The sequence below is a fragment of the Gouania willdenowi genome, chromosome 6 (assembly GCF_900634775.1).
Source record: "Gouania willdenowi chromosome 6, fGouWil2.1, whole genome shotgun sequence".
In the NCBI taxonomy this organism is placed as follows: domain Eukaryota; kingdom Metazoa; phylum Chordata; class Actinopteri; order Blenniiformes; family Gobiesocidae; genus Gouania; species Gouania willdenowi.
Window position 1 is genome coordinate 40,444,757 of NC_041049.1, and position 69,087 is coordinate 40,513,843.

Genomic DNA, 69,087 nt, shown 5'->3' on the forward strand with positions numbered 1-69,087 from the left:
AGAAGAGAAAGAAGAAGAAGAAGAAGAAGAAGAAGAAGACAAGAAGAAAGAGAAGAAGCAGAAGAAGAAGAAGAAGAAGAAGAAGAAAGGAAGAAGAAGAAGAAGAGAAGAAGAAGAAGAAAAGAAAGAAAAGAAGAAAAAGAAGAAGAAGAAGAGAAGAAGAAGGAAGAGAAGAAAGAAGAAGACGAAGAGAAGAAGAAGAAGCGGAGGAGGAGGAGGCGGAGGAGGAGGAGGAGGAGGAGGAGGAGGAGGAGGAGGAGGAGGAGGAGGAGGAGGAGGAGGAGGAGGAGGATTGGGCACTGACAAGCGACCCCCAGCGGTGACTGAGGTGAACGTCAGTCTGCTACGTGTCCGTGTGCGGTGGACGGACGGGTTAAACTGTGTCCTCCCGCTAATGGACTTAAGACAGATATGATGGAGGTCAGTAAACCGCGGCGGCTCTTCCTCTGGTGCATGGCAGCCATCTACATGGTCGCCTTTGTGTCGCTGTACGTGCAGATACCAGGTGAGCTAGCTGTTAGCCTGTTAGCTCAGTGTTAGCTCACCTGCGCCACTTTCAAAGTTTCAGCCACGAAAAGTCTGCCGTACCTGCATCCATGTTCACACAATAATCGACAAACAACCATTTAAGTACATATTTGTACCCGTCTTGTGTGTTTTAGCAGTACATTTGTGTATCGTCCTTTTTTTTGTTGTTGCATTTTTCTGTGATTTTATTTTATTTATTTATTTTATTAATTTTTGGGTGGGGATGGATTCATTTGTTTTTTTTGTTGTTTCGTGTGTTTTTAGAGTAATTTTGTGTATTTTTGTTGTAAGTTTGTTTCTGAATTTGTGTATTTTCTTTGTTTATTTTTTTATTTGTGTATATTTCTGGTATGTTGTGTGTATTTATTTTGTGTGTTTATATCTTTTTCTGTTTTTGAAGTCATTTTAGGAATTTTTGTCATTTTCTTTCAGGAGTTATTACCTCCACCAAGGACGTAATATTTATGATGTTTTGTAATTTTGTAGTCATTTTGTGTGTTGTTAGAGTGAATGTGTGTATTTGTATTTTCCCTTTGTGCATTTTTTTGTGACTTCCTTTTGTATGATTAATTGGAATAATTGTGTTTTTTTGTTGTGGTTTTGTATTCATTTTGTGTTTTTGTTTTGCGTATTTTTACTTTTGTGTATTTTTGTTCTCATTTTGTTTCTTGAGGTGTTTGGGTATTTTCTGTGGTGTTTTGTAATTATTATTGTTGTTGTTTGTAAACGTCTTGTGTGTTTTTGTAATTTTCAGTATTTGTTGTCATTTTGTGTTTTTGAAGTAATTTTTGTATTGTTTTTTGTATTTTTGGTGTTTTGTTAATTTCCAGTTACTTCTGAGTATACAGTATTTGTTGTGGCTGTGTTAGAGTAATATTGTGTATTTTTGCTTTCATTTTCTGTATTATTCAGTTGTGGATATTTGTTGTCTTGTGTGTTTTTAGACTAAATGTATGTCTTTTTTAATGCTTTTGTGGATATTTCTTGTGATTTTTGTGTATTTTTTTGTGTTTTCATGTTTTTGGAGTCATTTATATATATTTTTAGTGTTGGTCTGTGTATTTTCTGTGTCGTTTTGTAGTCGCTGTTTTTTTGGGGGGGTGTTTTTAAGTGTACGTTTGTCTGAATTGTATTAATTTGTCTGTGTTTTCCACTTTTTTCTCGAGTCATTTTGTGCACAGACACTTATTGGACTGTATTTTATAGTTTATTACTGTATAACACTGATGTTATAAATACAAATGAAACTTTAAAGAACCAAAAAAAGATGTAATTCATAGGGATTGGGAAAAAATTCATTTTGATATATTGAAATTTTATTTTTGTGATAATCAAAACAATTTTATCACCAGAATTAATTTTTTTTAAATGTATTAAAAATGTTTGGAGTCATTTTGTGTAATTTTCTTGTTGCCACATTTTGTATATTGTTGTTGTTTTCTGTTTCTGGGGTCATTTGTGTTTTTAGTGTTGTCTGTATGTTTTTGGTGTTGTTTTGTATTTTTCCAGTTACTTTTGGGTATATTTGTAGTTGTGTTTTTTGGGTGAATTTGTGTATTTTTGGTGTTTTGTGTATTTTCTAGTTATTTTGGGGTATATGGTGATATAAAAAATTGTTATTTCTCCCCAGAATTAATTAAGAAAAAGTCTTCATGTTAGGTCATTGGTCAGTGCTACAATACATGTAGTACAGTATGGATGGTTTCCTTGGTGACGGTGGAGTTCTCCATGTGCTCAGGTCTCTATGGTAATGAGGGGCTGCTCCCGTCTCGTCTCCAGCTGCGTTACGGCGGGCGGTCTCTCACAGAGCAGCTCCGGTCCTCGCCTACGCTGTTGTGGCTGGGGCCGCACCTCAGCCTGGACACCCAGGCCTCCATGGAGTTGCTTTGCCTGCTGGGGGCGCTGCTGAGCTTGGCCGCCCTGCTGGTGGAGGCTCTCAGGGACAGCCTAGTGTTCCTGTGCCTCGGGTTCTCGTACTGTCCATTGTACAGGGAGTCTCTGGTCTCTGAGTCCGTTACTGTGGCCGTCGTTGTTCTTTAAACGTGTGCGTGTGTGTGTCACAGGTGGGCCAGGTGTTCCTCTACTTCCAGTGGTGAGTTCCTGATGGCGAGATGGATTTTTTATTTAATTTGACTGGAGATGATTTGAGTTTGTGTGATGTTCTCCTGCTCAGGGACAGCCTGCTCCTGGAGACGGGCTTCCTCACTGTGCTGGTCGCCCCCCTCACCCTCGTCCGGGGGTCACGTGGCATCAGAGAACACGACAGTATGACCTTCTGGTTGGTTCGATGGCTGCTGTTCAGGCTGATGTTCGTATCTGGAGCGGTGAAGCTTACGTCACGCTGTCCCACGTGGTGGGGCCTCACAGGTGTGTGTGTGCGTGTGCGTGTGCGTGTGTGTGTGTGTTGAGTTAAATAAAAACTGTTGTGCAGCATTACATAAAGCAGATAAAGTCACAACAATAGACAAAAATCTGAACACATTTTATGACCAATTTATGCAGAATTGTCTTTTCTGGTAACTACAAAATATAAAGAAATCTATTTGTGACGAGTATACATATAAAACTATAACCAAGAATACATGTATTACTGTACATATCCAGTATAACACAGTTGATCAAACTGTCAAATTACATTTTTCAAACTTTTAACTTTTGCTATAAAAGTGCCCAGTATGTTTTACGAAAATAAGGTGCAATCAACTTCAAACTGAAATGCATTGAGGAGTGAAGTAGTTTAACAAGGTCTACTCAGTTTACTTCATTTAAGTTAAGGAACTATAACTAGTAACAGTCCAGATGTCAACATAAGGACTTTAAACACACTGATCATTAAGAACAACAATAAACTGGTGCATTATATTTCCCCCAGTGTCTCCATAGTAAATAAATACATTAGTTGGAACCTTTTTAAAATGATTTTAATGAAGAAATGAGCTTGTGACTTTGAGTGTATGACGTGGAACGCTGTGCAGTCATTGGATTTTAATGGACGACAAACGTAGGACTTAATGGTTAGTCTGTGATGCTCTTTAGTAACTGCACTGCGCTGAGTGTGCTGTTGTATCATGTGTTTACCTTAACATCCAGCTGATTGATGAGAACTAAGAACTAACACATGTGCAAGGGTAAAGAAAATATGTTTAATAATCAGCAGCGCAGATTAATCTCCCTGCACAACAAACCCAAACTATGAAGCCTCAGGGCAGGGATTTAACACTAAAAAGAGCCAAATTCAACAAACTTTACTGTTTTAAAACCTTCTATACTGTCATTTAAAGCATGGAGTGGTTTCTTCCAGGGTTGGGATCAATTACATTTTCAAATTACAATTACGTCTTCAATTATGTTATGTTATGTTCAAATGCAACTCAGCTACAATTACGTTGACTGGCATTTTCCCCAATTACAACTATTATTATCCCCCTTGAAGCCAATTACATTCTCAATTACTATAGTTTGAATTACAATTAATGGCAATTACTGAGCCTTTTTATAAATAGCCCAAAAAAACGTAACCTTCCCCTTGTGTTAGCTTTCAGTTAGCATCCGTTATGATAATGGGTCCTAAATCAGCTGCAAAATACACTAAAAACAAATCCCATCTAATTTAATTTCTATCTCTTGGTTACATTGTTAGGCTTCCTAATCAATGAAAATATAGGCTTTAATATTTTTGGTGTGGTCATCTGAGCCTTTTTGTGTAGGCCTAGTCCTTGATTAAAAAAATGTTTAAATGGTAAAATGTGGGAACGCTTGATATGAAACATGTTTTAGTAATTGTTAAATACATGTGTAGAACTGTAACATGGTTCCCCAGTTGAGCTTTAAATTATAAGTTACAATTTTTATAGAATTTTCATGGCAATTACAAAGTCAATTATCTGAACTTAATTACAATTGCAACAGAAACAGATTTTTAAAATTATAATAATTTTAATTGATTATAAATTACGCAATTACGTACAATTAATGTACGTTCCTCCCCTAGCACTGACCTATCACTACGAGACCCAGTGCATCCCGACGCCACTGGCCTGGTTTGCTCACCAGCTCCCCGTGTGGTGGCACAAGCTCAGCGTGGTGGCAACCTTTGTGATCGAGATCGCAGCTCCTTTCCTCTTCTTCAGCCCGCTGCGCCGACTCAGAACTGCGAGCTTTTTATCTACAAGTGAGTCGACGATTTTTTTAACGGAAACCTGCATTTTAAACACTTAAGTGATGAATCATGATTGGTGTGATTTTCTGCAGGTTCTGCTTCAGACGCTCATCATTCTGTCTGGAAACTACAACTTCTTCAACCTGCTCACACTGACTCTGTGTCTGTCTCTGCTGGACAATCAGCACGTTAACTTCTGGCTGCGCAAGAGGGACGACAACAGGGAGAGAAAGGAAGGTGAAGCAAACCATTCTGTACCAAAGATGGGATTTTTTTCTTTGTTTCTTTGTTTGTTTTATCGTGGAGGTATCTCAGCTGGTTCCTCATGTTTCTGTAGCACTAAGCTCTATTGTTTTTGTTTGTTTATTGTGGAGTAAGGGTGTGCGTTCTGAAAATATTAGATTTCAGCATCAAAACATGACGATGATCTGCCAAATTTTCTTAAAGGGACAACATCCTGAATGTGGTTCAGCAACACTACAGAATTTAATCACATTTCAGCCTTAATGAAGGAAAAAGTCAAAAGTGACACAAAATGTTGATATTGTGTTGCTAGTGATTAATAAAAGGGTCTTTGTGGCATTTTTTCTCCGACATGTTATTGTTTTTCCTGTTAAAACGCTCTTGAAATTTTTGAAAATAAATGAAGTTTAAGTCCCTATTGCCATTTTAGGAAAAATATAGAGATATGAATAATGGTTAATATCACCCAGGCCTAATGTAACCAAAGCAATGATGTTTTATTTTGTAAAGGATATGATTTTCCAAACTAACGGAAATGAGGGGTTCCAAACTATTTTTAAAGTATTTTTTTAACGTGTGTGTGTATACCTCAATAACAAATGAAAATCACTAGACTGATATGCTGACCTGTTAATGCTACACCACTTTGGTTAAACAAATACATGTCAGCATTTTTGTTTGTTGTCAATTATACTTGGAACCAGTTTGATAAATTACTTATATACATTTTTTTAAATGTTTGAAAAGTACCCTCACTTAAATGATCTTTTATCACCTTTTTGCATTTAGGGTGATGATTTTAAGTTGGTGATTTAGTTTGTTTTATTGGTAAATAAATTTAAAATATTCTAGATGATCTGAATGAAAAAAACATGATAAAATTGTGATTGTGATTTTACAAAGAAAAAATCGTGATATGATTTTTTTTCTGTATCGCCCACCCCTATCGTGGAGGTGTCTCAGCTGGTTCTTCAGAGCGCTGGTCCTGGATCTGTTACCTGCTGGAGCTCGTGGTCTGGTCTCTCATCATCTTTGGAACAATCGTCCTTTTCGATCTTCAGTTTGACCCGCATAAGAACGGCTTCTCGTCTCGCACAGGTGTGTGTGATGTTTTTGAGTTCATGGATAAGGATCAAAATTTGTTGTTTTTTTAAGCTGGAGGTTGAAATTTCTGCTTTTTTTGTTGTTGCAGCATTTACGTTCCACCAGTTTAACCAGTTCCTTAAGGCCATCACTATCCCATGTATCTGGATGGGAGTTTTGTCTCTGACCTGGGAGATGATCACCTCCATCTTCAGGTGAGACTGTCCAAGGGTGTCAGTTTGTTTTAAGAAGTGGGCGGGACATTTACTTTGATCAAAAGTGACTTTTGAGAAGTGTTTGGACGATGACTATAACTGGTTTTATTTTAGCTAAATGCGTTTGCTGCACTTATTTCATGTTTGAAGTGATTGTCATGAATTGAATAAAACCTGTTGAGAGCTGGGCCAACACTTTTATATTTATATGAATCACACCCAGGGGATGTTGTCAGGGTTTTTGGCTCCCATGAAAACTCATTTTTTGATACAGTTTTACTTAAAACTGTGTATTTAGATTACATTAATTGCTCTATATTCCAAATCCATCTTTATGTTTTTTTTATTTTTTATTTTGGAACAATTTTTAATCTTTAATGGGGTTTTTTCTTTCCCTAATCGATGAAATCGTTGAAATGTTTCCAAAACAAATAAACTTGTTACCAAATACATGGTAAATAAAATGTGTGTGATTGTTCAATAATCACAGTGTTAAATGGAGACATTGGAATACACATTTTAGTTGATGCTGGAAATTCAAAAAATTGCCTTGATTGTGGGCGGTGCTAATGGAGCAGATAAGACACGCCCACTGTATCTATACTATAATTCAAGGGAGGTCTGTGTGTGTGTGTGGAGCAAATATCTCCCAGACGCGCTGCCAGTTCGACCTGATACATATACCAAATCCAAATACCCCGAGTGTGTGTGTGTATCTGTTATTTTGGAGTAATTTGGTCATTTCAAAATGTTTATTTTAATTTTATTTCACTTCTGGACGGCCCGAAATGAAACCTATTCAACTTTTGACCTCAGGGTGTGAGGGGGCGATAGCACACCATCTATATTTATTTCACAGCACAGCTCACTTCCGGTGCGTGCGTGAGCTCCCGTGGACTTCTCTTTTCTCTTTTGAGGAAAAATACTTTTTTTTTACTGTTCTTCATTTGGTGATGACATTTCGAAACGTTTATTTTCATCTTAGTTAGACCGTTCGCTATTTACACTGGACGGACCTCACCCGGAAGTTGTATAACGGACCACCATTTAGTCCGGTTACAGTCTGTGTCACGACACATGTCCGTAACGTGGTAGTGCGCTCCCGTGGACTTCTCTTTTGAGGAAACATACTTTTTACTGTTCCTTATTTGGTGATAATGTTTCAAAACGTTTATTTTCATGTTAGTTTGACCTTTCGCTATTTAGACCGGACAGAGTTCACCCGGAAGTTTTTGACGGCAATGGCTGCTGTGTTGAAAGCTGCACATTTTGTGCATGTGTGTGAGAACCAACGGAGGAGATTAGAGTCTCTCTCACACACACACACACACACACACACACACATCGATCAGGTGGGCTTCACTATCGATCACCGTCTACGTGACATGCGTGCAGGTATGTGAGTGTTGAGTGAATAACGAACCACCGTTTAGTCCGGTTACAGTCTGTGTCACGACACCCGTCCATAGGGTGGTAGTGAGTGTAGTGTTACACTCTGAGTCAGATCTAAGTGTTTACATGTCGCTACATAGTGAAGGTCACCTGATTACTGCAGCTTCTCTCACGACACACCTGCCACTACATCTAACTTGTGAAAATAGAGAAGTTTAGTGAAAGTTAGGCAGGTACACGTGGATGGACTGGTGGCATGAATTTAGAATGGATTCCCCCAAAACACACACCAAACAACAAAAATATGAAAATGACTCAATACACAAAACTAAATATTTAAACAAAAAATACACAAAACATAACAGAAATGCAAAAAACTACACTAAAAAAAGATACAAAATGATTTCAGAATCACACTACAAATGCAACAAAAAACAATAAATATATAAAAAAAATGCACAAATGACATAAAACAAAAAACTAAACAATATTTATACAGTACAAAAAACGACAACAGAAATGCACAAAAATATACACACGAGATGACTCCAAAAAACATATATTACAGAAAAATACACCAAACAACAAAAATATGAAAATGACTCAATATACACAAAACTAAATATTTATACAAAAAATACACTAAAATGACAACAGAAATGCACAAAACTACATCAAAAAAAAATTACACAAAATGACTCCAGAATAACACTACAATGGCAACAACAAACAATAATTAAAACAAAAAATATAAAAATGAGTTAAAAAAACCCAACACATTCATCATGCGCATGTCTCATAGAATTAAACCAGGGAAATTGCACACGTTATTTTACTTTGCACCTGCAAATATACCCCTTAACAATGCTACGGAGTAGTTATTATTATGTCCGTAATTGACAACTCTCCTTAAGCGCCCACTATATGAATGCATACTTCCGACGGGCACTGTACTAGTTCTATAAAATATCCAAAGAACAATCTATGCTATGCCAACTAGCTTCAATACTCACTATAGCTACTCTCACAGATTGCAGATTTCATCCAAAGGGGATAGTTTTTATAGAAGGGGTGGGGCTAACAGTAACGTCACAAACAAATATTCCCAGCCAATCGCAGGGTTTTGGCTTTAGTTACTTTTTAAACTTGTGTGTGTCTGTGTGCCCGCAGGTGTGCATGTGTTTCTGGTTTTCTGACAAGGTTTTGGGGAATGTTCCAGTGGAGTGTGTTTGCGGTGGCGGCGGCCTTTATGTTCACAATCAGCCTGGTGAGTGCTGGTAAAATATGGTGACCTCTGCAGAAGTCCTTAAAGCTGGACTTCACTTGTGCGTCACCTCTTCCTTCAGGTGCCGCTGTCGTACGTGGAGCACGACTCTCATGTCCGTCTGTGGCCCGCCGTGCGCCAGGCATATGACTTGGTGGATCGCCTCCAGTTGGTCAACTCGTATGGCCTCTTCAGGAGGATGACGGGGGTAGGGGGGCGACCCGAGGTCGTCTTGGAGGGAAGCTACGATGGCGTCACGTGGAAGGTGAGAAACTTGAGCAGAAATCAGTTTATTTTAAGCTTTGTTTTTGTTTCAAACAGAATGTTATGTTATTCCTTTCCAGGAGATCGAGTTCATGTACAAACCAGGGAACGTGAGCGCCCCACCAGCCGTGGTCACGCCCCACCAGCCTCGCCTTGACTGGCAGATGTGGTTCGCTGCTCTGGGTGCTCACACTCAGGCTCCGTGGTTTACCAGCTTGGTTTACAGGCTACTGCAGGGAAAAGCAGACGGTGAGCCGCCTCCAGCTTATACATTTACATATACCAGGGTTTGGGTCAATTATATTTCTAATCAAATTATTGATAATTAATTACAATGACGTATCTGTAAGTTACTGTGAGTGCCAAACTCATTTTAGTTCAGGGGGAAAATGCAGACCAGTTTTAATGTTCTTTCTTTCAACAATTTGAGATGGAAAATGACTGCCATCATGTGACAAATATTGTGGAGTGTCATTGTATTTGTGGAGGCTGAGATGTCTACAACTTGGTGTAATTTACAGAATGATTCATGTTGCCATCCTTTTTTTTTTTTTTTATACTTTCTCCTGGGCCAGGTTTTGTAAATTGAAGCGATGCTGATCACCATACTCATAATTGCAATTTAAAAATGTAATTGACCCCAACCCTGAGCGCTACTGTAACAGCATGCGTTTAGTAAAGCTGCTTTATTTAACTGTGAATATTCTCTGCAGTGATAGAGTTGATTCAGACGGACGTGTCTCAGTATCCGTTTCACCAGCAGCCTCCGACCTACGTTAGGGCTCACCGCTACAGATACTGGTTCACTGAACGGAAGCCTGATGGGTGAGAAACTTAGAGTAACATTCACTTTCCTCTTTGGGTTCTATTGGAATTGGAACCTTCCTCGAGACTTTGTCTCTTTGTAAAATCTGTTAAAATAACTTTAGTTTAGGTTGTATATCATCACCTTTAAAACAAGGAGTCATTGTGCCAGCGTTTGAACAGCAGTGGCGTTACCAGACTTGAACTCATTCACTGCCAGTCATTTTCAGAAAAGTTACTGTACCCCCCTCACTGCCAGCCATTTTTTAGAGCATTTTGACTGATTTTTAAAGACCTACAGAATATGTTGTACTATGACAATCTAACTGATTTTGAGAGAATAGACTCTCTACTTTCACTAAAAAAGTTTTGTTTTTAGCTTGTTTTGTTCTTCTATAATCAGCAGTTGAATATAGGCATTTTGTATAGGCTTCATACAAAATGCCAGTTTCTGAGCAAAAGCTTGAGAAAACAGCTTTTTTCTGAAAAATCCTGTCAGTGACATTAAACAATTTTATTTTTTGCTTTAGTGACACCTCAACATTGGTTTCCTTCTATAAAACTACAAAAACAACACTGAGACTGGGCCAGCCTATTTTGGTCTTCCTTCAAGTTAAGGGTGTGCGATCTGATGGTATTAGATCGCTAAGGATTACAACATGACGATGATCTCCTAAATCACGGAAATCGTAGAACCGTCTGTAGTTTGCATTTTAACCCTTGCGGCGCAGTGTCTGCGTCATATGTCTGTGGTCCATACACAGAACATTCAAAGGTTTTTTCTCTGCCAAATCACACTATTTACTAGGGATGTAACGATTAATCGTAAGGCAGCTAAAAATCGATTCATAGGTACCACGGTTCACATCGATGCTCTGAAAATTGAATCGCAGTACTTTTTTTAACCAGCAGATATAATAACCAGCTATATAATAATCCTTCCAGAAGCGGACGTGACGGGCGGAATCTGCTACTATTTTCTTTCTGGCTGCCATTTACTGTTAAACATGCTCATAAATGATTCTTTACTCCTTTAGCACCGAAAGAATATCTGTAATATTACGTGAATATCTGTAAAAGTCAGGTTTTTCTATTAACTCTGTCTGCTAGCATAGCTTCTCTTCTTCACTGGTGGAATAACTGCATGCCAACCGACCACTGGGTTACTAGCGCCCTCTGCTGGTCTAAACAAATATCTGACGTAAATACAGTAAAAATGACTGTTTTCCAATTGTTAAGGCACAAAATACATTTTCAGTTGCACTTTTAAAAAGAAAAAGAACTATTACGCAGTTTTGAATTGTTTATTATAGAACCAGAATTTAAATTAATAGGCTTCTTCATTTGTATCATTCCTTTATTTATTTCATTCAAGATTTATTTTTAGTTAAATTGCATCATTTTGAATAGTTTATCAAGGGATTCTTTTGACAATGAAAAATAAAAGGAAAATAGTATAGTATTTTCCCCCAAAAAATAAAGGAATATTTTTCAGTCATTTGTCAACATTCCCATTTTGTAAAATAAATCGTGAGAAAATCGTATCGTGAATCGAATCGTATCGGGAGTTGAGTGAATCGTTACATCCCTACTATTTACTAGTCAGCATGTCAGCATTACAGACACCAAAGAATTATTAAGCGTTTAAACAGCACAGAAGTATCCTCCTCCTTCTTTTCCATTTAGGGTGATGATTTTAACTCATTCAGTGCCAGACTTTTTCAGAATTTCTACCCCCCTCAGTGCCAGCCATTTTTTTAGCATTTTGACTGATTTTTAAAGACCCACAGAATACTTTGTACTATGATTATCTGAGATCTGAAAACAGATTCTGAAAGATTGATGCCTCTGCTTTCATCAGAATTTTGTTTCTGGCTTTTTTCGTCCTCCCGTAATCAGCCGTTGAATAGAGCAAGTTTTACACAAATCTTCAGTGTCAGAGCAAAAAGCTGAGAAAACAGCCTTTTTCTAAAAAACCGTCAGTGACTTTAAAGCAATTTTTTTTTGCTTTAATTATAATTCTAACATCTGAACATTGTTTCTTTTTATAAAACAAAAAAAAAACCCACTGAGACAGGGATTTTGATGGCAAAACTATTATTATTTTGCTATCTGGGTCAGAATTGAATGGATTTCTTACTGTGTTTTGGCGTTCCTCCAAGTTTCTCTCCCATCATTCTGCACACACGCAATTTCCTTTTCCTCCCGGACATGCCGAGTGTCACTGCTTGCCCCTTTTTTTTTTTTATTGTTTTATCTCACCATCACCACAATATCCAATAGTTGACTAAAGTTCCACACATGCTCTGGTCGGGCGTGCCTAGCTGGGCGCTGGTGGGAACATTGACATCATCTCTCGTCGTGCCATTTTCTGTCTCGTAAACTCCTTTCCTCTCCATCTGAGCTCTGCATCCAAATGTGCGCTCTTACCACCAGCAAGTCACCTATTATTTTGCTATCTGGCTCACAGTTGAGGCCCACCCACTCCCTGTCGATCACACAGATGTAACTTCCTCTTCCTCTCGACACGCAGCGATGACTGTTTTGGCTCGGTTAGTTGATAGTTTTATCTCACGACAACAACATTATCAATAATCCACTCAGGTACACACATGTTCTGTGTTAATATGTGGTGCTGTGAGCTGCTGGATTCGTCACAATATCACTTCATAGCCCCATAATCTCACTCCTTCCTGCTTCTCCCCCCAGCTAATGGTAGCAGCAGTGGCTAATGTCTCATCTAAAGGTGTACTGCTGCCACCTTCAGGGTACCAGTTGGTCACTACATCACATTACAGCTTAGATATTGATGAGGGACCTCCGCCAGGGAGTTTTCTAGTAATCTCTGTGAAAAAATGCAAATGACGAGTTATCTCGTCGCGTGCTGAATCTCACCGCTTGCCCCGGTTTGTTTTCTCTCACGATCACAACACTCTCAATAGTCCACTTAGTTCCACACATGCTTTGGTTGAGTGTGAGCTGCTGATAGCCTCACAATCTTCCCCTGTAGTTCCATTTTCTGCCTCGTCCCTGGCTTCTCCCTCCCCAGCGATTGTGATAATCATGGCTAGTCTCTCATCCAACGGTGTGCTGCTGCCACCTACATGGCACCAATTGGTCACTACATCATAGTACAAGGCTGATATTAATGGCAGAGCTCCGTCACACTGTCTCCTAGCAACTCCCATTGAAAAACGCAGTTGACGTTGTTACGGCAAATTTGCGGTTGACCTCATTTGGAGACATGATTTATTGCTCTGGTTGAGTGATGGAGTCCAGGTGTGGCATTGATGATTTTATAAAAAGGTTTATTATAAAACTAAGTAAAAAAGGGTACAAAGTGGAACAAAAATTAGTGACCGTCCGGCCGGACGTTCGAAGGCAGAGTGATACACAGTTCTAACTCAACACGTATATTCCCCCTCCGTCCCCCTCCCTCCTCCCCCCAGGCGATAAAGAGTACAGGGTGGAGGTGATAGGAGAGAAAGAAAAGAGACAGTTTCTTCTTTGGGTCAAAACAACCAGTTCTGGTATCTGCTGGTTGTCATGGGAGTGGAGGTGTGTATGTGTGACTATGTGAGTGTGTGTAAGCATGTGACTGTGTGATGCCTCCGTGTCTGAGAGATAAAATGTGTTTTGGGAAGCTGACCTCGAGAAGAGAGCAGAAAACATGAGACAGCAGAAATGAAAAGTCTCATCTTAAAGCTATAAAAGAATAAGGTCTATGAGTAAATATGTTCATAAACATAACTAACAATTTTGGCCCTGACAACGTATATATACGTCATTGGCAGCAAGCGTTTGGATTTGAAATTACGTATATTTACATCACTGGCAGTGAATCTTAGTGAGGCTTTACCATTAGCTCCATATAAAGGTAACTAATATGTTCTCCTTTGTAGTCAAATTACTTTAAGAAATCAAAAAAATACTTCAGAAGGATAAAAATGTTAAAATAATTCCTCCTAATCAATGCCAAACACAAAAAGGATTCAGTAATATTGCAATTTTTCACTGCGGGATTATCGTATCGATCCGAAAAATGTCCAAAATAAAAAAAATGTAATCATGTTTTCATCAAAAAATCCATTTAATGTCACTTACATTAGCATAGCACATAAAGCCCAGTCACGAGGCATCAGTAAACCACATCAGACCTTGTTTATCTGACTCACTCCTCAATGCATTTTAGCTGGAAGTTGATTTTTCGTAAAACATACTGGGCACTTTGATAAATACAGTATGTGGTTTCTTAAAAAAAGGTCAGGAGGGAGTGAGTTCCAGAGCTGGGGAGCAGAGCGATTGAAAGCTCTGCTCCCCATGGTGATGAGGCGTGCAGAGGGGACACTGAGGTGGATAGAAGAGGAAGATCTGAGTAAGCGAGAGGATGTGACAATGTGGATGAGGTTGGAGAGGTATTGGGGAGCCAGATGGCCTTAAAAGTGAGTATTAGTATTTTGTAATGTATGCAATGTGTTATGGGTAACCAGTGGAGCTGCTGTAGGATGGTTGTGATATGGTGAGTAACGGGTGTCCTCGTGATGATCATCGCTGCTGAGTTCTGGACGAGTTGAAGTTTATGAGGGGTGTTGTTGGGGAGACCAAACAGGAGGGAATTACAATAATCCAGATGGGAGGTGACCAGACTGTGAACAAGTACTGTATGTCAGCGGTGTGAGAGATGAGCAGAGGTGGTTTATATTGTGGAGGTGAAAGTATGCAGAGCATGTGATGTTAGAGTACTGTCGAGGATGACACCCAGACTCTTAACCTGTTGAGAGGGAGAGATAGAGTTGTTGTCAATTGTTACGGCCCTCGCCGTATTATTTAGTATTTAGTTTGTGCTCTTGTTGTTTGTTGCTGCCTGGGGTGTGTTCTGTGACAGAGTGAGATGTCTTCCCAAATGGAACAGCTTGATGATGCTTCCCAGGATTGGCTGCCAGGAGGAGTGTTGGGCAGCCCGTATTGGCTGGGGAATATGTCACCACTTTCAAAAAGCCAGCGCAACTGTCAGTCGGGGTTCACCAACCTTGACAGCAGCAGCATCTCCTTTGTCCGTAGGAAAAACTCTGTCTCCCAATCTGTTTGTGAAGTGATTATTATTTGTTTTGTTAAGCTTGTCACCTGTATATATCTAGTGCACTTTATTTTCCTTCTTATGTAGTCCGATTCTTATCATACTCTTGTTTATTGTATGTTGTACCTGCTGGGCAGGCCTTTTTTGTTCAGGAATAAATTTGTGTTAATTTTTGGAACCCGTTGTCGGTGGTTTTTGGAGACCGAGTTTTATTTTGATTACATTTTTATGTTGCGTCCTGGAGCTCCTAGACTAAGGTGTAACATCAATGGTTATAGAGAAACTTTGTACCGATTAATAAAACTTCTGTTTTATCACTGTTTGATTTCAGAAAGCTGGATGTGAATCATGATTTTTCAGTAAGGCAGTGAGTGAGGGAGGAAGGAGAACATAAACAGGCTTGGTGGAGATGTAGAGCTGGGTGTCATCCCTATAGCAGTGGAAATTGATGTGGTGCTAATGGAAAAATATGGCCAAGAGTGATTAAGTAGATGATATAAAGCAGGGGCCCCAGGACAAAGCGCTGGGGAACACCTGTAGTGACTGAGAGTGGGTGGGATGTAAATGATTTTAGTTGAATGTACTGAGTGCAGCCTGAAAGGTAAGATTTAAACCAGATGAGGGTGGTGTGTGTGATGCCAATAGAGAGAAGTCTGTCGAGGAAGATGGTGTGTGAAATGGTATCAAAGGCTTTACTCAAATCAAGCGGGATGAGGATGGAGAGGAGACCAGAATCAAAAACCAGGAGGAGATTGTTGGTGATTTTGAGTAGGGCTGTTTCAGTGTTATGGAGTGGGTGGCCCTGAACTGGAACTGGTCATAATGATTATTGCAGGAGAGGGGGGTATGAAGCTGTGAGGCAAAGTTTTTTTTGCCTTTGGTGTTTGTGTTGCATTTTTTTTTATCATTGTTTATATTTTTCTGTTTTGTTGTTTTGTGTTTTATTGTGGTTTTGTACATTTCTGGAGTTATGTATGTGTTTGCATCGTGTTGGAGGAAATAAATAAAATCTCTTTGTCTCTCTTTAATCGTGGGCAGTTCTCATCAAGCTCGTTGGTGGAGGAGAGTCTATGATGAAGAATTCTATCCCATGGTGCACCTGGGACACACTTATCTAGAGAACATGCTCAGTCGGTACGGATTGAAGGTATTTATTTCATTACAACAATCAAGGATGTGCATTTAAAGCAGGATTCAGAATCTGTTTTTCTTTGTATTTTTAGGACAAACTTCCTCCTCGTCATCCATCCAACAACACAGTCGTCCAGCTGTTGAGCTGGACTCGCTCCCAGGTCAAAGGTATCCCTGCTCACACTATAATCTGGACCATGTTGGCCTGCAGCGCCACCTGGTGTTTCCTCATGGGACTGATTAGTAACAAAAACCACACGGCTGTAGATCTGATTGATGAGGCCGAAAAACAAGGTGATGAAAAGTCTGACGCAAAGCAGGAGAAGGAAGAAGAAGTGGAGAAAGATCAGGACGTTTGCACCAATCAGGAAGGTGAGGAAGAGGAGGAGGACAGGGATGGTGATGAGCAGGACAAAGAAGATGAGATGGAAAAGTGAAAACTTGGAATGTAGTGAAGCCTGTCCTGCCTTTATAAATGTAGAAACATCAAAGATGTTTTGTGTTTTTGTACATCCTGTTTGTTTGATTTTTTTTTTTGTTGTTGTATTTTTTCATCCTTTTTTACTGCGCTGTGTCACTGATATGATTCACTTGAGAATCTGAGCAGGAATCCCATCTTCTGCTCGCTGGCTGAATAAACTTTAAACTACGACTGTAAAAAATCACTGAAGAAAGTTTGTAAATGCAAACAAAAAATTACTTTTGTATCTATTTTTAAATGTTGAAATAATAAAGCTGTAGTAACACTAGAATGTGACTCCTCTGATTGATCTTAATCAGACAAATATTTATTGAGCAGCAGAATTGATTTGGTGGCTGGTGAACATTTAAAGAAGTGTTTGAATTGGACAGTAGAGGTGACAATGATCTACTCTGATTGGACAGTAGAGGTCACTATGATCTACTCTGATTGGACAGTAGAGGTCACTATGGTCTACTCTGATTGGACAGTAGAGGTCACTATGATCTACTCTGATTGGACAGTAGAGGTGACTATGATCTACTCTGATTGGACAGTAGAGGTCACTGTGATCTACTGTGGTCCCATCACCAGTGCAGGACTCCAGGGCAGTACTTGTCCATCAGTGACTGGTAGTATGGCTTCAGCTCCTCGATGTCGGGCATGTTTGTAGTTTTTGTGTAAAGATCAAAGTTACTGTGGAAATAATGAACAGAGTTGGAGAAAGTTGTATTTTCCTCTCATTGTTTTTCCAACACGGTCAGTGATCAGGTTTACACGTTAGGGCAGTAATTAGAGGCTCAGCTGTGTAAAACAAATACAATTATGTTCTCAATTACTAAAGTTTAAATTAATCACAATTACTAAGCCTTTAATAAATAAGCCCATAAAACATAACCTTCCTCTTGTGTTAGCGTTCTGTTAGCTTGCCCATCTATCTATACTATAATTCAAGGGAGGTCTGTGTGCGTGGATGTGAGTGTGTGTGTGGAGCAAATATCTCCCCGACGCGGTGTACTTTTTTTTTTTTTTAAATTCAATTACAAACATCACAACTGTATTTATTATGAATTACAACTACAATTGACCCCAATATCCACCATCAGTGATCTCTACTAGTGCTCAGTTTAGGTTTACTAGTGCACGATAGACTTTACTATTGAAGCAGTAAAGTGTCCCTAGTTAACATCATATGCTAATGAGAGGGCGGGGAAAATAAATTCAGGCTGGCCATTGGCTTTGAAAACATTTCAACAAATCGGAGAGGTGGACTTGGTTCCAATCCCTCCTACTTAATTTGCATTAGGACGAGTACTACTAGTGAAATATTGTGTATGAGTAAATAAATGTTTTACTAGTAAAGGTTGTTAGTGCAATAGTGCGTGAGTAACTCTTACTAATAAAGCAAAATCTACTCGTAGACAATTTTGTGTTACTAGTGGTACTGATGGACTTAAATGCATACTAATAAAAAGCTTTACTAGTTTTACGACTTACACAGAATTGTCTTCTCGTAGATGTTTTTTTTAAATTATTAACTATAACTAGCATTTTAAATATTTAGCTTTGTAATGTCATTTTGCAGATTTTTAATCATAAATATTGCATATGTACAGTATATACAGTATATATATATATATATATATATATATGTTTTATTTCTGTTATTTCCATAGTCGCCTTGTGTGTTTGAGTGTGTTACATTTTTTGTTATTTTGTATATTTTCTTGTTCGTTTTGTTTTTTGAGTCATTTTGTAGAATTTTGTTGTCAGTTTGTGTATTTTGCTGCAATTTTTGCATATTTATGTCGTCATTTTGCATTTTTGCATTAATTTATGTGTATTTTTGTTGTTCTTTTTTGACAGACGTTTGGAATCTGTCTTTAAAAGCTAACTGCTACTGTCTTGTTTTGCCTTAAATTTCCTGGCCCTCACCATTGCTGCACATCCGCTACAACTCATTGGATTTAAAGTATTTGGGATGGAGCAGCTGTTAAACTTCATCACTCTGTAAAGATACTCTGAGCAAAAACAGGGCAGAGGTTCAGACAAACGCACACGTTCTTCAAACAGTGGAATCGTTCCAGTTTAGGGATGAAAGTTCTCACCGTCATGACCCCAGGACATGAAGACTTTATCAAGGCCACAGTTTGGTTGGTAGATTCCATTTTCTGTTCTGAAAAACAAGCATAAAAAGTAAGAAAATGGACATTTCTAAAGGAAACACTCAACTTTGCACTGAAAAAGATGACTTAAAAAGTTTTTCTTTGAGAAGATGAAAACATAAATGATGTTTTATGGTGAGAATACAAACTTGTAAGAGGGATTTGTTTCGTCTGGATTGTTCACAAATGTGGAGTCTCTGAACACGATGGAGTTCTGAAACCTGCAGCCCACAGGAAAGGTGTCGCCCACCACCGCCCACTGCAACACACAATATGTTTTTTTTGTTATTTTCCTTATTTGTTTTGTGTATCTTTTGTTGTCCTTTTGTGTATTTCTCTGTCATTTTGAGTATTTTTTTCTGTTATTTTGTGTGTTGCTCTGTCATTTTGTGTAATGTCTGTTTTTCTATCATTTTGTATATTTCTCTGTCATTTTGAATATGTTTTCTGTTTTTGAGTGTTTACTTTGGACCCATGGGTGTGTTTCAGAGCGATCAGGTTGTGATTGGTTGATTTAAAATCCAATGTAAGCAGTCACGTGCTTTGATCGTTGAGTTCAATGTAACAAGTGTTTTATTCTCCTTCGTAGAGAATAAAGATTCATTCAAATAATGTGTTCACAAATATAGAAATATGTCCATCATGTGAGTGAGACGTGATGTTAGTTGGTGTTTCTTCACCTGAGGTTCATTACAAAGAGACATGTTACTGCATTATTAAGTCGTTATTGAAAAAAAAAAAAAACAGCTGCACTTTTAACATTTACAAACATCCAGAATTGTAACCACGTTAATAACGTTTGTAAGAAAGCAAACAGTTTGTAAATCCGTCAAGATTTTAGCGAGATAAAAGTATTTACGTTCGGCAGATCACTCACCTTCCCTCAGGTACCACAGAATCCGTCAGAGAGCTGCCCGAGTTAAGATGGCCGTCGGTGATGCCGTTGCAGAATCCGCCGCAAGAAATCTAGCCTTTAAATATGTCTATGGTCAGGCCCGGGTGTAGATGCGTTGCGCGCATGCGTTGAAAGGATCCTGCCCGTGAAGGATTGGGCACTGACAAGCGACCCCCAGCGGTGACTGAGGTGAACGTCAGTCTGCTACGTGTCCGTGTGCGGTGGACGGACGGGTTAAACTGTGTCCTCCGCAGCTAATGGACTTAAGACAGATATGATGGAGGTCAGTAAACCGCGGCGGCTCTTCCTCTGGTGCATGGCAGCCATCTACATGGTCGCCTTTGTGTCGCTGTACGTGCAGATACCAGGTGAGCTAGCTGTTAGCCTGTTAGTTCAGTGTTAGCTCACCTGCGCCACTTTCCAAGTTTCAGCCACGAAAAGTCTTTAACTGCCGTACCTGCATCCATGTTCACACAATAATCTACAAACAACCATTTAAGTACATATTTGTACCCGTCTTGTGTGTGTTTAGGAGTACATTTGTGTATCGTCTTTTCTTTTTGCATTTTTTGGTGATTTTTATTTATTTATTAATATTTTTGGGGTGGGGATGGATTCATTTGGTTTTTTGGTTTTTTTTTTCTTTTTTTTTCCGTGTGTTTTTAAGAGTAATTTTGTTGTAAGTTTGTTTCTGAAGTTGTGTATTTTCTTTGTCGTTTTTTTTTTTTTTTTTTTTTTTTGTTATTTCTGTATGTTTCTGGCGTCTTGTGTGTATTTATTTTGTGTTTATATAATTTTCTGTATTTGCAGTCATTTTGGGATTTTTAGTCATTTTCTTTCGGGAGTTATTACCTACACCAATTTTTGTAGTCATCTCGTGTGTTTTTTTTTTTTTGTTTTTTTTTTTTGTTTTTTTTTGTGACTTTTTGTGTATGATTAATTGGAATAATTGTGTATTTCTGTTGTGGTTTTGGATTCATTTTGTATTTTTGTTGTTTAGTGTATTTTTGTTCTCATTTTGTTTCTTAATATTTTCTGTGTTGTTTTGTAATTATTGTTGTTGTTTGTAAACGTCTTGTGTGTTTTTGTAATTTTCAGTATTTGTTGTCATTTTGTATTTTGGAGGATTTTTTGTGTTGGTTTGTGTATTTTTGGTGTTTTGTTAATTTTGGGTATACAGTATTTGTAGTGGCTGTGTTAGAGTAAATTTGTGTATTTTTGGTTTCATTTTCTGTATTATTCAGTTGTGGATATTTGTTGTCTTGTGTGTTTTTAGAGTAAATGTATGTCTTTTTTATGCTTTTGTGGATATTTCCTGTAATTTTTGTGTATTTTTCTTGTGTTTTCAAGTTTTTGGAGTAGTATACATGTAGTTTTAGTGTTGATTTGTGTATTTTCTGTGTTGTTTTGTAGTCGCTGTTTTTTTTTTGGGTGTTTTTAAGTGTACGTTTGTCTGAATTGTATTCATTTGTCTGTGTTTTTGTGTTTTTCACTTTTTTCTGTAGTCATTTTGTGCACAGACACTTATTGGACTGTATTTTATAATTTATTACTGTATAACACTGATTTTATAACTACAAATGAAACTTTAAGGAACCAAAAAAAGATGTAATTCATAGGGATTGGAAAAAATGTCAATTTGATATATTGCAATTTTATTTTTGTGATGATATTAAAAACAATTTTGTCACCAGAATTAATTTTTTTTAAATGTATTAAAGTTTGGAGTCATTTTGTGTAATTTTCTTGTTGCCACATTTTGCATTTTTTTGTTGTTTTGTGTTTCTGGGGTCATTTGTGTTTTTAGTGTTGGTTTGTATGTTTTTTTGGTGTTCTGTATTTTTCCAGTTCATTTTAGGTATATTTGTAGTTGTATTTTTTGGGTGAATTTGTGTTTTTTGTTGTTGTTTTGTGTATTTTCTAGTTATTTTGGGTTTTATGGTGATATAAAAAATTATTTCTCCCCAGAATTAATCAAGAAAAAATCTTCATGTTAGGTCATTGGTCAGAGCTACAATACAGTACACGTATGAATGTTTCCTTGGTGACGGTGGAGTTCTCCGTCTGCTCAGGTCTCTATGGTAACGAGGGGCTTCTCCCTGCTCGTCTCGAGCTGCGTTACGGCATCCGGACCTCACCTACGCTGCTGTGGCTGGGGCCGCACCTCGGCCTGGACATCCAGGCCTCCATGGAGCTGCTGTGCCTGCTGGGGGCACTGCTGAGCCTGGCCGCCGTGCTGATGGAGGCTCTCAGGGACAGCCTGGTGTTTCTGTGCCTCTGGGTCTCGTACTTGTTCATGTACCAGGTGAGTCTTTGGTCTCTGAGTCCGTTACTGTGGCCGTGGCGTTTTTTTAAACATGTTGCGTGTGTTTGTGTCACAGGTGGGCCAGGTGTTCCTCTACTTCCAGTGGTGAGTTCCTGATGGCGAGATAGATTTTTCATTTAATTTGACTGGAGATGATTTGAGTTTGTGTGATGTTATCCTGCTCAGGGACAGCCTGCTCCTGGAGACAGGCTTCCTCACCGTGCTGGTCGCCCCCCTCACCCTCGTCCGGGGGTCACGTGGCATCAGAGAACATGACAGTATGACCTTCTGGTTGGTTCGATGGCTGCTGTTCAGGCTGATGTTTGCATCTGGAGCGGTGAAGCTTATGTCACGCTGTCCCACGTGGTGGGGCCTCACAGGTGTGTGTGTGTGTGTGTGTGTGTGTGTGTGTGTGTGTGTGTGTGTGTGTGTGTGTGTGTGTGTGTGTGTGTGTGTGTGTGTGTGTGTGTGTGTGTGTGTGTGTGTGTGTGTGTGTGTGTGTGTGTGTGTGTGTGTGTGTGTGTGTGTGAAGCTGACTATACAATTCACAATACAATGTACAACGAAATATCATTAATTACACATTTCACATTTACAAGAACAAAATGGTATGAAATACAATTTGTTTACATTTTTAAACTAAAAAAATAAATCTACATATACAGGAAGTATTTAGTTTAGGTTATTAAATCCAGGGGTTCACACACTGTTTACATCCTGAGTGTTTATGTGTTGAGTTAAATAAAAACTGTGATCATTTCTGTGCAGCATTACATAAAGCAGATAAAGTCACAACAATAGACAAAAATCTGAACACATTTTATGACCAATTTATGCAGAATTGTCTTTTCTGGTAACTACAAAATATAAAGAAATCTATTTGTGACGAGTATACATATAAAACTATAACTAAGAATACATGTATTACTGTACATATCTAGTATAACACAGTTGATCAAACTGTCAAATTACATTTTTCAAACTTTTAACTTTTGCTATAAAAGTGCCCAGTATGTTTTACGAAAATAAGGTGCAATCAACTTCAAACTGAAATGCATTGAGAATTGAAGTAGTTTAACAAGGTCTACTCAGTTTACTTCATTTAAGTTAAGGAACTATAATTAGTAACAGTCCAGATGTCAACATAAGGACTTTAAACACACTGATCATTAAGAACAACAATAAACTGGTGCATTATATTTCCCCCAGTGTCTCCATAGTAAATAAATACATTAGTTGGAACCTTTTTAAAATGATTTTAATGAAGAAATGAGCTTGTGACTTTGAGTGTATGACGTGGAACGCTGTGCAGTCATTGGATTTTAATGGACGACAAACATAGGACTTAATGGTTAGTCTGTGATGCTCTTTTAGTAACTGCCCTGCGCTGAGTGTGCTGTTGTATCATGTGTTTTACCTTAACATCCAGCTGATTGATGAGAACTAAGAACTAACACATGTGCAAAGGTAAAGAAAATATGTCTAATAATCAGCAGCGCAGATTAATCTCCCTGCACAACAAACCCAAACTATGAAGCCTCAGGGCAGGGATTTAACACTAAAAAGAGCCAAATTCAACAAACTTTACTGTTTTAAAACCTTCTATACTGTTATTTAAAGCATGGAGTGGTTTCTTCCAGGGTTGGGATCAATTACACTTTCAAATTACAATTACGTCTTCAATTATCTATGTTCAAATGCAACTCAGCTAACTAATATTATCCCCCTTGAAGCCAATTACATTCTCAGTTACTATAGTTTGAATTACAATTAATGGCAATTACTGAGCCTTTTTATAAATAAGCCCAAAAAAAACGTAACCTTCCCCTTGTGTTAGCTTTCAGTTAGCATCCGTTATGATAATGGGTCCTAAATCAGCTGCAAAATACACTAAAAACAAATCCCATCTAATTTAATTTCTATCTCTTGGTTACATTGTTAGGCTTCCTAATCAATGAAAATATAGGCTTTAATATTTTTGGTGTGGTCATCTGAGCCTTTTTGTGTAGGCCTAGTCCTTGATTAAAAAAATGTTTAAATGGTAAAATGTGGGAACGCTTGATATGAAACATGTTTTAGTAATTGTTAAATACATGTGTAGAACTGTAACATGGTTCCCCAGTTGAGCATTAAATTATAAGTTACAATTTTTATAGAATTTTCATGGCAATTACAAAGTCAATTATCTGAATTTGTTTACAATTGCAACGGCAACAGATTTTTAAAATTATAATTACACCATAATTTTAATAGATTATCAATTACAATTACAGTTGACCCCAACACTAATGTACGTTCCTCCCCCAGCACTGACCTATCACTACGAGACCCAGTGCATCCCGACGCCACTGGCCTGGTTTGCTCACCAGCTCCCCGTGTGGTGGCACAAGCTCAGCGTGGTGGCAACCTTTGTGATCGAGATCGCAGCTCCTTTCCTCTTCTTCAGCCCGCTGCGCCGACTCAGACTGGGAGCTTTTTATCTACAAGTGAGTCGACGATTTTTTTAAACGGAAACCTGCATTTTAACACTTAAGTGATGAATCATGATTGGTGTGATGTTTCTGCAGGTTCTGCTTCAGACGCTCATCATTCTGTCTGGAAACTACAACTTCTTCAACCTGCTCACACTGACTCTGTGTCTGTCTCTGCTGGACAATCAGCACGTTAACTTCTGGCTGCGCAAGAGGGACGACAAAAGGGAGCGAAAGGAAGGTGAAGCAAACCATTCTGTACCAAAGATGGGATTTCTTCTTTGTTTGTTTTTATCGTGGAGGTATCTCAGCTGGTTCCTCATGTTTCTGTAGCACTAAGCTCTATTGTTTTTGTTTGTTTATTGTGGAGTAAGGGTGTGCGTTCTGACTATTAGATTTCAGCATCAAAACATGACGATGATCTGCCACATTTTCTTAAAGGGACAACATCCTGAATGTGGTTCAGCAACAATACAGAATTTAATCACATTTCAGCCTTAATGAAGGAAAAAGTCAAAAGTGACACAAAATGTTGATATTGTGTTGCTAGTGATTAATAAAAGGGTCTTTGTGGCATTTTTCTCCGACATGTTATTGTTTTTCCTGTAAAACGCTCTTGAAATTTTTTGAAAATAAATGAAGTTTAAGTCCCTATTGCCATTTTAGGAAAAATATAGAGATATGAATAATGGTTAATATCACCCAGGCCTAATGTAACCAAAGCAATGATGTTTTATTTTGTAAAGGATATGATTTTCCAAACTAAGGGAAATGAGGGGTTCCAAACTATTTTTAAAGTAGGATTTTATTAACGTGAGTGTGTTACCTCAATAACAAATGAAAATCACTAGACTGATATGCTGACCTGTTAATGCTACACCACTTTGGTTAAAGGGGACATATCATGCTAAATCCACTGTTTTAGCCCTTAAATGCATTTTGTTGTATTTTTAGAGTGTTTAGAAGTACAGAAAAAATCAAATTAGTCTCTTCAGGTGCTCCATAGATATCTTTATATTCTGTTTTGGTCATATTTTTCAATCTGTTTCGATTTTTCTATTCTCTATTACGTTTTTTGAACTATTACATCACAGTATTTGCAGCGGAACTGCCAAATTAGTACATCAACTCCAGGTCCAACACTTCGAGCAATCCACCAGTTTTATTTCTCGCTGTGATTTTGTAGTCCAAGCTCAAGGATGCTGAAGTTATGAGAGGATAAGTCAAAATGTTTGGTTGTTGGATGTAGTAACCCACACGCTTCATTACACCGTCTCCCAGCATCAGAACCTTTTCGAAGTGTGTGGTTGAGTTTTATTTTTTATGGAAATGTGCCCACATCTGTGGATAAGGTCATTTTTGTGTGCACGAAGCACTTCAAGGATGACTGTTTCTGCAACCTCCACCAGTATAAAGAAGGATTTGCCGAAAGACTTTGTCTGATTGAGGGTTCAATTCCTTTTATCTTTGGAGAAGACGAACAGAGCACTTCAGTAAGCTGTAAATAACGCTAAAAAGTGTGATAAGTCGTTCCTGTCATTGTTTTGTTAGCATTAGCAGTTGCTTAGCAGTTGCACCGTCTTCAGACTTCATATGTTAGCGCTGTGTGCTCGTTTTAGATCCTTGATGATATGGCCTACGTGATTTAATTTAAGTCTAATTTGAGCTTGGCGCTAGCGGTAGCTCGGTGCTTGTGTTAGCTCACTTGTTAGGGTTCTGCAGGTTCATCATCTTCATTTTCATCTCGCTCCTCCGGGTCCGACTCTGGCTCGAACATGTAAGGCTGGATGGACAAGTCTTCCGTTGTTGACATTTTGTAAATAACCTCTGAATAAAAAGTTTGTGCGCCGCTACATAACCGTATCTCTTCTATCAAACTACAAAAATGGCCGAACAGGGTGGAGTTGAACTGAGTGTCACCTCTGCAACCTGGAGAGGGGGCGGGGTATGGAGTGTCTCATTTGCATTTAAAGAGACAGCACCAAAACGAGTTGCTCTTAGAAGCACATCAGAAAAGGGGTAGAAAAGGGGCCTGTGGAGCTATAATAATGAGGAATTCAGACCCAAGCATTGCAGTTCCGCTTTATATAGACCACAACTGTATGATTTATATGTAAAAGGGAAGGATTTAAAACCATGATATGTCCCCTTAAAATGATCTTTTATCACCTTTTTGCATTTAGGGTGATGATTTTAAGTTGGTGAATTAGTTTGTTTTATTGGTAAATAAATTTAAAATATTCTTGATGATCTGAATGAAAAAAAACATGATAAAATTGTGATTGTGATTTTACAAAGAAAAAATCGTGATATGTTTTTTTTTCTGTATCGCCCACCCCTATCGTGGAGGTGTCTCAGCTGGTTCTTCAGAGCGCTGGTCCTGGATCTGTTACCTGCTGGAGCTCATGGTCTGGTCTCTCATCATCTTTGGAACAATCGTCTTCTTCGATCTTCAGTTTGACCCACATAAGAACGGCGTCTCGTCTCGCACAGGTGTGTGTGATGTTTTTGAGTTCATGGATAAGGATCAAAATTTGTTGTTTTTTTTAAGCTGGAGGTTGAAAATTCTGCTTTTTTTGTTGTTGCAGCATTTACGTTCGACCAGTTTAATCAGTTCCTTAAGGCCATCACTATCCCATGTATCTGGATGGGAGTTTTGTCTCTGACCTGGGAGATGATCACCTCCATCTTCAGGTGAGACTGTCCAAGGGTGTCAGTTTGTTTTAAGAAGTGGGCGGGACATTTACTTTGATCAAAAGTGACTTTTGAGAAGTGTTTGGACGATGACTATAACTGGTTTTATTTTAGCTAAATGCGTTTGCTGCACTTATTTCATGTTTGAAGTGATTGTCATGAATTGAATAAAACCTGTTGAGAGCTGGGCCAACACTTTTATATTTATATGAATCACACCCAGGGGATGTTGTCAGGGTTTTTGGCTCCCATGAAAACTCATTTTTTGATACAGTTTTACTTAAAACTGCGTTTAGATTACATTAATTGCTCTATATTCCAAATCCATCTTTATGTATTTTTTATTTATTTCGGAACAATTTTTAATCTTTAATGGGGTTTTTTCTTTCCCTAATAATCGATGATATCGTTGAAATGTTTCCAAAACAAATAAACTTGTTACCAAATACATGGTAAATAAAATGTGTGTGATTGTTCAATAATCACATTGTTAAATGGAGACATTTGGAATACACATTTTAGTTGATGCTGGAAATTCAGCATTAAAGAAGTTTTCATAGAAGGGGCGGGGCTAACGGTCACAAACGGATTCCCAGTCAATCGCAGGGTTTTGGCATTAGCTACTTTTTAAACGTGTGTGTGTGTGTGTGTGTGTGTGTGTGTGTGTGTGTGTGTGTGTGTGTGTGGTGTGTGTGTGTGTGTGTGTGTGTGTGTGTGTGTGTGTGTGTGTGTGTGTGTGTGTGTGTGTGTGTGTGTGTGTGTGTGTGTGTGTGTGTGTGTGTGTGTGTGTGTGTGTGTGTGTGTGTGTGGTGTGTGTGTGTGTGTGTGTGTGTGTGTGTGTGTGTGTGTGTGTGTGTGTGTGTGTGTGTGTGTGTGTGTGTGTGTGGTGTGTGTGTGTGGTGCGTGTGTGCGTGAGTGCGTGCGTGCGTGCGTGCGTGCGTGCGTGGGTGCGTGCGTGCGTGCGTGCGTGCGTGCGTGCGTGCGTGCGTGCGTGCGTGCGTGCGTGCGTGCGTGCGTGCGTGCGTGCGTGCGTGCGTGCGTGCGTGCGTGCGTGCGTGCGTGCGTGCGTGCGTGCGTGCGTGCGTGCGTGCGTGCGTGCGCGCGCGCGCGCAGGTGTGCGTGTGTTTCTGGTTTTCTGACAAGGTTTTGGGGAATGTTCCAGTGGAGTGTGTTTGCGGCGGCGGTGGCCTCCATGTTCACAATCAGCCTGGTGAGTGCTGGTAAAATACGGTGACCTCTGACCTCTGCAGAAGTCCTTAAAGCTGGACTTCACTTGTGCGTCACCTCTTCCTTCAGGTGCCGCTGTCACACATGGAGTACGACTCGCACGTCCATCTGTGGCCCGTCGTGCGCCAGGCATATGACTTGGTGGATCGACTCCAGTTGGTCAACTCGTACGGCTTCTTCGGGTGGGTGACGGGGGTAGGGGGGCGACCCGAGGTCGTCTTGGAGGGAAGCTACGATGGCGTCACGTGGACGGTGAGAAACCTGAGCAGAAATCAGTTTTTTTTTTTTTTTTAAGCTTTGTTTTTGTTTCAAACAGAGTGTTATGTTATTCCTTTCCAGGAGATCGAGTTCATGTACAAACCAGGGAACGTGAGCGCCCCCCCAGCTGTGGTCACGCCCCACCAGCCTCGCCTTGACTGGCAGATGTGGTTCGCTGCTCTGGGCGCTAGCGCTCCGTGGTTTACCAGCTTGGTTTACAGGGTACTGCAGGGAAAAGCAGACGGTGAGCCGCCTCCAGCTTGTACATTTACATATACCAGGGTTTGGGTCAATTATATTTCTAATCAAATTATTGATAATTAATTACAATGACGTATCTGTAAGTTACTGTGAGTTCCAAACTCATTTTAGTTCAGGGGGAAAATGCAGACCAGTTTTAATGTTTTTTCTTTCAACAATTTGAGATGGAAAATGACTGCCATCATGTGACAAATATTGTTGAGTGTCATTGTATTTGTGGAGGCTGAGATGTCTACAACTTGGTGTAATTTACAGAATGATTCATGTTGCCATCCTTTTTTTTTTTTTTTTTTACTTTCTCCTGGGCCAGGTTTTGTAAATTGAAGCGATGCTGATCACCATACTCATAATTGCAATTTAAAAATGTAATTGACCCCAACCCTGAGCGCTACTGTAACAGCATGCGTTTAGTAAAGCTGCTTTATTTAACTGTGAATATTCTCTGCAGTGATAGAGTTGATTCAGACGGACGTGTCTCAGTATCCGTTTCACCAGCAGCCTCCGACCTACGTTAGGGCTCACCGCTACAGATACTGGTTCACTGAACGGAAGCCTGATGGGTGAGAAACTTAGAGTAACATTCACTTTCCTCTTTGGGTTCTATTGGAATTGGAACCTTCCTCGAGACTTTGTCTCTTTGTAAAATCTGTTAAAATAACTTAAGTTTAGGTTGTATATCATCACCTTTAAAACAAGGAGTCATTGTGCCAGCGTTTGAACAGCCGTGGCGTTACCAGACTTTAACTCATTCACTGCCAGTCATTTTCAGAAAAGTTACCCCCCTCACTGCCAGCCATTTTTTAGAGCATTTTGACTGATTTTTAAAGACCTACAGAATATGTTGTACTATGACAATCTAACTGATTTTGAAAGAATAGACTCTCTACTTTCACTAAAAAAGTTTTGTTTTAGCTTTTTTTGTTTTTCTATAATCAGCAGTTCAATATAGGCATTTTGTATAGGCTTCATACAAAATGCCAGTTTCTGAGCAAAAAGTTGAGAAAACAGCCTTTTTCTGAAAAATCCTGACGTTAAACAATTTTATTTTTTGCTTTAGTGACACCTCAACATTGATTTCCTTCTATAAAACTACAAAAACAACACTGAGACTGGGCCAGCCTATTTTGGTCTTCCTTCAAGTTAAGGGTGTGCGATCTGATGGTATTAGATCGCTAAGGATTACAACATGACGATGATCTCCTAAATCACGGAAATCGTAGAACTGTCTGTAGTTTACATTTTAACCCTTGCGGTGCAGTGTCTGCGCCATATGTCTGTGGTCCATACACAGAACATCCAAAGGTTTTTTTCTCTGCCAAATCACACTATTTACTAGTCAGCATGTCAGCATTACAGACACCAAAGAATTATTAAGCATTTAAACAGCGCAGAAGTATCCTCCTCCTTCTTTTCCAACATAAGACCCACAGAATACTTTGTACTATGATTATCTGAGATCTGAAAACAGATTCTGAAAGATTGATGCCTCTACTTTCATCAGAATTTTGTTTCTGGCTTGTTTCGTCCTCCCGTAATCAGCCGTTGAATAGAGCAAGTTTTACACAAATCTTCAGTGTCAGAGCAAAAAGCTGAGAAAACAGCCTTTTTCTAAAAAACCGTCAGTGACTTTAAAGCAATTTTTTTTTGCTTTAGTTACAATTCTAACATCTGAACATTGTTTTTTTTATATAAAACAAAAAAAAAAAACACTGATACAGGGCTTTTGATGGCAAAACTATTATTATTTTGCTATCTGGGTCAGAATTGAATGGATTTCTTTTTTTTTTTTCCAAAATGTGTTTATTAGATTTTTCAACAGACAAACAATAGGCATCACAGCAAAGGGACACAAAAAAAACCCATTTACAATCGAAGCCAAACAAAAGTACAGGAGTCAAGGCAAAAGGTTGGCGAAGGCAAAACACTGACAGCCTGACACAATGTCTACACGATAAGATAAAGTGTCTGTAGTTTAATCCCCTTGAGCCCAAGCCCCCCACCCCTTATTGGCCACCAGAACACAGCACCACATACACGCACACACATGCACACACAAAAAAAATAAAAAATAAATAAAATAAGAAGAAATTAAGAAGAAAGGGGAAAAAATAAATACATTTAAAAAAATAAAAATAAACCACACACCACAAAATAATGGAAAAAAGGGCAAATAGAGACACCTCAAAGGGTCACATCACTAACTTCAGGGGTTAGTTCAATATTTTTCACATGACTCAGCAAGGGGTTCCAGATCTCCCGAAAGGCTTCGAGAGATCCCTTTAAAGAATATCGTAACTTCTCAAGACGGATGCAGGCTAAGACCTCCCGGACCCACCTATTGTGCGATGGGGGGGTGGCTTGCTTCCATTGAAGAAGAATGGCACGTCTGGCCAGGAGAGACGTAAAAGCTATAAGACGTTTCGCTGCAGAAGACAAGTCAGGAGTCTGTGACAGGCCGAAAAGAGCAGTCAGTGGATCAGGGGGGACAGGGGTAGCAAGAATTTGGCTGAGGGTTTTGAATATGTCCGACCAAAATTTGGTCAGCCTAGGACAGGTCCAAAACATATGTACATGGTTGGCTGGGGTTTGGTTGCATCTATTGCATGCATTGCTTTTACCTGGGAATATTTTAGCTAGTCTGTCATTGGTGTAGTGTGCTTTATGAAGGACCTTACATTGTAATAAACCATGTCTGGCACAGATGGACGAGGACTGCGTTAGGTAGAGAATCTTGTTCCACTGCTCAGTTGGAATAGAAATACCCAGATCGTTCCCCCAGGACTCTCTAAGAGAGATCACAGGTGAAGGGTTCAGAGAGTTAATGCTGCCTGAGACAGCCGCAATGATTCGCTTATGGTTCGGTGAGAGTAGAAGAAACTGGTCAATTTCCGATTCGGGAGGTCAATTGGGGAAATGGGGGAACAACCCCTGCACAAAATGTCTAATCTGGAAATAACGAAAAAGGTGGCTGTTGGGTAGATTAAATTTAGCGGAGAGTGAAGAGAATGAATGGATTTCTTACTGTGTTTTGGCATTCCTCCAAGTTTCTCTCCCATCATTCTGCACACACGCAATTTCCCTTTCCTCCCGGACATGCCGAGTGTCACTGCTTGCCCCGTTTTTTTTTATTGTTTTATCTCACCATCGCCACACTATCCAATAGTCGACTAAAGTTCCACACGTACTCTGGTCGGGCGTGCCCTGCTGTGCGCTGGTGGGAACATTGACATCATCTCTCGTAGCGCCATTTTCTGTCTCTGCATCCAAATGTGCGCTGTTACCACCTACATGTCACCTATTATTTTGCTATCTGGCTCACAGTTGAGGCCCACCCACTCCCTGTCGATCACACAGATGTAACTTCCTCTTCCTCTCGACACGCAGCGATCACTGTTTTGGCTCGGTTAGTTGATAGTTTTATCTCATGATAACAACATTATCAATAATCCACTCAGGTACACACATGTTCTGTGTTAGTATGTGGTGCTGTGAGCTGCTGGATACGTCACAATATCACTTCATAGCGCCATGATCTCACTCCTTCCTGCTTCTCCCCCCCCAGCTAATGGTAGCATCAGTGGCTAATGTCTCATCTACAGGTGTACTGCTGCCACCTTCAGGGCACCAGTTGGTCACTACATCACATTACAGCTTAGATATTGATGAGGGACCTCCACCAGGGAGTTTTCTAGTAATCTCTGTGAAAAATTGCAAATGACGAGTTATCTCGTCACGTGCTGAATCTCACCGCTTGCCCCGGTTTGTCTCCTAGCAACTCCCGTTGAAAAACACAATTGACGTATATATACACATTGGCATTGGCAGCGAGCGTTTCGATTTGAAATTACGTATATTTACATCACTGGCAGTGAATCTTAGTGAGGCTTTACCATTAGCTCCATATAAAAGTAACTAATCTGTTCCCCTTTGTAGTCAAATTACTTTAAGAAATCTGAAAAATACTTCAGAAGGATAAAAATGTTAAATTAATTCCTCCTAATCAATGCCAGACACAAAAAGGATTCAGTAATATTGCAATTTTTCACTGCGGGATTATCGTATCGATCCGAAAAATGTCCAAAATAAAAAAAAATGTAATCATGTTTTTATCAAATAATTTAATGTCGCTTACATTAGCATAGCACATAAACGCCCAGTCACTAGGCATCAGTAAACCACATCAGACCTTGTTTATCTGACTCACTCCTCAATGCATTTTAGCTGGAAGTTGATTGCACTTTTTCATAAAACATACTGGGCACTTTGATAAATATGTGGTTACTTAAAAAAAGGTCAGGAGGGAGTGAGTTCCAGAGCTGGGGAGCAGAGCGACTGAAAGCTCTGCTCCCCATGGTGATGAGGCGTGCAGAGGGGACACTGAGGTGGATAGAAGAGGAAGATCTGAGTAAGCGAGAGGATGTGACAATGTGGATGAGGTTGGAGAGGTATTGGGGAGCCAGATGGCCTTAAAAGTGAGTATTAGTATTTTGTAATGTATGCAATGTGTTATGGGTAACCAGTGGAGCTGCTGTAGGATGGTTGTGATATGGTGAGTAACGGGGGTCCTCGTGATGATCATCGCTGCTGAGTTCTGGACGAGTTGAAGTTTATGAGGGGTGTTGTTGGGGAGACCAAACAGGAGGGAATTACAATAATCCAAATGGGAGTGTGAGAGATGAGCAGAGGCAGTTTATATTGTGGAGGTGAAAGTATGCAGAGCGTGTGATGTTAGAGTACTGTCGAGGATGACACCCAGACTCTTAACCTGTTGAGAGGGAGAGATAGAGTTGTTGTCAATTGTTATAGAGAAACTTTGTACCGATTAATAAAACTACTGTTTAATTTCAGAAAGTTGGACGTGAACCATGATTTTTCAATAAAGCAGTGAGTGAGGGAGGAAGGAGAACATAAACAGGCTTGGTGGAGATGTAGAGCTGGGTGTCATCCGCATAGCAGTGGAAATTGATGTGGTGCTAATGAAAAATATGGCCAAGAGTGATTAAGTAGATGATATAAAGCAGGGGCCCCAGGACAGAGCGCTGGGGAACACCTGTAGTGACTGAGAGTGGGTGGGATGTAAATGATTTTAGTTGAATGTACTGAGTGCAGCCTGAAAGGTAAGATTTAAACCAGCTGAGGGTGGTGTGTGTGATGCCAATAGAGAGAAGTCTGTCGATGGTGTGTGAAATGGTATCAAAGGCTTTACTCAAATCAAGCGGGATGAGGATGGAGAGGAGACCAGAATCAAAAACCAGGAGGAGATTGTTGGTGATTTTGAGTAGGGCTGTTTCAGTGTTATGGAGTGGGTGGCCCTGAACTGGAACTGGTCATAATGATTATTGCAGGAGAGGGGGGTATGAAGCTGTGAGGCAAAGTTTTTTTTGCCTTTGGTGTTTGTGTTGCATTTTTTTATCATTGTTTATATTTTTCTGTTTTGTTGTTTTGTGTTTTATTGTGGTTTTGTACATTTCTGGAGTTATGTATGTGTTTGCATCGTGTTGGAGGAAATAAATAAAATCTCTTTGTCTCTCTTTAATCGTGGGCAGTTCTCATCAAGCTCGTTGGTGGAGGAGAGTCTATGATGAAGAATTCTATCCCATGGTGCACCTGGGACACACTTATCTAGAGAACATGCTCAGTCGGTACGGATTGAAGGTATTTATTTCATTACAACAATCAAGGATGTGCATTTAAAGCAGGATTCAGAATCTGTTTTTCTTTGTATTTTTAGGACAAACTTCCTCCTCGTCATCCATCCAACAACACAGTCGTCCAGCTGTTGTGCTGGACTCGCTCCCAGGTCAAAGGTATCCCTGCTCACACTATAATCTGGGCCATGTTGGCCTGCTGCGCCACCTGGTGCTTCCTCATGGGACTGATTAGTAACAGAAAACACACAGACAGGATCTCAACCTGCACAGAGACGGTTGTAAATCTGATTGATGAGGCCGAAAAACAAGGTGATGAAAAGTCTGACGCAAAGCAGGAGAAGGAAGAAGAAGTGGAGAAAGATTAGGACGTTTGCACCAATCAGGGAGGTGAGGAAGAGGAGGAGGACAGGGATGGTGATGAGCAGGACAAAGAAGATGAGATGGAAAAGTGAAAACTTGGAATGTAGTGAAGCCTGTCCTGCCTTTATAAATGTAGAAACATCAAAGATGTTTTGTGTTTTTGTACATCCTGTTTGTTTGATTTTTTTTTTTTGTTGTTGTATTTTTTCATCCTTTTTTACTGCGCTGTGTCACTGATATGATTCACTTGAGAATCTGAGCAGGAATCCCATCTTCTGCTCGCTGGCTGAATCTGAACGATGACTGAATAAACTTTAAACTACGACTGTAAAAAATCACTGAAGAAAGTTTGTAAATGCAAACAAAAAATTACTTTTGTATCTATTTTTAAATGTTGAAATAATAAAGCTGTAGTAACACTAGAATGTGACTCCTCTGATTGATCTTAATCAGACAAATATTTATTGAGCAGCAGAATTGATTTGGTGGCTGGTGAACATTTAAAGAAGTGTTTGAATTGGACAGTAGAGGTGACAATGATCTACTCTGATTGGACAGTAGAGGTGACTATGATCTACTCTGATTGGACAGTAGAGGTCACTGTGATCTACTGTGGTCCCATCACCAGTGCAGGACTCCAGGGCAGTACTTGTCCATCAGTGACTGGTAGTACGGCTTCAGCTCCTCGATGTCGGGCATGTTTGTAGTTTTTGTGTAAAGATCAAAGTTACTGTGGAAATAATGAACAGAGTTGGAGAAAGTTGTATTTTCCTCTCATTGTTTTTCCAACACGGTCAGTGATCAGGTTTACACGTTAGGGCAGTAATTAGAGGCTCAGCTGTGTAAAACAAATACAATTATGTTCTCAATTACTAAAGTTTAAATTAATCACAATTACTAAGCCTTTAATAAATAAGCCCATAAAACATAACCTTCCTCTTGTGTTAGCGTTCTGTTAGCATTTGTATTGATAACAGTCAGTTTGACCCATGTTTTAAATTAGCTGTAAATGACACTAAAAAATATCTTATTTGTTTTTCATCTCTTGGCTTCCTAATCAATGAAAATATTGGTTTTAATATTATTGGTGAGGACATTGCTGTCCCTTTTTTCAGTCTGTATAGCCCGAGATTTACATTTTTCTTTTTAAATATTAAAATGGTCTCAACGGTAAACAAATTTCAAAATGTTTCACAGATTTCATGCCCTACTGTATTTTCACCCCAGTTTAAGTGTGCTCATATTTGAACTGGTTTTTAGCGTCTTATGTTATGATAGTTTTATCTCAGTTTCTATTTTTATGCCTTGGCACTGACAATTTTTATAGAATGTCCATGTCAATTCTAAACTCATTTATCTGAACTCATTTACAACTCAATAATTGCGACAGCGACATGCATTTTTTTAAAATACAATTACAAACATCACAATTTTAATTATTATGAATTACACAATTACAACTACAATTGACCCCAATATCCACCATCAATAATCTCTACTAGTGCTCAGTTTAGGTTTACTGGTGCACGATTGACTTTACTATTGAAGCAGTAAAGTGTCCCTAGTTAACATCATATGCTAATGAGGGGGCGGGGAAAATAAATTCAGGCTGGCCATTGGCTTTGAAAAATTTCAACAAATCAGAGAGGTGGACTTGGTTCCAATCCCTCCTACTTAATTTGCATTAGAACGAGTACTACTAGTGAAATATTGTGTATGAGTAAATAAATGTTTTACTAGTAAAGGTTGTTAGTGCAATAGTGCGTGAGTAACTCTTACTAATAAAGCAAAATCTACTCGTAGACAATTTTGTGTTTTTTTAAATTATTAACTATAACTAGCATTGTAAATATTTAGCTTTGTAATGTCATTGTGCAAATTTTTAATCATAAATATTGCCTATGTACAGTATATATATATATATATGTTTTATTTCTGTTATTTCCATAGTCGCCTTGTGTGTTTGAGTGTGTGCATTAGATTGTGTATTTTTGTTGTTCTTTTTTGACTGACGTTTGGAATCTGTCTTTAAAAGCTAACTGCTACTGTCTTGTTTTGCCTTAAATTTCCTGGCCCTCACCATTGCTGCACATCCGCTACAACTCATTGGATTTAAAGTATTTCTAATCCAGTATAAAGCTTTAAGAATAGGATTGTGGACATTCTGTTAATTAAAGATAAAATCAGATTCTCACTTGAACTCTCTGACCAAAGGCAGCATGTCCAGGTCCTTGTCGTTGCACAGGTGCATGTAGTCTCCGTTAGTGTGCCACGGGTAGAAGGAATGGAAGCGGATCATGTACAAGCCCTCAATGGATAGAGAAAAACCTTCATTTCCAAACAGACCATAGATAAAACACATGAATCAGTGGTGAACTCACTGACCTCCTCTGGGATGGAGCAGCTGTTAAACTTCATCACTCTGTAAAGATACTCTGAGCAAAAACAGGGCAGAGGTTCAGACAAACGCACACGTTCTTCAAACAGTGGAATCGTTCCAGTTTAGGGATGAAAGTTCTCACCGTCATGACCCCAGGACATGAAGACTTTATCAAGGCCACAGTTTGGTTGGTAGATTCCATTTTCTGTTCTGAAAAACAAGCATAAAAAGTAAGAAAATGGACATTTCTAAAGGAAACACTCAACTTTGCACTGAAAAAGATGACTTAAAAAGTTTTTCTTTGAGAAGATGAAAACATAAATGATGTTTTATGGTGAGAATACAAACTTGTAAGAGGGATTTGTTTCGTCTGGATTGTTCACAAATGTGGAGTCTCTGAACACGATGGAGTTCTGAAACCTGCAGCCCACAGGAAAGGTGTCGCCCACCACCGCCCACTGCAACACACAATATGTTTTTTTTGTTATTTTCCTTATTTGTTTTGTGTATCTTTTGTTGTCCTTTTGTGTATTTCTCTGTCATTTTGAGTATTTTTTTCTGTTATTTTGTGTGTTGCTCTGTCATTTTGTGTAATTTTTTCTGTTTTTCTATCATTTTGTATATTTCTCTGTCATTTTGAATATGTTTTCTGTTTTTGAGTGTTTACTTTGGACCCATGGGTGTGTTTCAGAGCGATCAGGTTGTGATTGGTTGATTTAAAATCCAATGTAAGCAGTCACGTGCTTTGATCGTTGAGTTCATTGTAACAAGCGTTTTATTCTCCTTCGTAGAGAATAAAGATTCATTCAAATAATGTGTTCACAAATATAGAAATATGTCCATCATGTGAGTGAGACGTGATGTTAGTTGGTGTTTCTTCACCTGAGGTTCATTATAAAGAGACATGATCTTTCCCACATCATGGATCAGACCCACCAGGTGGAACCAGTCTGAGAAAACAAACATTTACCTTTAATCCAACCAACCGTATGTGTTTGCGTGCGAGTGTGTATGTGTGTGCGTGCGTGTGTGTGTGTGTGCCTTTGTCAGGGTGTGCGTGGCGGATGCCTTCAGCAGTCTGGAACGCATGGAATGAGTTTGGGAAATCCACATCAGGATCTGATTCATCCACCAACTGGTCCAGAGACATGATGGCATCCATCATAGACATCTTAGCATGGCTGCAGCTGGACCAATCAGAGTGCTGGAAATCCAGTTTCAGTCAATGATACAGTCAATTGTCATTTTTTTTGTAAATATTTCTACAATTTAAAAAATGTATATTTAATTTTTTTTGTTGTTGGTGTGGATTCTCAGTAATTTTTTTGTTTCATATTAGTAAGTTTTTCCCTAATTTAATAAGATAAGATCAACTTTATTGTCATTCCTGAAACAGTGACAGAACTAGTTTGTTTAATTTTTTACACAGGAATAATCTGTAATTTTGTGTATTTTGTCTTATATATTTTTGCTGTCTTTTTTCTATTTCTCTGTCATTTTGCGTATTTTGTGTATTTTTTCGGTAATTTACTGTGTTTTTGCGTATTTTTTCTGACATTTTGTGTATTTTTCTGTCTTTTTGTCCGGAAGCCCTAAAGGGCCATGCTTTCATACATTTTATTTCCTCCGTTTTCTCTCGATAACGTCTCTGTTTTCCCGAGATAACGAGTTAATTTAATTTGTTCTCCCGAGATAAAGGGGTAATAAACGAAACAATCATTGGAGGAAAATACCTAAATAATGTCTCATTCTAACCGTTATGAGACAGTTAATGAGCTACAAACTGTAATGAGCTGATCTTCAATACAATTAGTGATAATTTCATTAGGAAATATCCCATTGTTTCATATGAGCAGCTGATGGTGAGACTTTGCCTTGGGACCGTCAACAATGTGCAACCACTGACACAATAAATATTGAATATTCAATATGTCTGTGATCGGGAATCAGAGGCGGCGTGTTCAGCAAGGAACTCCAAACTTTATTCTCCAGTGCATAGGCATTATATACGTAGATGCCGCATCGACTGTAGAGGGACACGTCAACAGCGCCGCTATCTTGGATCGGTGGTGATGGAGGCAGTGGTGCATGGACATTACGACAGAAAGAGATATTTCTCAATCTTTAAGTAGAATTATTCGTTGAATTTTGAACCGATTTCTAAACTGATCTCTAAAACGTCACACACGTAGCTATGATACAAGGTACTTGGATATATTTAAAATGCTGGTTTTACTACTTTTATTATTATTATTATTATTATTATTATTATTAATAATAATAATAATAATAATAATAATAATAATAATAGTAATAAGAATAATAAGGTAATATGAAAAATCTAATATAATAATATAGCAAAATAATAATAGCAATCCCAATAATAAAAACAACAATATTAATAATAAAAAATATTTATAATAATAATAACAACAATAACAAGGTATTATAAGAATATATTATAATAATATTATAGCAATAATAATAACAATAATAATAATACAATGATAATAGCAATAACAATAATACAGTAGTAGTACAATTACACAATAATAATAATTGTCAAATGCAATGTATAGCCTTAAACAATGTTGTCAATAAAAACCTGAGCACATCTGAACATTTTCTGGGTTCCTGTTGTTCTATTTCTGTCTGTCTGTCTGTCTGTCTATCTATCATATCTGACGTTTGTTACAAACAAACCCCGTGAAAAATGCACTGTAGGAGTGATTGTCACCAGTCCAAGATGATCTAGATCTAATGGGCTGCAACAGTCGATGCGGCGTCTACGCATTATAATGTCTATGCTCCATCCAACCACACTTCTCTATACACCTTGTCACGGTGACATCATCATCCGGGACATTTGCCTTAGCAACGCCCTTTGCCATTTTAAGAGGGGTTTACATTTTCTTGACAACCACTATTTAGCTCAGACAACACGAAGGTTTTACTCAATGTTGTATGAATATTTCAGCAGATTAGAGCTAAAGGCCAAGTACTGATATGAAGGAAAGTTACATCTGGTTAGTTTGGAATCATGTCCATACCAAACACCTCAAGGTTCATGGAAAAACTTCCCGACAACATGGCCAGACAACATGGTCTGCTATTTACGAGTAGCTCATTAGCAGCCCTGGCGTCTACACAATGGAGAAGATGAGGACTTATAAAAGGTGGGATGCATATATTTTCTTAAAGATAGGCTTATGTATGTGTTTTTGTGTCTATATAGGCCTGTGTCATCATGATACTTGGCTCATTACGCAATGTGGCTATCCTAGGCTAGCGCTGCTAATAATAATAATAATAATAATAATAATAATAATACAGTCTAAATTAAAACATAAATGGGTATATGAAGCATATTTGTTTATTTAATATACTTACAATTCATATACAAGTCAACGCATTGCATATTTACTGTTAATTTCACGTTGCTTGTCTTCAGTGACGTGCCGTGACCACTAGGGTTGGGTAGGCACGTTGCAAATTGAGACCACCAATGACAATTTCATATGTTTCTGCTGGCAAGTGTTAATTCAATTCGAATCAACTTTATTTGTATAAAGCAATTTACAACAAAGTCATCTCAATGCACTTATCAAAATATAAAATTCATAATAAGAAAGAAAAAACCCAACAAGATCCACATGATCAAGCATTTAGCATCAAACAAAATCATCATAAAACAAAATTTAAGAAACATAAACAATTATTCAATACAGCCTCCATAATCTCCCAACAAGATACATCTCATGACAAGGCAGCGCATCCGTTGTTTGTGTTGGAAACATAGTAACACAGAGAAAATGACAAACAACAACAACTCGGAAAAGCCATTTTTGTTTGTACCATTCACTGTTGAAAGTATGAAACATTTTCTGACCTTACCTTTGCTGAAGCTCTAGTAACTCAGGTGTTGGTCTCCATCTTTTAAAAGCTGTTGTTTTTCCTCAAAAAAAAGTTTCTCTATTGTCTCTAGGGCTGTCATCTTGCCTGTAGTGTTATCCCGCCCACTAGCTAGAGAACGTAGCAGCAACGGTTATATGGGATCAATTCACTAATGCACTGTGAACTTACGTATTGAATTTATCATAGCGCGGTTACTTCCAAAGGCAGCTCTCTACACTGCCTTTGGACGTGTCATCTTGGGGACCGGACTGCGCATGCGCAAACACATAAAAACACGCCAAGAGGAACAGAGGCAGAGCAGCAACGTGCCTTTAAGAGGGGGAGTGGCCTCCTCCTGCCTTACAGCAGAGTGAGACTGCAGCCGTTCCAGGAAATAGCACTATTTAGTAATTTGGGCTATGAAACGCACAAAATGCGGACACTTTCAAACTTATAGATACTGTATGCTATTGTAAATGGAAAAATAAATAATTCATAATTATATTATAATTATAACAAATTATCAAAATATCAATTCACCCTTGGGTAGGCACTGCCTACCTTGCCTACCCTGACTGCACATCACTGCTTGTCTTCAAGTTAGACATACTCCATACACATTTCAGTCACTACTGAATAAATTACAATTTAAATGTAGGCTAAGTCATGTCATAATCAATGTCATAAAATCAGTCAGGAAGAAATTAAATCCCAATATACACTACCTACCATTAACGAAATGTCTACTGCAAATATACAACCACTTTGATTTTTGACTCCATGTAGTTCCATCTACCTTTGTTCGCCTCAGTGCTTGGATCCATAATTTCCAGTTCTGGTCTTTTTCTGTCAGTATGCTGTAAAAGGATATCTTTTCCTTCAGTCAGGAGTGGTTATGACAGCCTAATACTATGCAGGATTTGGGCATTATACGATAAAAATCAGCCAGACTGCAAAATCAGCTGTAAATAGCAGTTGTCGGGCAAATGATTACCACCCGTAAAATGGCGGCGTGCGTTGCTAAGTCAAGTGTCATAATAATACGTAGACGCCGCAACGACTGCTGCCGCCCACTAGAGCGGTGCGTCTACTGGGCGGCCATCTTGGACTGGTGGCAATCACTCCTACAGTGCATTACATCTATAGAGGAATGATGTGTTTACACTATTAAAGTTGTCATAATTCACTCAATTCTCAAACAATTTTCACAGGGTTTGTTTGTAACAAATGTCAGACATGATAAATAGATAGATAGATAGATAGATAAATAGATAGATAAATAGATAGATAGATAGATAGATAGATAGATAGATAGATAGATAGATAGATAGATAGATAGATAGATAGATAGATAGATAGACAAAAGGAACCTAGAAAACGTTCAGATGTGCTCAGGTTTTTATTGACAACATTGTTTCAGGCTATACATTGCATTTGACAAATATTCATATTTTTGTAAAATTTGTACTACTACAGTATTATTGTTACTGCTATTCTTATAATTATCATTATATTCTCATATTATTGATTTTTTATTATTATTATTGATACTTTATAATATACTGTGGTATTCTCATTGTAATATTATTATTATTATTATTATTATTATTATTATTATATCATCATCATTAATTATTGTAGCCAAAGAACTGAAATATTCAAGGATGTGGGTGTGGAGATTATGTGTTGAGTGGTAAAACCAGCATTTTAAAAATATCCAAGTACCTTGTATCATAGCTACATGTGTGATGTTTGTAAAAAATTAAACAGTTTAGAAATCAGTTCAAAATTCAACGAATAATTCTACTGAGAGATTGAGAAATATATCTTTCAGTCGTAATGTCCATGCACCACTGCCTACACCACCACCGATCCAAGATGGCGGCGCTGTTGACGTGTCCCTCCACAGTTGACGCGCCGTCTACGTATTATGATATCTATGTGCACAGTGCACACACTGACTCACACCAAAATATATCTGACCGGAAACACCACCTTCTCAACACAATGTTCCCATTGCTTCACAGTCACTGGGTGAATTATGAACGTAATTTATCGCCACAATATCATCCACTGTATAAACACCACCGTTAACAGAGAAGCCCCTCCCTCAAACGCGCTCTATTCACAACTTGTTTGGATGCACGTCCCGAGCACAGAAAGGAGCAAATCACCCTCTAACTAACGATTGAGGAAATCAATGAGAAAAAAAAACTTTGGACATGTGTATGAAGCCCAAATAGCACTTTAATGATATTTAAAGCACAGAAAAGTCGATTTTGCTTAACATGGGCCCTTTAAATTCCGTATTAAAGCGGTATTTTGAAGTAGAACATAGTTCTTTTTGACTCTTTTTTCCTGTTGTAGATCTTTATTGAGTGTTTTAAAAGCATCACTTAATGACTTCTTTAATAATGATGATGTGGTTTCATGACAGTGAGTCTGCAGATTAAGCCAAGCCTGCTGCTTAAACCTGGTCAGGAGCAGGTTTGACCCACGGACTGTGTTACTATGATAACTAAGGTGTTTTCTCTTTGATGAAACTGCCGTTCCAGTTAGAACCTGGCTTAACGGAGCCGGACTCTCAGGTTAAACCTGTATTTAACCCTGAGCTGGTTTTGATGAAATACCCATTGTGATTGGTTGATTTAAAATCCTAAACTTGTATATACAGTAATAAAGTATCCTGATGTCAGTGTCCCGTAGTAAGCCCTGTTGTTAAAAACAAGGTTACACAAACATTGTGAGCCCAGTTCAGTGACACGTCTCCTTTCAGAGGATGCCCTTGTCTTGTTTGCTCAGTCCGCTCTGTTTGTCTTGCTTTAATGACTCTAAAAACTAAAAGCGTCACCTCAGACGTGACAATCAAACATCAAGTGTCACTTGGTCAACGTGAACTTGCTCCATTAGAGCATTTTTTTTTAACTGCAATGATATTTGAGAAAGTAAAGTATAGCATACAGTTTGTTTTTTAAATTGTGTTTGGTGTTTTCATCTGAAATAGAAAAATAACAAAAATATATCACATTTTTAATCAGTAATTTATTTATTTGTTCATCAATTATTAGACATTTAAGACGTTAATACAGTAATACAGGAAACAACAAAGAGTGTGTGTGTGTGTTTTTGTTTTTTTTTGCTTTGTGATTTTTTTCCCTGTTATTTTGTATGTTTTTTTTTTAATTCATTATATGTATTCATCTTGTTTTTATATTTTGGAAGCATTCTGTGTGTTTTTGCCTTTTTTGTGTCTGTTATGAATCATTTTGTCTATTTGTGTTGTCGTTTGTGTTGCATTTTTTGTCTTTTTGTTGTTCTTTTGTATATTTTATTGAAGTTTGGTATGTTTTTTGAGTCTTTTGTGTAAAGCTTTCATGTAATTTTGTATATTTTGCTGTAATTTTTTGTGTTTTTGTTTGTCATTTACATTTTTGCTTTATTCAGTTGTATTTTTGTTATTCTTTTGTTTATTTTAGTGTATTTTTGTATGTTTTGGAATAATTTTGTTGCATTTCATTGTCATTTTCTGTATTTTGCTGTACTTTTTGTATGTTTTAGAGTCATTTTGTGTATACTTTTTTAGTCATTTTGTGTGTTTTCTTTGGGGGTTTCCTGTTGCCCATGTCTGATCTATTTGATAGTTTGAACTAAGTAAACACTCTGCTCTCTGGTGGGTCAGCACCCCCTAAAAAGGGCTGTGTTTACTCCTGTTTGTGGTCACAGCGTTCAGACTCACTCACTTTTTGCTTCACAAACTCCATTGTCTGGTTGGTGTGCATCAGTTTGTATGTGTTAAACACACGATCGAACAAATTCCCACTCTGAAAAACAAAAATAATAATCTTTCATTGTGAAATAAGAGAATAAACTATCATAACCTTTATTTTGATTAAACTAACCACACGATCTATTCTTTATGTCTTACCTTAAAGTTTCTATAAGCATCTTTCTCTACATTTGGACGATAAGTCAAAGATGGGTCAGGACCCTAAATTTGAAGAATTGTATTTAAACATAAAAAATACACCAATAATGCTCCTTCACATTAAGAGTATTTAGTAAATAAATACTTACAATGTTTAGCACCTTCATGGCTGCGAGATGTGCAGATGTGATGCGTTGGTGTTGATCAGAGCTGCAGATATTTATGTATCCCCTCCTGGTGGATCATAAATGAGGATCCACAGCTTCCAGTAACACTTTAACCAAACTAAAGTGAACCTGGGTTGAACGTTGGCCTTGGAGTACACACGATTCTAGTAATCAGCAGGTTTTCTCTCTCGTATTATGCAACACATCTGAATGAAGTTTGGTTTTGACTCCACTTTTATACTTAGCTTATAATAAAATATGAATGAATGAAGCGCTGCTAAAAGTACATTTTATAAAGTGTATATATATATATATATATATTGGTAAATTGTACTACCTTGAGTTGTTTTAAATCACTTAATATTGTCAACACACACACACACACACACACACACACACACACACACACACACACACACACACACACACACACACACACACACACACATTTTGCGTTTCTGAACTCAAAGTGGGTATTTTTGGTGTCGTTTTGTGTATTTTCAAGTTATTAGGTGTGTATGTTATATACGTCTTGTATGTTTTTAGAGTAAATTCTTGCATTCTTATATGATTATCTAGGCTTTTTGGAGTTATTTTGTGTATTTCTGCTGTTGTTTTGTTTATTTTTCTGATTTTTATGTGTTTTTAGAGTCACTTTGTGGGTTTACTTTGGGGACTCCTGTTGCCCATGTCTGTTGTAGATGAACTTTTCCTTTAATGTACAACACGTGAAGATTTTTAACTATTTAACAAACCAGCAGTTTGTATTCAGAGTGTTCTTGGTATTTTGTGTGATTTCGTGGCATACGTGTCCCTGATCTTTGTGTTACATAATGATAGGCTGCTGTCGGTAGCCTCAAAGAGGCCTAAAAATTCCACCCCAGGGGGCACTACCTAATTATTTTTTTTACATTTTACATCAGAAATATATAGAGATTCCTCAAGAAAAAGTTATTCGTGCACAACCTTGCAGTTTTTGAGAAAACTGATGCTAAAGGTGCCCATTTTGAAAAAAGGGAAAACATAGGGAATTTTGCACTTTCAAAGCTGTTCATCAAATAAACCCCAAAATGCCGAATAACCACTTTAAGTACAAAATAAAACAGTTTGAAATGTGAGATATACCTGAAGTTGCTTACTAGGAACAGTAAACACGATAAGATTATCAAGAAAACCTCTACTGTAGTGATAACAATGATACAGCTCACGTACAGCAGCCAATGATTGTCCAACATTTTTGCCAGGTTTGCCAGATCAAGTTTTTAAACCTTCTGTTTATTGTCTTTACAATATTCTTAATAACTTAAATATTCTGCAAACTAACACATCCTATTTTATTTATTATGTGCATATACAGTATGTGGCCACTACGAGAGCCTCTTGCTCTCGTAGTGGCCACATTATGCTAATGCCACATGCTCGTCAGTGACTAGGGACCCTTGTCATGTCGTAGGCATGCCCCCGCGCTTTCCGAAAATGTATAGTTCATGGTACTCAAAAAGGGGGAAACATTGTTATTGGGTTGGATTATTATTCTTTTTTTCTTTCTTTCTTTCTTTCTTTCTTTCTTTCTTTCTTTCTTTCTTTCTTTCTTTCTTTCTTTCTTTCTTTCTTTCTTTCTTTCTTTCTTTCTTTCCTGGTGTTGGAACCAACTCACCTACTTTTCACCCACTGAACCATTGTGTAGAGTCTTAAAAACTCAAACAAAATTCAATCATGCTCAGTAAATAACTTAGTATATGCCTCAGCTCCCTGTAATTTTATCAGCTTTGAGCTATGTTTATAGACTGTTCACACCACTAATGATTAATCACATATATGCATTGGTTCTTGGGTGACACGCTTTCAACATCTGAAAAAAAAATTTTTTTTTCCTATTTTCATTGACCCATAACTGCATGTGGGAATGTAAGAATAAATCTGATCTGTATTTTCATTTAAAGTGCAAAGGTTATAAAAGTTGCAAATTCTTCATTTTTATTTTGGACCCCAACTTTGGGTTATTTCACTACCTGTGGATATTGAAAATCCTTTGTAGCTTGGCTCTGTGTCTTATAATCATGTAGGGGGTATGTTACGAAGATAGATTACCTCTTATCGTGCTAACTTTCAGGATTTAGTCAGTATGTGCTGGACTACGAAGCTCGCTAACGTCTTACAGAGCTAAATCACCATGGAAACTTAAAGGTCCCATATCATGCATTTTTCAACCATCTCCATTTGTTCTAAGAACCACAAAAACATAGTGTTTGAGGTTTATTTTCCCAAACTCGCCTGTTTTTCAGAGTTTTAGCCTCTGAAAAATGACTTTCTGACCAACGGGTTGTTTGCTGCCTGCTTATGCATATTCATGAGTGGGTGTGTGTTACACTTCCATTGTCTTTAACAACTTTTATTTAACATCAACGGTTCAGAACAAGCTTAACTTTTTCTTCGGTTTGTCTCAGTCCTTTTTCTTTTCAAATGCAACAGCCCCCTCTTTTGGTCAGGCAGAACTATAACAACTTTCCCCCTCCACAATCATGTTTACCACTAGGTATTTTCTAATATTAAACACGTACACTGTCACAAAAAAACAGCAAGAAAAAGATATATAAACAAATGATAAAAATGACATGTCTCCTATGTCAGGGTGTTATACGTGTCGATACACTGACTTGCCTGTGAGGCTCCTGCATGACTCGCTCTGAGGCAGATCAGTGATCACCAAAGCGGTTTTCTCTCAAACATGTCAGATCAAGTAAGAGGCGATACGATGTCTGCTCTCTGGGTGCCTACACTGTAGTGTTCAGTGTGGAGGTGCGGCACCGGCAGCAGGCACTTCCTGGAGGGGGCGGTTCATAATGCTAATGACCTCACAAGCATTCAGAAAGCAGGATTATTGAGGATTTCTCAGAGATGCAGGAAGGAAGCCCAATAATACTTTGGGGGTGTTTTGGATAAGGAATTAACATTGTAACAAAAATTTGATTTGCATGATATAGGACCTTTAAGGTTTTGCTCTAAATAGGATTTTTGCGAGTGATAAAGTCCCGCCTCCTGACCAATCAGTTCTCTTAGAAATCGAGCTGTCCAATAAAAAGTGATGTGTAAACACGTCACTGTGTGGATCTGATCTGACAGCAGTCAGATCAGATCCACACAGCATCAATGTCTAAATATTCTCTGCAATCCTTTCATTTACCAATGACATCCTTTAGGAAAGATATAGATTTATATAGGATGGACTGATCTACAATCAGTTGAATGGGATATCCCATCCAATGGATTAATATGATGAATAATATCACGCTTTTACGCATTAACAGTGTCAGCAGCTTCCTGCCTGGGTTCTTTCATTCCTGCCTTTTCTGTAACAACGGTGTTGTTTTTGGTCTGAATTATGGATTTTAATTATTCATCATTTTAAACTTAAGCAACACCTAACATGGTCGGGACCAAGTTATGAAGTGGATCAGCTAAACCAGGATGTAATGATCTTGCTGCGTAGCATAGGGCCTTATTGTTTTTTTTATTTATTTGTTAATTTTTTAGTTTTTTACTAGTAACATAAAAAACATAAAAACCATTGCATCAAAACATTTATCAAACTTAAAATGTACAGTGTGACTATTGAATAATCATAGAACAATTGGTATAAATTTCAGAATTTCTTGACTGAAGTTTTGAAATGACCCATTTGATATGTTTTCTGCTGGCTACATATTTAGTTTTTTTTTTTTAGTTTTTTTTGATGTAGAATTTAAATTCATGTTTTCAAAGCTGAATTTATCTGATTTTTCCTCCTTGGAGGCCTCGAGAAGCCAAAGACTTTAATATTGCGAACTTTTACAAACGCACACACACACACACACACACACACACACACACACACACACACACACACACACACACACACACACACACACACACACACACACACACACACACACACACACACACGCACACACACACAAATTCAACCGAGTACTGAAAAGTGCATTATTAAACAGTGCTACTATAGAAAAATAATTGTCATAAAGTACAACAGTAAACAAAAGGACACTTGTACCTGGTCCAACATATAACAGGACAAAGTCTTTTCACACTCTGGAACTGTGCATGCGTGACCTGGGGGGTGATAGGTTGAGAGGGATATAAACGTAAACAAGCTCATTCACTCTGTTGATATTTCCAACATAACAGCGTTTGTAATGTTATTCCAGAGATCTTTAGTGTTTATATTATTAATATTACACAGACTCAAGGAGGGACCAGGGTTTTCCGCTGATGCCACTTTCGGCTGATCCGAGCACTTTTAAAAACCGATGGGAGCAGCTCAGCAGCAGTATGGAAGCGAGGCAGTCCCCTCGCTTCCACACAGATTACACCAGGTTCACCAAAACACAGATTATCTGGGTCTCCAGCGGGCGTAACTCTGACTCTACCCGCGAATGATGCACATATCTGAGCACTTTTGTAAAACCAATGAGAGAAACAGTATCAAAGCGACAGACCTCCTCTGTTTCCACATTTCTTCTCCCAAGCTTTTAACTTGTGATTGTTATGTATATTTTTCTGTATTTACCTTTATTATTGTTAGTTTCTTTTTTTGATTTGTGTAATTATTTTAACAACTGTAAAGTGTCTTTGAGTTTTTGAAAAGTGCTTATAAATAAAATCTTTATTATTGATGGGACAAGTGAGATGAAAAGGACATTATGAGTTTTCACTTTGAAAAGGTAAATTTACGAGGTCCACCATTCACTAACCAGGTTCATGATTATTTTTTATTAAGCTATTATTTTAATTAAATTTACAAATTTGAAGGAAGTGCACAAGATGGACACTAAACAGGCCGATAAGTGAAACCACACTGATCAGCTGATTGGTCACTGTTTAAAAAGTCAGGAAAAACCTGAATGATCAACTCGTGTGCAGCATTAGCTTTAGCAGCTAACTCAGCATTTCTGCCATGGAGGCCGATACCACGATTTCTACAAAAAATCTTTCAAGGAATAAATGCTCTAACGGTAAAAATAATCTATATCTCTGTCAGACTCTTTGTCAGCCAAGGGGAGTTTATCCCTCTGGACCATTGAAGTCACGCACGAGAACTGAACGAGAGCGAGATTTACGAGAGTGTGAAAAGGCTTTTTGCTGGGGTGGAGTTTACATGTTCTCCACTCGTCAAAAAATAAATGTTGGGGAACATGTTCAGCTAATGGTTCACCTTCACAAACTCAGCATACGATGAGAATATTATAAAAATAAAGATTTAAATCATCCATCCATCATCGACACGCCCTAACAACATCAGACAATCCTCTACATCCAAAGCAGCAACACAATGAGTCTCAACACAAACTGACCGAGAGCGAGATTTCCAAGAGTGTGAAAAGGCTTATATTTATTAAAAGTAAAATAATTACAGCAGGTTTTAGACTTTTGGAACTACATTTCAAGACATATGTATCATAACAATAAATATAACAATAAAGTGCTCATGCATTCCTTAAATCAAACGTACAGTACATTTAGAACAACAAAAATACTGAAAGGCCTTAAAACAAAAATTAAAAACCATAAATTAGGCTGCTGTGATGGATGTTGCTCCCACTTTGCTGCTCTTCTCGTCTCCAGTGTCTAAGCAGCACACAGACAGATCCTGGATTAGGGTTAGTGGTTATTTTGGCTAACTGTGCGCACCGTGTGGCCTTTTGGGTGAAAGGTTAACCGGGTTTGATCGGAGGATATTCTTGGTTTTCTGCCCACACTGAGGTAGCGCTCAGAGACATGAATGGGCCTCAGACACAGGATGGATTACCGTTGAGCTCAGGTCATCTCAGATCAGCAGGATCAGTGATGATGACGATGATATCCAGCTCACACTGTTCCTCATTGACAAAGATAGCATCCCCAGTGCGTGGCGATCACATCAGCTCAAGGTGTTTAAATGCAACAACATGCGAGCTAGCTAGCTACACATCAGGTTGATTTACTAAAGAGTCATTACATGTCATTTCAACAAATGGTCCACGCACTTCAGTCTAAAAAAATATATATTATTACTAATTGTTTTGTGATTATTCAATAGTCACACTGTACATTTTTAGTTTGATTGCATTAATCCTTTTTGAGACATGTTCAATAGTGAGAGGTGTATGTGTTGATTTTTGCCCGTTCCTATTTTTCTTCCATTTTCAGCTTCTAATATCTCAGGAACTACACCACGTAGGAAACTGAAATTTGGTATAGTAATACAGCTCCACCTACTCTCTCACAATATACAAAAATATCTGCTATACATCCTATCTGGTGGACATGCCAGAGCCTCAAAATAGTAAAAAAGTTAGTGTGGGTTTGGGTCTGGAACATGTTTGGGCCTTCAGTAAACAAGCTTTGAGCTTTGTACATAGACTGTTCACATCACTAATGATTAGTCACATATATGCATTGGTTGCTGGGTGACACGCTCTTAAAATGTGAAAAATTACTTCTTTTTTTTTCTCACTATTTTCATTGGCCCATAACTACATGTGGGAATGTAATAAAAAAAAAAAAATCTGATCTCTGTTTTAATTTATAGAATAAATGTTACTCTTTCTTGGGATTTAAAACAAATTTTTCTTTATGCAACTTCTTTATCCCAACTTTGGGTTATTTCACTACTTACGAATATTGAAAATCCTTTACATGAGGCCATTGTAGCTTGGCTCTGTGTCCTATAATCATTTATTGTTTATTAGTTAAATATAAAACCCATTGCATCAGAATAACATTTATTTTTGAAAATATGTTTATAATGAACAAATTTGTCATGGCATTTTGGCTTTAATTATTGTTATGATAATGATGATATTGTGCATGTATATATATATATATATAATTTATTTTTTTTATGTTTTTTGAAGGAAAAACACCCCCCAAAAAGAGAAAATGCCTATTGAATAATCACAGAACAAGTGGTAAAAATTTCAGAATTGTTTGAGACCAAAGTGCATGGAATGACCTTGAACATGACATGGAATGACCCTAAAGTTTGGAGCTAATGGTTGACATCGTTGCTAAACCAGGGTCATGAGATTGACACTGAGCTACGTATGTGGCTGATACAGCTATCAGGCTAATCTGTTAGCTTGTTAACTTCTTACTAATGCTTACAAGTATATTATGGAGGACTGAGACGACTTATTTTAAATAAGGTCTATGCTTACTGCTCCAGTTGTCAGACTAGACTACGGTTAGCCGCTAACAAGTTAGCAACCTTCAATGAAAAAGAGATTGAAATGTAAGTGGAGTGAATTTTGTTTATTCTTCTGTCACATCATGAGGTTTTGGAGTCATGTTGTGTATTTTTGCAGTCATTTTCGTTTTATTTTCTGTTGTTTGTGTTTTTGTTTTGTGTGTTTTCAGAGTCAATTTGTGTTTTTTGTTTAATTTGGTTCAATTTATTGACAAAATATTAAAGAAAAGAACTCGATATAAACAATAAAAAATTAGGCTGAAATTTTTAGAAGCTAGCTAAACATGCTAATTAGTAGTAGGCTATGATAGCTAGCTTTTCATACGGCCATGTCCAAAAAACCAAAATGTTTTTCTAATTATGTTTCAGTTTAATTGTGAAGTTAGAAATACTTTAAATAGCAGTAACTAGTAACTTTAAATGTCTTTATTTATAAAACAGGATTAAATATTTTTATTGATTTAAATAAAAAAGACACTAGTAATACAAACTTGCTGCCGGTTATAACTTAAAAACCATTCACTTTTTAATAGTTCAGCTCATTCAATGCATAAAATCATAGTTTTAGTTGGTGCTAAAAAAAAAATAAATAAATAAAATGTTAAATTCATTCATTTGACCAAAGTTAAAAAACATACAACCAAAAGATAGCAGCACACTGAACGTTAGCATGTAGCAAACATGGAACAACGTGGTAAGGCTTGGGTTTTTGAGTTTGACGGATATATCAGCCGTAGCTGTGAGGACTGCGGGGGTTAATGGGGGAGGAGTCTTCCCTTCCGCTCTGTCCAATCAGCTGGTAGAGCCGGTGGCTCAGGTTCTGCACCTGACAGGTGCCGAGGACACACCCCACTCTCATTAGATGACCGTGGCCCCACCCACCACTACCTCCTCCTCCACCACCACCGCCACTGTTGGCATGGCGACGATGACGTGACCTCCGCTGCCATGCCGGCGCCCTCGTGGCGTTCTGGTGAAACAGTGATTCAGGTGACCTTATTGGGGGCTCTTTGTGACCCCAGGTCCTCCACAGGAAGTGACGGCCCCTCGTTGGGGGCTCTTTGTGACCCCAGGTCCTCCACAGGAAGTGATGGTCCCATGTGGAGAGTTTGGAGTCAACGATGACTGCGTGCTCGGAGGCATCAGGCGCGACAGTGGCGTTAAAAGACTTTGGAATTATCCTGGGGATTGTGGGTAAATCTAATCTGAAAAAAAGAAGAGGAAAATTGTTAGCGTCTATCGATTCACCCACTATCTGTTGTTCTATTCTATCTGCTTTATTTGATTCATTTTTCTAATAAAACTTATTTTTTTCTTTTTTCATTCTTGTCAAATAAAAATAAATCAAAGATTTAATTCCAAGGTATTCAACTCTATATTGGGACACGACCAATAGATGAAGCATTCCATGAGTCCCAGTAGTGCAGTGGTTCTCAACCTTTTCAACCTGCAACCCCCAAAATAAAGGTTCCAGAGACCGGGGACCCCCACTGTAGCTGAAGGTGGTTGAACACAGACATGTACAATGAAGAACAGTCATATGGAGAGGTCATCTATAAGGGGGAATAAAGGGGAGAGATTTTTGGGGTCCATCCATAAAGTTAGTAAAATTAGGGTTCATTGTTCTATGTATCTGTGATAACCACATTTATTTATTCATCTGAATAATATCCACTGTTATCCAGGAAGTTTAGTATTATTTGGGCCATAGTATATAGTCATCTTACAAATGGAAATCCTTGTTTTAATCAGAATTAAAATAGGTTAAAAGTGACCAAAAATGGTGGAAAAGGTGATGAAATGGGAAACCACAGAAAATGGTAAAAAGGGACAAATTAGAGTAAGCAAAAACAGACAGAAAAATTGGTAAAAAAGGTTTAAAGCGTCAATACTGGCCGAAAAGAGGTAGAAAAGAAGGAACAATTATTTTAAACTGGCAAATAATGGACATGACAAATAGTGAATGTGGTTAAATTGGCAACAATGAGCATGACATATGGTGAAAAGAGGATAAAGTGACAATAATGGGTCAACATATGTGATATAAGGTGGAAAAATGGTTGAAATAGGAGTAATGTAGCAAAAATGCATTAAAAGGAGCAAAACTATGGCAAGTACAGTTGTAAATTCTCAGAGTGACTGCCCTCTATGGGTTGAAACCAGGTTAAATGAATATAAATGAATTTAGCTATTGGCTGAGAACGAAATTCTGTGACATCATTGGACCATCGTGCGTCACTGTTCACCCCGCCTCCTCCTATAAAAACTATCACCTGTGCACTCTACAATCTGTGGAAGTAGGATGGATAGAAAATAGTGAATAGAGAGCTATAGTGAGTAAGGATGCCGATTTCCTTTATTTTGATCTTTTCCGCCGATCTTTTCTACCTCCGCAAACGTCTTAAAGTCAGTCATGAAATCAGCCGCTGTCTCCTTCTGCTGTGAGATGACTGACAGACCCGCCCACCAGGTCATGTGTGCATGTGCGTGCTGCGCATGCCTCTGTTACACAGGATAACAACAACAGTCACCCAGAGCACGGTTAGCTTAGCATTTCGGCATTTTGGCAGTATTACACACAAAAAGAGAGCAAAGGATCACAATTTGTAATTCCTGTAATGCAGAAATAAGTCCTGGTGCAGCTGCAAACAAAACGCTACCTCATTCACAATTCAAGATACCGCCACACCGATCAGTGTGCAGCCAATGAAGCGAGCAATCAAGCTATTGCTAAAGCTAAAGCTAGCGGAGCAAAGAGCCAGAGGTCTGTTGAGAGCGATTAACAATGAAGAGAACAAAGTTTCAACAAGGAAAATGATGGAGTTCATGGCTTTGGATATGAATAAAAACCTTCCTCTAATAATTAAGTGTGAGAACAACTAACCTTTGCCATGTTCATTCTGTCATTACCCTTTGACTTATGAAAACAATGCACTTTATTATAAAAGTTTTTGTAACCTATGTTTTGTGACAATAACTATAATGAAAACTAAATCAAAATATATTATGACATGTTATATTATAATATAATAAAAACTAAACTCAATTTTACTTTTGTTACGTGGATAGCAGGACAAGCCTTAAAACATCACATATTGGGTTAGAGTTAGGGTAATTAAAGCTAACAAAAATGCATTAACACTTAACTAGTCCACTCCTGACTGAAATGAAGTTGTATTTTAGTCAAAAGTCTCTGACTAAAATACAACTGAAATATGACTAAAATGAGACTAAACACAAATGCTGTCAAAATTTATAAAAAAAAAAAAAAAAAATGTTGTCACTTTGGTTTCATCCTCAAAAACAACAGTTTTTCTTTTGCTTAATGTATTGCAATAGCATGTGTTTTTGAAGTCGTTTTGTTTGTTTTTGGTGTTGTTTTGTATATTATCAGTCTCATTCTGTGTATTTTTAGTCCTATTGGGTAATTTTGCATAGTTTTGTCCTTTAGCATTTATTCTATAATTTTTGGTTTTTGTTTTGTGTGTTTTGAAAGTTATTTTGTATATTTATGTTATCATTTAATGTATTATTTTTCAATTTGTGCATTTTTATTGTACTTTTGCTTATTTTTTTTATTTATTTTTTGTAACTGTGTGTTTTGGAGTCATTTTGTGTATTTCTGTTGTACTTTTGCTTACTTTATTGCAATTCAGTGTACTTTTGGAGTCCTTAAATGAGACATTAAAACCATGAGCTGATCCTAGTTTCCATCATCTGGTCTAGACCCATCACTTCCACAAACAGCAGACAGAATAAAGCTCAGAGTCCATGAGACCATGGGATGCACTTATTTGAATTGAAATGTATATTAAATTATTATTTAATGTTCTGTAATTTTATTTTCTAGGAGATGTTTTTCATTGTTTCAATAATTTAGAGACTTAAGGAAGATTTATATGATATGTTTCAAAGACAGATTGTTATAATGCATAATAAAGGTGATTTACTTGAGTCACCACTAATTTCAGATTGTTTTTAAGTCTTTGTATAAAGAGACTTTAACAGGACAACAATGATGCTGCAGTAATTTTGGATTCATATAATAATAATAATAACAACAACCACTGCACACGCCACCATAGAAGCTTCCAGTGAATAATTTACAATTTTAAAAAAAGTTCACTGATGGTGACATTGAGATCTCAATGACAACATCAGTGAACTTTTTTTCATTTGTAAATTAGTCACTGCAAGCTTCGATATTGTGTGACAATAAATATATATATACTGTAGATATATATAAAAAAATATATTTATATATATATATATATATACATAGAAATAATTAAAAAAAACACTAAACTCTTCCTCACCCACCGCGGGCGGTCTCGTTTTTCCTTCAAGCTCGGGTCCTCTACCAGAGGCCTGGGAGCTTGAGGGTTCTGCGCAGTCTTTGCTGTTCTAAGTACTGCACTTTTCTGGACCGAGATGTCTGATGTATTTCCTGAGATCTTCCAGAGACCCCCAAACTGGAAGAGTTTCCATTACCATCCTTGGAGTTTCCAGCCCATACTCAGCACAGATGTTTCTGTACACTATGCCAGCCACTTGGTTATGGCGCTCCATGTAGGCTTTCCCTGCCAGCATCTTACACCCTGCAGTTATGTGCTGGACTGTCTCATTGGCCTCTTTGCACAGTCTACACCTGGGGTCTTGTCTGGTGTGGTAGATCTGGGCCTCTATTGCTCTGGTGCTCAAGGCCTGCTCCTGTGCAGCCATGATGAGTGCCTCTGTGCTGTGCTGAGCACGTCATCTGTTGGAGCCTTGTCCTTGATGTACTTATGGATCTTGGATGTTTCATCCTGGATAGTGGCTCTCACACTCACTAGACCTCGGCCTCCTTCCTTACGGCTAGCGTACAGTCTCAGGTTGCTGGATTTGGGGTGGAGCCCTCCGTGCATGGTTAGGAGCTTTTGTGTCTTAACATCTGTGGTCTGTATCTCATCCTTTGGCCAGCTTATTATTCCTGCAGGGTATCTGATTACTGGCAGGGCATAGCTGTTTATTGCCCGGGACTTGTTCTTCCCATTGAGCTGGCTTCTTAGGACTTGCCTTACTCGTTGGAGGTATTTGGCTGTAGTGGCTTTCCTTGTCACCTCTTCGAGGTTGCCATTTGCTTGTGGGATTCCGAGGTACTTGTAACTGTCCTCAATGTCTGCTATTGTTCCTTCTGGGAGTGTGACTCCTTCTGTGTGGACTACCTTCCCTCTCTTAGTCACCATCCGACCACACTTCTCTAGTCCGAATGACATCCCAATGTCTGCGCAGTAGATCCGGGTGGTATGGATCAGTGAGTCTATGTCTCGCTCATGCTCAGCTTGATGTCATCCATGTAGAGGAGGTGACTGATGGTGGCCCCGTTCCTGAGTCGGTATCCATAGCCAGTCTTGTTGATTATTTGGCTGAGGGGTTTCAGGCCTATGCAGAACAGCAGTGGGGACAGAGCGTCTCCTTGGTATATGCCACATTTGATGTAAACTTCCATTGGCCTCAAGGGTGGTTTTCCACAACCTCATCAAGTTTGCAATGAAGGCTCTTAGAGTCCTGTTTATGTTGTATAGCTCCAAGCATTCAATGATCCAAGTATGTGGCATCGAGTCGTAGGCTTTCTTGTAATCAATCCAGGCAGTGCTCAGGTTAGTGTTTCGGGTTCTGCAGTCTCTAGCAACTGTTCTGTGCTTGGCACCTCTGGTATTTTTACCGATTCCCTTCTGAGCTGTGCTCATGTATTGATCCATGTGCCCGCTTACCTTAGCCGCTATGATGCCAGACACGAGCTTCCATGTTGTGGAGAGGCAGGTTATTCGCCGATAGTTGGAGGGATCCTTGAGGATCAGGATTGTGCGCCCTTTGGTTAGCCATTCAGGGTGATTCCCATCTCTCAGCATCTGGTTCAATTGTGCTGCCAAGCACTCATGGAGTGCCGTGAGTTTCTTTAGCCAGTAGCCAGTAGGGCCTGGTGCTGTCCAGTTTTTCATACCTGAGACTCTTTCTTGGATGTCTGCCACTGTGATGGTGACTGGATTCTGTTCAGGGAGGTTGCTGTGGTCTTCTCTCAGAGCCACCAGCCACTGTGCATCACTATTGTGTGTTGCCTCCTCCCATATGCCTTTCCAGTACTCATCAGTTTCCAGCCTTGGTGGGACTGCTCTGCTTTTGCTCCCCTGCCATTGATCGTACAGGTTCGCTGGTTGAGTTGCAAACAGCTGGTTCGGCTTCATTGTCTCTCGTGTACCTTTTAGGTGGCTGGCCATGGCTTGGAGCCTTTGTTTGGCAGTTTCCAATGCTTCAGGTATGGGCATCTGGGTGTACCTCTTGGGGACTTGTTTTTTCATTGCACCTTTCAGGGCCTCTGTCAATTGGCTTACTTCTCTCAGTGCTGCCTTGATGTTAGCTTCCAGCCTTCTTTTCCATGGTGGGTATTTCATCTCATGGTTGCTCTTACGATAGCCAAGTGTCTCTAGGATCACTGCTGCTGTGGAGTATATCAGCTCATTGGTGGTTGATGCAGGTATCGCTCTCAGAGCTGCATTCACATCTTCTACGAGACTTTCTGGGGGTACTTCACTTAGCCTCTGTAGTTGGCTTTGTGGTTGCCTGGTAGACATTTTTGCCATGTACTTATTTTTCAGGTCAGTTGCTTCCTTGTTCAGCATGATTGCGGTTATTGGGGTTTCGTACCCAATCTCTGGAGGGGGGGTTGGTGCTAACTCCGCTCTGACCTGGCCGCCTGGCTCCACCTTGCCATAGCATTGGTGTTGTACCTCGTCAATCTCAAGTTGTGATAGCAGTTGCCTTTTGTGGATGTTGGAACACTGAGTTACTAGGTGTTTTGCCATGAGTTTGGACTGTGGGTTTTGTAGTAACCATTTCTCCCACATCCTCTGCATGTAGCCCCTCTGACTAGGGTTACTGGAGTAGTAGCATTCCAACAGAGCCCTGTAATCACATCTCGCCCATTTTAGCCCATTTTTCATCAAGGTGTTCTGGTTCCCCAGCACCTGACGCAGACCTTGTTTGGCCGGGCGGCGTCTGAGCCGGCATGTTATTCATTTCATTGTCTCTCATCATTGTATGAGGTCGCCAGTAGTGTGAAGGGTCTTGCCCAAGGACCCACGCTGGCAGATGGTATATTGCTCATTTTTTCCCCAGCGGGGATTCGAACCGGGAACCTCTGTGTGCAAGTCCAGTGACTTACCAGTTGATATATATATATATACTGTATGTGTATACCGGTAACGCCAACTCTGACCTTTTCATCGGCCAACAAGCAAGTACCAACGTCATCACGCTTTGGTACAGTCGAGTTGTGTGTGCGCATGCGCAGCCCACCGTGCCAGTCTGGCACGCTGTTTAGCCCATCTCTTCCAGCAGGACCATCAGGCCGGTACCCCCCCTGCAGTACAGTTCACACCTACGCAGGCCAGACAATGGTCCCCCATGGTTTCACACATGCACAGAGCTGGTTAGGAACGGCCCTGGTTGCCAGTGTGAGTACACCCTCAGTGTGCAGTTTGAGTTCCTACTTCACTGCTGTGAGGACAAGTTTACTCTCTCATCACAAGGACTGTGAAGATATTAAAAGAAAACCTCAAACTGGTCTTGAGCCCTTTGTAAACCCTGTTGAGATTAAAATCTTAAGCAAAGTCATAAAAACCTACGAGTGGAAAGAATAATGTTTATTTGTTTCGTGTGGAAACATGATCTTTATCCTCTAAATAATCCTGGATGGAATTCTGAACGACCTGGGCCTCCCAGTGCTCTGACTCTCTGTCAGCGACTTTAACCTGGTGAGATTAAAGTTGCTTTTAATTAAAGAGCAATACGACACACACACACACACACGACCGACACGTGAGTGTTGAACGACAGCAGAGAAAAAATTAAACACTCAAACACACTTATTAAAGCTAATCACGTGTTGCTGCTCCAACTGTTTAAAACACTTTCCTTCACACACACAAACACACAAACAGAGCTACACAACTACACAACGACATTTCCCCTGAGGTATTGTTTAAAACTCATTTGTCACTGGAAGGAAACACTCTTGGTGCCGCGTTGCCAACCAGTGAGAAAAAGTAGGCCATGAACAGCTCCTCATGACTTTAACTTTAGTACAGAGTCTGCTTCCACCAATCATCAACGTTCACTGTGAATTATTGTATAATATATTAACAAGTAGCAACAATGACAGACAATAAATACTATCATTAATTGGATTTCCCGATTGATTAAAGTTCACCTCCAAATTTTTTAATGATAAAAATGAAGAATTCCATTCCCTCAATAAGAATAAAGGTTGATTATATATCATCAAACTGCCCATCAATATACAATAGCAAGTATTTACCTTACAAACACTCCTTTGATTTGTTAAGGAAAAAACATAGATTTAGAACAAGTAGGATTAGGATCAAATTACAGTATTACAAGTACCGGTAATACAACTCCAACAGAAAACAGCTACCATAACTACATCTATGTAGTCATACTTGGAGGAGCAAAGTTATTTTTGAATCTGACAGATTGCCAATGTCCTGTGGGGTTCCTCAGGGCTCTGTTCTTGGACCTCTTCTGTTTAGCCTTTATATGCTTCCTTTAGGACAAATTTTACAGAACTGTACGGTTGATTATCAGAGCTACGCAGATGAAACACAACTACATCTATCACTGAACCCAGATGACTATGGTACCATTGAGGTGTTGTGTGACTGCTTAGAAAAATTGACCTGCTGGAAGAGTGAAAACTTCCTTCAACTACACCATGACAAGATGGAGGTGATTGTCTTTGGTAACAAGGAAAAGAGGACTGCTGTCAGCAAGTATCTTGAGTCTCGATCTTTAAAAGTTAAAAACCAAGTCAAAAACCTTGGTGTTCTGATTGACTCAGATCTTACATTAAGCAGTCAGATCAAATCTATCACAAAAACAGCTTCTACCACCTAAAGAACATCTCCAGAGTGAAAGGTTTAATGACTCAGAAAGACCAGGAGAAACTGGTCCATGCTTTTATCTCCAGCAGACTGGACTATCGTAATGGTCTTCTAACAGGAATCCCCCAAAAGAGCATCAAACAGCTACAGCTGTTTCAGAACGCTGCAACTCTGGTCTTAACCAGAACAAAGAGGTCAGAGCAAATTACTCCAGTCTTTACACTGGCTCCCAGTCAGCCTCAGAATATATTTTAAAGTTCTGCTGCTGGTGTATAAATCTGTGAATGGGTTTGGTCCAGAATATATCAGTGAGATGTTAGTCAGGTATGAACCCAGCAGGTCTCTCAGATCTATGGACACAGGTCAGATAGTGGAGCCCAGAGCTCACAGTAAACATGGTGATGCTGCGTTTAGTTGTTATGCTGCAAAGAAGTGGAACAAACTGCCAGCAGAGCTGAAGTCAGCATCTAATGTGAACATTTTTAAATCAAAGTTAAAGGCACTTTTTCTCTGCGGCGTATGATTGAAAGGGAGATTTTTGGTCATGTTGATGTCATGTGTTTGATTTTAAATGTTCTTATTGATTTTGTTTTATCATGTAAAGCACATTGAGTTGCCTTGTGTATGAAATGCGCTATACAAATAAATTTGCCTTACCTTGCCTTGTTTTTGTGGTTGTTTTGTATATTTCTAATCTAATTTTGAGTTTTTGTACCTGCTTTGTGGATTTTTGTTGTCACTTATTTTCCTGCATTTTTGTGTATTTTGGAGTTTAAAATGGGTTGTTGTTGTACACGCTAAATTAAGCAAAGTGATTTCCGCCTGGCTATGTGCACGCTCCCGTAAAAGGGGTGGAGATTACACCGTCTGACCAATCACTACAATGCAGAAACCTAGCAGAGCAACCTTTTTAACAATGGAGGAACAGCTTATGATCTTGAACAAATATAATGAATTCAAAACCATGATGACAGCAAAGACCAACAGTGTTAGTGCAGCGCGCACCAGGAGGGATTGGTTAGGAGGCAGAGTTTTTATACTTGCTCAGATCTGATCGACTTCATGTAACCTGGTTTCGACCAGGTTAGTCGTTCAGCCTAAGTTACCATGATGATTTAGCCCCTTAAGACATTAGCGAGCTTCGTAGGATAGCACAATCCTGGAAGTTAGCACAATAACAGGTAGTCTAGGCATCTATAGCGTCTTTGTATAGCCCCGAGATTCATGACATTTCAAACACAGTTTGTAGCTGACATTAGCTGCTCGGAAACATTAACTTTCTACTAGAACTAGATCTATGACCACAATTATTACATCCTGTAACAAAGTATAACTTTTCTTCTATTAGTTTGATACTGCTGTTGTCACACAACTATAAACTATAACAGACATTAGCAGTATACATCACAGCGGTTCCACAGAAATGTGATTTTCTGATCCGAGGGTCACAATAAAGACTCACCGGTCATTTCTGTTGTTGTTTTGTATATTTTTCACTCATTTTCTGTATTATTGGAGTCATATTTGTAGTTTTGTGGCTGTTTTGGGAGTTTTAAAAGTCATTTTGTATATTTTAGTTGCCATCCATCCATTTTCTCCCTCTTCCGGGTCGTGGAGGCAGCAGTCTCAGCAGAGATGCCCAGACCTCCCGATCCATGCACACCTCCTCCAGCTGTTCTGGGGGGACCCCGAGGTGACACCAGGCCAGCTCAGAGACATAGTCCCTCCAGCGTGTCCTGGGCCTTCCACGAGGCCTCTTCCCAATAGGACATGCATGAAAAACCTCCCGAGGGAGGCGACCAGGAGGCATCCGAAACAGCTGGCTCCTTTCGACGTGAAGGAGCAGCAACTCTACTCCGAGCTCCTCCTGAGTGACTGAGCCTCTCACCCTATCTCGAAGGGTGCGCCCAGCCACCCTGCGAAGGAAACTCATTTTGGCCGCCTGTATCCGCTATCTTGTCCTTTCAGTTATTACCCAAATCTCAAGACCATAGGTGAGGGTAGGAACGTAGATCAATCGGTAAATTGGGAGCTTTGCCCCCCGACTCAGCTTCCTCTTCACCACAACAGTCTGATACAGCGACCGCATCACTGCTGACGCCACACCGATCCGTCTATCGATCTCACGCTCCATCTGACCCTCACTCGTCAAAAAGACCCAGAGATACTTGAACTCCTCCACTTGAGGCAAGGACTCTCCACCGACCCAGAGAGGGGAAACCACCTTTTTCCGGTGGAGAACCATGGCCTCAGATTTGGAGGTGCTGATCCTCATCCCGGCCGCTTCACACTCGGCTGCAAACCACCCCAGTGCACGCTGAAGGCCCTGATTTGAGGAAGCCAACAGAACAACATCATCTGCAAACAGCAGAGATGAAATCCTGAGGTTGCGAAATCGGACTCCCTCCGGTCCCTGGCTGCACCTAGAAATTCTGTCCATAAAAGTAATGAACAGAACCGGTGAAGACCAACATGCACCAGGAACAGGTCTGACTTACTGCCGGCAATGCGAACCAGGCTCTTGCTGCGGTCATACAGGGAACGGACGGCCCTTAGCAAAGACCCCATACACCCGGAGCACCCCCCACAGGGCACCACGAGGGACACGGTCGAACGCCTTCTCCAGATTCACAGGGCACATGTGGACTGGTTGGGCGAACTCCCACGAACCCTCGAGCCCCCGATGAAGGGTATAGAGCTGGTCCAGTGTGCCGCGACCGGGACGAAAACCGCATTGTTCCTCCTGAATCCGAGGTTTGACTATCGGGCGGATCCTCCTCTCCAGCACCCTGGAATGGACCTTGCCGGGGAGGCTGAGGAGTGTGATCCCTCTGTAGTTGGAGCACACCCTCCGATCCCCCTTCTTAAAGAGGGGGACCATCACCCCGGTCTGCCAATCCAGAGGCACTGTCCCCAACTGCCAAGCGATGTTGCAGAGACGTGTCAACCAAGACAGTCCTACAACATCCAGAGACTTAAGGTACTCAGGACAAATCTCATCCACCCCCAGAGCCCTGCCTCCGAGGAGCTTTCCAACCACCTCGGTGACTTCAGCCCGGGTGATGGGCGAATCCGCCTCCGAGTCCCCAGGCTCTGCTTCCTCATCGGAAAACATGGCAGTGGGATTGAGGAGACTCTCGAAGTACTCCTTCCACCGCCCGACAACATCCCCAGTTGAGGTCAGCAGCTCCCCCCCCTGCACTGTAAACAGTGTTGGTGGAGCACTGCTTCCCCCTCCTGAGGCGCCGAACGGTTTGCCAGAATCTCGTCGAGGCCGACCGATAGTCCTCCTCCATGGCTTCTCCGAACTCCTCCCAGATCCGAGTTTTGCAGCACGCTTGGCCTGCCAGTACCTCTCGGCTGCCTCCGGAGTCCTACCAGCCAAAAAGGCCAGGTAGGTCTCCTTCTTCAGCTTGACGGCATCCCTTACTTCTGGGCGCCACAACCGGGTTCGGGGATTGCCGCCGCGACAGGCACCAGAGACTTTACGGCCACAACTGCGAACGGCCGCATTGACGATGGAGGAGAACATGGTCCACTCGGACTCCATGTCTCCCACCTCCCTCGGGATCTGGGAGAAGCTCATCCGGAGGTCGGAGTTGAAGACCTCACTGACAGAGGGATCCACCAAACGTTCCCAACAGACCCTCACCACACGTTTGGGCCTGCCAGGTCTGACCAGCTTCCTCCCCTGACAGCTCAGCCCCTCTCTTCACCCGAGCGTCCGAGACACGTGGCCGGAGATCAAATGATACAACTACAAAGTCAATCATCGACCTCCGGCCTAGAGTGTCCTGGTGCCACGTGCACTTTTGGACACCCTTGTGCTCAAACATGGTGTTTGTTATGGACAAACTGTAACTGGCACAGAAGTCCAATAACAAAACACCACTCGGGTTCAGATCGGGGAGGCCATTCTTCCCAATAACCCCTGTCCATGTCTCACTGTCACGGCCCACGTGGGCGTTGAAGTCCCTCAGTAGAACAATAGAGTCCCCAGTCGGGACACCGTCTAGTACCCTTCCCAGGGACTCCAAGAAGGACGGGTACTCTGCGCCGATGTCTGGCCGAGACAACGGTGAGAGACCTGTCCCCAACCCGAAGGCATAGGGACGCAACCCTCTCGTTTACTGGGGTAAACTCCAACACGTGGTGGCTGAGCTGGGGGGCAATAAGCAAGCTCACCCCAGCCCACCGCCTCTCCCCGCGGGCAATGCCAGAGAAGTGGACTGTCCAGCCTCTCTCCAGGAGCTGGGATCCAGAGCCCAAGCTGTGCGTGGAGGTGAGCCCGACTATATCTAGCCGGTACCTCTCAACCTCACGCACAAGCTCGGGCTCCTTCCCCCCCAGCGAGGTGACGTTCCATGTCCCAACAGCCAGAAGCTGTGGATGCAGACTGGGCCGCCGAGGCACCCCCCCTCGTCCACCACCCAGTCCTCTCTGCACCCGACCCCTACGGATGTTTTGAAAATTTTTTGTGTTTTTACTGAACTTTGGCTTACTTTACTAATAAACATTTTGCATTTTTCCATAATTTTGTGTGTTTTTGTTGCTGTTTTGTGGGTTTTTTAGAGTTATTTTGTATATTTCTGTTGTCATTTAGTATATATTATGTCATTTTGTGTGTTTTATAGTGATTTTGTATGTTTTTGTTGTCCTTTTGCTTATTTTTGCATGTTTTTGTTGCTGTTTTGTGTGTTTTTAAAGATATTTTGTGTATTCCTAAAGTCATTCAGTATTCTATTTGTCATTGTTTGTGTTTTTTTTAGCCTTTTTGCTTATTTTTCTGTCATCTGGTGTGTTTTTGGTGTCATTTTGTATATTTTTAAACTCACTTTGTGTATTTTTAGAGTCCTATTGAGTCATTTTTTAGCTATTTTTTGCATTTTTCCCCATTTGCATTTTTGTGCATGTTTTTACATTTATTTTGTGTATTTCTGTAGTCATTTAGTATTTTATTTGTCATTTAGTTTGTTTCTTTTAGTGATTTAGTGTATTTTTGCTTAATTTAATGAAATTGTGTGTATTTTTGAGTCATTTTGTGCATCTTTGTTGTCCTTTTGTGTACTTCATTGTAATTTTATGTGTTTTTGGAGTTGTTTTTTGTGTTTACTTTAGGGGCCACACAAAATAAGACCCAGGGCCACATGTGGCCCCTGGAACCGGTGGGTTCCCATGCCATGTCAGACCTCTGACAAAGTAGTTGTTCTTAGCCTGTGACAGTTATAGCTGTCTTTGTGTTTTAGATTGAATGGTTTTCTCTGTTTCCTGGTACCATGTTAGTGCTGTTTAACTGGTATTAATGGTAAAATAAATTACAATGAGCTCTTATCCCTGAACTCTTAGGATGTGAGTCTGTGGAGAATCTCAGGTCAAGAAGAGCTTCTCAAACATTCCTCCCATGTTAGAGCTCAGCGTGAGGTTGTTCACCAAGAAACCCAACACACACACACACACGCACACACACACACACACACACACACACACACACACACACACACACACACACACACACACACACACACACACACACACACCTTGATGTACTAAACTCCCCCAAACTGCTCCTCTCCTCCTTCTTTGTCGCTCTTTCTTCTTATTTTCCCAGAGGTGTTGAAGCGTTATTGTGTAATTATTGTATAACATCAATCGTTGCTGAATCACTCTTTGATTCTTTTTATTACTTTCATTAGTTCCTGAATTATAACACTGTTTGTTCATCTGTGATTATTCACTGTGAACAGACTCTTTTTGTTTTTTTATTAGTTTTATTTATTGAACCAGGTCAGTGTGATTCATTTTTAGTTTGATATGTTACATTAGTTATGAACTTAAATCTGTGAAGTCATAACTATCAACATTTGTATAAACATTAGGAGACGGTTTGTGTCTTTATAGACTGAATAAAATCTAAATTCTCTTAACTGTGAGGAAAGTCCTGCAAAGCTTCGACTCTGGTTGTGATAAACTTGCATAGAAAAAACTGATTCATATTGACATTCTGATTTAAAGGTTTGAGATAAATTCATTCACAAAACAAGTCAACCTTTGCCTGACCCACAGGGCTTAAATTAACTCTTTATTTTTGCAGTTAAACCTAAGAATAAAAAAAAAAAATAGGTGTCAGAGGAAGAACCAACACAGCCATCAGTTAATCAGATTAAAGGCTATAAAAATTAGGAGGGAAATCCTTTTTATATAACTCACATTCAGAGAACAGCCTTTGATTGTTTGTGCACGCACATGCACAAAGTCTTCAGGGTTAGAGTGAAGACAACTTTTATCACAGCGGGGCCACAAAAATTAGATTTTCTGATCTGAAGGCTGCATTTTAGAAAGAGGACTGGTCCTTTTGGTTGTTTTGTGTGTTTCTGTTGTTGTTTTGTATATTTTTAACTCATTGTGTGTATTTTTGGAGACATATTTGTAATTTTACAAACATATTTAATTAGAATATTTAGCTGAGTGTGTCCCACCATGTTAAAACCACACTTCTTTTAATCATGAGGCATGAGCTGATGCTACCATGTTAAAGCGTGTGAGGCTGCTGTAAAGTTACCTTTTCAGTCTGTGAGGAGGTAAAGCGCGCGTCTGGAGCTCCGCGGGCAGGAGGCCGAGCAGCAGCAGCAGCCACGCCGGGAACGAGGCACTCATGGAGGCGTGAGGCACGCGCAGAGTCCCGCGACCGGAAGTTCGTTCTCCGTAAAAATCACAAAATGTAAAATAAAAAATAGAAAAAAAACAAAAAAAACAAAAAACATAAAAGTTACAGAGAGTCGTAGCGAGTGATGCGTTCAGGAGCTGGAATCAGAAAGAGGGCTGGTTTTTAGAGTGAGGATGATGACGTCATTACCATCATCATCACCACCACCTGCATCCTCCAGACTCCGACCTGCTCACTGCTATCACACGGTTACGTGCGCACACACGCACACGCACACGCACCTCGGGAGCAGCTGTGATTGGAGGATGAAGAAGGGGGAGGAGGAAGACTTTATGTCCGCTTCACATAAACTCCACATAAACTCCTTTAAATAAACCCAGAGTCCACTTTGTGTTCAGAGTCTGATGTGAAGTCTGAGGTCGTGGCTTCAATGATCGGATTAGGTTTCTTTCCCTCGGTGTGATCGGATTGGTGGATAATGTGAGCTTGGCCCACTTAGAAATAAATACTGATCATCATTAACACGATGGAGTCAAAGAATGAGCCTCAGCAAATAAAAGGAACCACTGAAGGACGTCTGATGGTCCTAAGGAAAATGAGTGATTTCCTTTGTTAATAAATCATTATTATTATTATTATTATTATTATTATAATAATAATAATAATAATAATAATAATAATAATCAAACTGTTCAAAGAATAAAACCAATTAAATACATATACTTATACAATATATTGATTAAATTATGGAATTAATGAAAGTTTGAATATATATATATATAACTTTTGATCACAGAGTATATCAGGCGGTTAAAGTGTCGTAGTTTCCCACCGGTGTCACGATCTGAGTTCACATCCGTCTGAGATCGGTTATGAGCATGCGCACTACCGGAAAATGAATTGATAATATACACTGAAGTAAAAAACAGTTAACCTAATGTAATTTTATTTTTTGAAATCAGTATAACCCAGTACAGGTTTATGTC

At 39.3% G+C, this 69,087-nt stretch overlaps 2 protein-coding genes and 1 pseudogene across 2 annotated transcripts; 2 read left to right on the forward strand and 1 right to left on the reverse strand.

Moving 5' to 3' along the window:
- The first annotated feature begins 396 nt into the window (after positions 1 to 396).
- On the forward strand, positions 397 to 16,737 carry LOC114465349 (lipase maturation factor 2-like). The gene is made up of 14 exons (XM_028450311.1): positions 397 to 505; positions 2,267 to 2,529; positions 2,592 to 2,620; positions 2,702 to 2,895; positions 4,520 to 4,688; positions 4,770 to 4,924; positions 5,894 to 6,028; positions 6,123 to 6,228; positions 8,791 to 8,887; positions 8,967 to 9,149; positions 9,229 to 9,397; positions 9,862 to 9,973; positions 16,068 to 16,176; positions 16,253 to 16,737. The coding sequence occupies exons 1-14, from the start codon at positions 412 to 414 to the stop codon at positions 16,595 to 16,597; spliced, it is 2,160 nt and encodes a 719-aa protein (XP_028306112.1). The 5' UTR covers positions 397 to 411; the 3' UTR covers positions 16,598 to 16,737.
- A 3,127-nt stretch (positions 16,738 to 19,864) lies between these two features.
- LOC114464235 (lipase maturation factor 2-like) lies at positions 19,865 to 34,999 on the forward strand (annotated as a pseudogene).
- Positions 35,000 to 35,476: 477 nt separating this feature from the next.
- LOC114464236 (inositol oxygenase-like) lies at positions 35,477 to 38,458 on the reverse strand. The gene is made up of 7 exons (XM_028448292.1): positions 38,329 to 38,458; positions 38,170 to 38,237; positions 37,636 to 37,745; positions 37,430 to 37,497; positions 37,293 to 37,342; positions 37,103 to 37,215; positions 35,477 to 35,637 (listed from the first exon to the last, which is right to left on the reverse strand). Exons 1-7 carry the CDS (start codon positions 38,456 to 38,458, stop codon positions 35,529 to 35,531), a joined length of 648 nt encoding a protein of 215 aa, XP_028304093.1. The 3' UTR covers positions 35,477 to 35,528.
- Between the last annotated feature and the right edge of the window lie 30,629 nt (positions 38,459 to 69,087).

Excerpts from the sequence above, each read along its gene's own strand:
- LOC114465349 (XM_028450311.1), top strand. The coding sequence starts at position 412 with ATGATGGAGGTCAGTAAACCGCGGCGGCTCTTCCTCTGGTGCATGGCA. Across the intron at positions 2,621-2,701 it reads GTGTTCCTCTACTTCCAGTG|GGACAGCCTGCTCCTGGAGA; the intron begins GTGAGTTCCTGA and ends TCTCCTGCTCAG. Across the intron at positions 16,177-16,252 it reads TCAGTCGGTACGGATTGAAG|GACAAACTTCCTCCTCGTCA; the intron begins GTATTTATTTCA and ends TTGTATTTTTAG.
- LOC114464236 (XM_028448292.1), bottom strand. The coding sequence starts at position 38,458 with ATGTCTATGATGGATGCCATCATGTCTCTGGACCAGTTGGTGGATGAA. Across the intron at positions 38,238-38,328 it reads CCACGCACACCCTGACAAAG|ACTGGTTCCACCTGGTGGGT; the intron begins GCACACACACAC and ends TTGTTTTCTCAG. Across the intron at positions 37,746-38,169 it reads CTCTTTATAATGAACCTCAG|TGGGCGGTGGTGGGCGACAC; the intron begins GTGAAGAAACAC and ends TGTGTGTTGCAG.